Below are 72,089 nucleotides of genomic sequence, written 5' to 3' on the forward strand. Positions count from 1 at the left end.
TAATAAGCTGTAAATATATAACATTATAACAATATTGTGTATAACTTTTCCTAATTGAAATACACAATATGAAATAATACATAAGTCATATTCTTCTTACGACACAATACTACAAGTTACCACTGGGCCGGTTATTTAGTGAGTTTTGCTCAAATTCGATTTAAATAATCGACTACCGTCATCAATTTCTACGTAAAAAAATCAAGTCTCGATTTAGCACATTATATAAAATACGAGTTTTTGTACACATTACGATACAGTGTATTTAGAGCAGATACACGCATTATAGGTACTTGCTATAATATAAGATATAGTTATACTGTTATAGTGATTATTATGCTGACTGTTGACTGCTGAGGTAAAAACAACTTGCCCATAAATACTTAGGTGAGGTCGGCCGGTTTAGACACTATGGATGATTCAGATGATTGGCACATTATTCTGTCAGTAGATACCTACTGAGTTATCATAATACTGGTGTTTATTTTATCAGTTTCATTTTTATAATAATAATGATAATTTTGTGTAAATCACACTATAGAACGTGGGTTCCTTGCCCCACTCAGAAATATATGATGACATGATGTACAAAAATAGTAGGTAGTTAGTCACTTGGTTATGATTTTATGTGCTTTGTACTATGTACACTTGGTATAGTTTAAACCGAGCTTTTTAATGCCTACTCAAACTTTGAACAATTAAGTATTTAACTGTTTTCATAGTTGATTTTATTATCTTTTAGAATTCGATAGGTACCTACAATCGGCTGCAAACGAGTTTTGGTCCCAAATACTGAATTGTATCCCTCTTAACTGCGCTATAAATCTATAATCAATACTAAAATTTAACAAATTGTTTTGTTTCATTGGTATTTAAACACTTTGAGTTATCATTCCCATAAGGCCATAAACAAATAGAATCGTATAAGGTTTTAAAAATTAAATTTTCTATGTTTAAATTTAACAACTGCTGAAGGTCAATATTTGTTTTTAATTGGCATTTTGTTTGATATTTACAGCGGCTAGTAATTAATTAATAGTTTGTTGGGAGACAATTGATTATGACTTATAATGGTTCTAATAAAAATTAAGTAGGTACCGTTATTTTTCAATGACTTAAAACGTTATTTAATAAATACAAGCACGTATGTAGGGATTCTAGACGCAGAGGTGACCTATACTTGAATCGGTGAATATTTCAACTATTATTTAAATCTCTAGGAATATTTTTTCTGATATTAAACAATTAACAATTACCAATAATTGGATAAAAAAATAAAAACTAAAACACGTTTGAGAAAACCATTTTTTTTTTTTGGAGTTTCATTGCTTTTCCAATTTTCAGGTATTATATTATTCGTTACTTACATAATTGCAGCCCCTATTTTAAATCCCGACACAAAGTGTGTATTCCGAAATTGGAAGTGTGAACTACAGATTTGAGAATTGTGACGTAAGTTCCTACTTCCTACTAAATACGAATAAATAATTACTAAATTAGTAATAAATTACTAATAATTAAGAGTCTTATGAGGACTTAAATATATCTATTAAATTTTAAATTATAAATAATTTCGTTAATAGTTTTCACACAAGTATATTTTCAGTTTTTTTTAAATAATAACAGATCCGGCAGTTACCTATAATAATAATTTACAATAATTTGATCAATGAAATAGAATTGTTACTAAAAAACAAAAGTTGTTCTGAAAACTATAATATGGAAGTGCTGTAGAGGGGGGCGTGGGAGGTTTTGCCCCCCCCCCCGCGGCTCTGTATCATATAAATGTACACGAAAAATGTGCAATACGAATTTTTATGAAAAATACAGGCTGCGGCCAATATTGTTTTCAATAACTACTTTTGATATTTACCGCATTCGACAACGTGTGTGCATTGCACGTACTGTTTTTTGATAAAATTCATCGAATCCGTAATACATATATACAAACGGTGGCATGTACACGTTTTAATAATATTGCATAAACGGTTGTTCGTAGTGCACGTAGAGCTCTGATGATACTACGCGACATCAGTGTGCTCACTGCGTAATCGTTTGCGCGTGCAAATAATATAATCGTGCCAATCCGATAAATATTAATAATAATAATAATAAGACGGCGACGTGTGTTATTGAAAAGACGGCCTCCGCCGGCCGGGGCCACGCGTTCTATTTTTGGGCGCGCAAAGACGTCGTCGTCGTCGTCGACAGATGTTCCGTTTCCGCGTCGTCGTCGTCGTCGTCGGTACAACACACACGCGAGAGGCGGCGCAACAACAATAATAATAGACGCCGCCGAACGGCACGGCGGGACCGGACGGGACGGGACGCGGTGTGCCGAGTGCCGAGTTCGGTGATAATACGCTCGCGAGTTGATATTCAGTTCCGCCGCCGCCGCCGCCGCAGCTTGCCGTTGTCGCGTTCTTCTTGACGTCGTATAATCACTGTGCGTTCGAGATCCGGTCCGTCGGACGGGTTGGCAGGAGGGGTAACGGGGTCGTCGCGTCCGTCTGCTCTGTCGTCATCGCTCTCTCGTTCGTCGTCGTCGTCGTTGTCGTCGTTACTCGTTTTACTCGTTATCATGCGCCGCCGCTGCTGTTCGATCGTCGTCGCTGCCACCACTGCCACCGAGACCGCCGCTCGGACGACGACGACGGATTCCTGATCGATTCGTCATCGCCGCAGCCGTTGGCTTTTTGGCCCGCGAAAGAGAACGAAAAAAATCGTTTGCCGTTATATTATTATTATTATTTTCACCGTCCGTCCCCGCGAGCGCGCCCGCACAAACGCGCACGCAGTGCCTGCCAACGCGTCGCCGCCGCCGCAGCAGCAGCAGCCGCCGCCCGAACGCTCTCAGCACACCCTGCCCCATTGGGTAGTAGCAGTCCGGTGGACTACACGGTGGGTACCTTACCCGGTTGTGGGGTGCACACGGCGGGGTTGTGGGTTGTGGGTTAGGTCCTGCGCGGGTTGTAGCTCAAACACTGATCGCGCCCGTGCGCGTTTTACGCTTTCAGATGGCGACGCTATCGCTGAGGATATCCATCGTCGAACGAGATGTCACCAAAACGATGCAATTCGATCCGACCATATCGGTGTACAACGCTTGCCGACTGATCAGAGAAAAGATATCCGAGGCCAATCTAGATCAACGTGAGTTCCGTCTCCAAGTGGACTTTGCAATAAATATAGGCGCCTACCTATTAGATAATATTATTATCATAAGCACAGACGAGTTGGACGACTCGACGTCCCCTCGTTTTACTCGTTTGCGTGTGTCTCACGCCAAACGCTCATGTCCCTTAAACCTTCAGGGTCTTTGAACTGTCCTGATGTTTCGATCTCGAATTCGTGAACTCTAGATCCCAAAGATATCTACGACTCAAGACCCTATAGCTATGTGTATATTTTGGCTTGCTGTAAACAAAAAAAGTTAGAGATCCCTGCTCTGGAGAATAGCTAAGGCTAAACATTAAATATTTTGTTGAATATTTTAATTAACTTCTTGTTTTTTTCTTTAATCTGGACCTTTGAGATTATAGCCAGCTTTATTTATAATAGCTATGCTCATGTAGGTAATTAAACATCATTTTATATTTTACTGAATAGAAATAGCAGTTGATTACCTTATCAAGGTTATAATTTACATGCTTAAAAACGATTTTTATGAAAATTATGTAGGCAAAATAGAAATAAATAAAAATTAAGCAAAAAAGATACATAGAAGTTTTATGTTTAACAACTTTAACTGAACAATTCTAAAAACAGTTATAAACACAATTGAACAACTAAACAACAAATTAAGTACAATATTTGTAATTTTTATTGTTTTAATGAGTTTTTTGATGATTACTTTTTTATTCATGTCTCAGCAAATTTCAGTCCATGCAATTTCTTTCCTTACCTAATTATAAAATGCAGCTTATAAGTACGCATTTAAGCTAATATCATTATTAGGAGGTAATAAATAACAATTTGTTTACAATCAAATTCATTGATTTGGACTCCGCCCATACATCTTGTGGTAGGTACCTAATACTAATGTCATGATGAAATTATATTAATACATTTTTTTTATTAAGTTTGGATTATACAACTATCCCATAACACATATTCCAATTACACATGGTTAATGAAATATATATACATGGCGTATCATGTATACATTTAATGTATCAAATAAGATATTGGCTTACTCAGCATTATAAAACAAATGTTTATTATGTAATGTTTCTTTAATTTAATATGATGTGCTAATTCAAAATTTTAAAAGCATTATTGTGAGATGTAATTGTTTTATTTATTGTTTTTTTTTTACTGTTTCAGCAAAAGATTATGGATTATTTTTAGCTGACGAAGACATAAAGAAAGGAGTTTGGTTAGAACCTGGACGTAATTTAGAATATTATATACTGAGAAATGGGGTGAGTCAGTGTTTTTTTTATTAATAGTTTTGTTAAATATACTGTTTTTATCAGTTATTATGTATTTTATAAAAATGAAAATACTTTTTGAATTAAAAAAAAAACGAATTTCCTATTTTAGAAAACTTATAATAATTAAAAGTAGGTACATAACTTATACAGTTATTATACTTTTGTGTACTCTATTGTAGTATACATATATTTCTTCTTTTATAAGTATAACTTAATTTTTATTCTTTGGATATTAATGAAGTTATAACATCAGTGTTTAGATGAGTGTATTAATAAGTTAAACTGCTCATTAGCAGTGCCGCGTAACTGGGTGTGTAGAGTATGCATTGCATATTTTCCTAGGTCTTTAAACTATGATTATATTAAGGGCACCCAAGCTCTTGAAAAGAGTAGTTAAAATATTTCCCTTTTCCTTAAAAGATGTTTTAAATTTTGTAATTTTTAAAGACTCTTTTAATGATTCATGGTTTTTCTTGTCAAAAAATAATAAATCATTTCTGTTTAAAATCCATACATTATGTTTAGCTAATTGTGTAATAAATGTAGACAGTGCTCGAAATGGAAAATTGTATGAACCGAAACGCTCATATAATTAAGATGTGGATATCCCTGTAACGCTGTACTATAGTACATTTCAAGTACATTTTATTTATTTTTTGACATTGTTTGCTTTTACAATCAAAATTATTAGATATAGAGATACAGATAGTCGATAGACAGAGTTCTCACAATATATTATTGATAGTGACTGTGGTATTGTATTGGTCTTAATTGTTACATAGGTACTTGTATTTTCTATTAAAAGAATTATTCATAATTTTAATCTCTTTGGTTGTGATACTGTCGAAAACATCTTACTGAGTGGTAATTTTCTTTTTATTATTTCTCTGAATTGTAACCCTTAAATTCTAGTTTAACCAACCAGAACTGAAGCAAAAGCTTATATTACAAAGCAAAACACTGTCTAATGTATTCCGGTCTATTTCAAACACTGCATTTGTATTCATAAGAGTGAAGATTATAAGATTTATGAGATTTTAGTTGTCATGGTTATAACATTTAAATTGTTAATAGTGTGATTCAGAAATTTAAAAACAATGGGAAGTGTGTGTATTTGATGTTTATAGTTGTATAGATTATGCAAATCAACTTCTAATTATTTACAAGCAAGCTGTTTGATGTAGTGCAAGGGTGCCCAAACCCAGGCCCGTCAACGCTTTTGGATTTGCCCGCCAACATCTATACTCTATAGTCTATGGCATTTTAAATTATTATTAATAAAGTCTTGTTCATAACATGGCCCGCCAGCTAAATGTAATTGCAATTATAGCCCACTTCCAAAAAAAATTGGGCACCCTTGATGTAGTGGTAGTCATTAATTGAAAATAATATTTTAAAGAAACTATATTTGATTCTTTATTATAGATACCTACCATATTACTTATTTATTATAGGATCATATTACTGAAGCTCAAAAATATATTAATTGTAGGCATTGTAATATATTTATTAGAGTTTTAGTATATTAACACCATATAAAATGACCAGTGACTAACATTTTAGAAGAATAAATTATTTAATTGTCTTATGATCTTATTAATAAGTATAAAAGCAATTTAAGTTCAGATTTTAACCACCAATTTTTTCATAAGATTTTGTTATTGTTAAATTAACAATGACTTTTTTTTAAACTAATGACTCAGAATTTTCAAGATTTAGTTAAATACAAAATATTACTAAGTATACATTTTATAGATATATTTGTTTTCATTTTTCCTGTGACAGTTCCACAAAATTTAAGCTTATTAAAAACGATATAAGTAACATAACTTCATAACATTGACTTACAACTAATGCTATCTTTAATATTTAAATGCATCAAGAATCTTTATTGATAGTACTATAGAAAACAATAAAAAAAAAAAAAATACTTAAAAAAATGGCCAAAGTAAAATAAGACTGTAAGCATTATTTATTATCTTTTTTTTGTTGAATTGTTTACCTAATGTAATTTTTTGAAAAATTATCATGAGTAATTTTGATTATCAATAATACAATGTATCCACCTTAATTTGTAATTGATTGATTTATGAAAATTAATATAATTATATCTTGATTTTTATGTGTATTTTCATTCTCAAAAGATAGGCTAATCAATTTTATATCAAAATATTAAAAGAGGATCATTAAAAATAAATATATCTATCTAATATTGAATTTAATTATTCACAAACACCTTGTTGTTTTATGTATGAAAAGATTCAGTTTTAAAGTTATATAAAAAAATCATACACATCAATTATAGAATTTATCATTCATATGTATAGTACCTATTAGAATATATTTATTTATTATTTTTAATTGTTTTTTTTATAATACATCAAAAATATATTTATATAAATTACAATATGCCTCCGTTAATTGGTTATAATAGAAATGTATAATCAAATAATTATCATTTATCAAACAAATATGAAATAAGTCAATTAAGTACCTACCTTTATTTTTTTGTAATTATTTTATTTGAACTATTTTTTATTTTTTTGTTTATTAAGGAAAATTATTTTGAGAATGAAATAAATGGATTTTGCTAACCTGAATATAATTATGTACATATTATTACATTTGTTAAATGAATAATAATACTAAAAAATTTAAATCATTTTATTTTTGTTTCCCATTTTATTATTTATACACACAAAAACTGTTTAAGATAATTGGAAATGGTAAATTGCTTACTCTGTATATCATATGTACAATATAAATAATATGATTGGTATTATTATAAAATAATTTTTAATTTTATATTTATCAGTTTGATAATGCATTGTTATATGTATAACAATCACGTATGGATCAATATAGTTTTATTTAAAAATTATTCAACTGTTTGTATGTATAATAGGTAAAATAAACTCCTAAATGTAATTAATTTTGTCTTATTTATGGTTTAGGACTTGTTGGAATATCGGAAAAAGATGAGAACATTAAAAGTGCACATGCTTGATGGAACATTAAAAACCCTTCTTGTTGATGATAGTCAACCAGTAGCAAATCTAATGGTTGTCATTTGCACAAAAATTGGTATGAGTTAAACAATTTTTATGTGTGATAAGTTTTTGAATTAAACATAATACTATAATATAATTTATATATATTTAGGAATCACTAACCATGATGAATATAGTCTTGTGAGAGAAACTCCAGAAGAAGAAGTTGAGAATAAAGCAAATTTTGGAACATTGACATTAAAAAGACGAAAAGAAGATCGTGAACGTGAAAAAGATGCTAAAATGGAACAATTGAGAAAAAAATTAAAAACAGATGATGAAGGTTATATTAATATTTACTTAATTAAATTGTCATTGATTATATATAGTATAGATATACTATGCAATAGAAAAATATGAAATGCAAGTTGTGATTAAAAATATTTTTCATAGATGGCGATTAGATCAAGATTACAGTAATAAATTGTTATAAATTTAAACACATTACACAGATATATTTATATCTATATTATAATTATACGAATATACTGGCTGATAAAATAATATAGTCCAATGTTTGGTTTACATCCGTGGTTACGAATCTAGCGTTAACGGTTTACGTATCTAATATGCTAATACCACTTAACTATTGTATCCATTAGGAGCTTTTCATATTTTTCTATTGTATGGTGTATCTATAGGTACTATATATAATCAATGATATTATCATAATGTTTAATAAAATAATAGTTATTGCAACTATATAACTAAATTATTCATGATCATACTTCTTTTTTATGCAGTTTAATTTATTAAACATTATTAATTACATTGCCACTATCAATTTATTCTAATACTCCCTATTATACTCATAGTGTAGATCAGTGTTTCCCAACTTCTTTTACTCGCGGAACCTTTGCAGGAGCTTGAACGTTTTGTGGAACCCCCATGGCCCCATATAATTGTTGGAGCTATTCTATCTTAGAATCATAATTCAAATTAAAAATATTATTAATTTATATTTTCCCAAATTTCTCATAGAACCGCGGAACTCATAGGTTCCGCGGAACACTGGTTAGGAAACACTGGTGTAGATCACTATGCCAATTTGATCTTAGTGTTTTTTACATGATATTATTTACATATCCAAAGTTTATTACCTAGGTATATTTAAATAATTAACAATTTCCCTTAAGTTAGTAATGTTTTTTTAAATTTAAGTATTACAATTTAACATTTATTATGTTTTATTAAACAGTATAAAAAAAAATGTTATAACATTTTAACAACAAAATCAATTTTCTCATCTAGATTATTTATTAAATTTTAGTCTAAAATGTACTTGCTGTATCTATGTAATGCATTGTAAATGCTAATTTTTTTTTTTAAATCATCAAGTTTTAAAATAAACATTAATTTTTGTTCAAATTCAGAACTGTTCATTGTTTATTTTAAAAATACTTGTTAGTATGTAATAAAATATATTTTTAGTTCACTCATAGAATTATTTTTATAGAGTGGTTTAAATATTACAAAGTTGGTATTTATGTAAATATTATGTACCTACCAGAATAGTTTCAACAATTTAACTAAATATTATTATTATTATTTCAGTCAACTGGGTTGATCCATCTAAAACTTTAAGAGAACAAGGCATTGACGAGGGCGAACCTGTATTATTAAGAAGGAAATTTTTCTTCTCTGATGGTAACATTGATTCCCATGATCCAGTACAATTAAATTTATTATATGTTCAGGTAATTGACTTAATTATATATTATTTTAGTTACATAGGACTTATAGTAACTAATACATATTAACACATTAATTTATCTTGTTTTATTTCCAAATTTGTAGGCAAGAGACGCAATTTTAGATGGAACACACCCAGTAACAGAAGAACTTGCTCTACAACTTGCTGGTATTCAAACACATATTCAATTTGGAAATTACTGTGAAACAAAACATCGTCCCCCATTTTTAGAGTAACATTTATTATTTATATTAATTTATAAAATGAAAATAAACATGTATATTTTTTTAGTCTGAAGGAATTTTTGCCTCAATCTTACACAAAAATAAAAGGTATAGAAAAAAAAATATTTTCTGAGCACAAAAATCATGTAGGCTTATCTGAATTGGATGCAAAAGTTCTTTATACCAAAACTGCAAGATCATTACCTACATATGGAGTAACATTTTTCTTAGTTAAAGTATGTTATAAATGTCTTTATTTCAATGTTGTTACTATAATATTATTTATATTTTCTTGAATATTAAATTTTATTATTAGGAAAAAATGAAAGGAAAAAATAAATTAGTTCCTCGTCTTTTGGGAGTGACAAAAGATTCAGTTTTACGTTTGGATGAAAGAACCAAAGAGATATTAAAAACTTGGCCTCTAACAACAGTAAGGAGATGGGGAGCCTCTCCAAATACATTCACATTAGACTTTGGAGATTATTCAGATCAATATTATTCTGTACAAACTACAGAAGCAGAACAAATACTTCAATTAATATCTGGTTATATTGATATTATTCTGAAAAAAGTGAATGAATATAATTATGATTATTGTATAGTAAAAACATTATTTATTCATCCAATTTTTTTTTTTACAGAAAAAGTCTAAAGATCATTTTGGTATTGAGGGAGATGAAGGTTCAACTATGGTAGAAGATAGTATTTCACCACTTAAGTAAGTCTTTATATGATTCATTTATTATTAGAATAATTATTACCTAATATACTAAAAAAGGTTTTGTAATTTATACTGTATTAAATTATACTCAGTTCATTCTTTATTCTTTAAATTAAATATTGTAAAAACCAAACCATTATTGTTCTAGGGCTACAATTTTACAACATGAAAGTAGTCAATTTGGAAAAGTTAACACTGAATCAGTTGCAAAGCCTGCAGTAATGAGAGCAGGAGCTGAAGGTGAGTTAATTTTTAACATATATTTCAGAAATAAAATTAATATTACTACATTTGCACCAGGAATAATGTTAATAATCACTTTTAAAATATTATTTAGAAGCTTATAAATAGTTTATATAAGCTTTTATTATGCTTTTTATGAAAATTATACTAGTTTCATAAATTAGCAAACAATATAAATGTAATATAACAAAGATTTGTGAAATATAATATTTACATCTATAGTTTTTAACTAACACTTAATATTTGAATTTTAATCATTAATAAAATGTCTGATATTTTAAAAGTTAATATTTTACACTAAACATATCGCTTTAAATCAATTCTGCTTTATTCTTGATCATATTCAGTAGATAGAATTTAATTTTTATTCAACCAAATTTGATTAAACTGACAAGTTATATTCTTATAATTAGTTCTGAATGTACAGAAGATTATATATAATTTAAAAATTGATTGTTTAAAATAATTGGCATTTATGAAGAAAAAAATTGAGTGTTATAAACATATATTTACAAAAAACATAAAAGTCATAATTCATAATAAATAATTTTTGATGGTTAATATAATTGTAAATTATATAACAAAATAATCTAAGTGAAAGTATTTTCCCTCTTGTATTTAATCTATTATTATCATTTATTGATGATAAATTAACCATGTTATCAATATTTGATAGGTTAAAACCAATTTTAGTCTGTAAACTCGGAGTGTGCCTAATATCATGTTAGGCATTTAAATAACTCTGTGATTGGGCAATAATTAAATTAAATTATTTTGTAAGGCTACTTGTAAAATTTTGATTTAAATTTCAAGTACCATAAACTTTATTTAGCTGGGAAAATAATTTGAATTTATTAATTTTATATAATATGAAGTATAGAATATCTTATTTAATTACAATATACAATTTGTTAATCTATAATTTCATTATTAAAGTCTTGACAGTTTTATTTAAAAATATTCACTTTACTCAATAAATATTACTATCTATATGTGTTTAAAATTAAATTGATTTTAATTCATTTTTGAGATAATTCATCATAGGAGATTTTATGAGGCTGAAATTATACATTCCTCTTAATATCATATCTTTGGTTAGTATTAGAATTTAATAGTCTTTTTATTGACACGGGTGTTGCATCTTATTAGTATTTATATACCTTATGATTATGAGCTGTCATAACCACATTTATTTGAATATGTGAATATTTTCCGTAACATTGGATTAATAATGAATATTTTTTTATGATGGTGTAGAAGAAAAAATTTAGCATTAAGCAGATTATGTTATGTACATTTATAAATATATTAAATATTACTATGTTATAAATAGAAATTGATTGTAGCCAATGTAAATGAATCATAGTACACAAACATTATAACTACAATTTTCAACATTTTCAGTTTGTGCGATAGAAATTAATTAAATATAAGTAACCATTATTAATGTTACTGGCAACTTATGATAAAAAAATGTTCAATAACTATTTTAACCATAACATACTTATAGTACATTAAAATAATTATATAGTGAAATTTCCATATTATAACAGTCACATGGGGAACAAATCAATTTTTAATATAGAGGGATTTGTTAAATAGAATTACATATTTTTTTTTTCATTCTTATATATTTTATATTCTATATTCTAAAAAAAAAATAAACATCAAATGCATATAATATTTTAAATCTTATTATGTTATCAAATATTTATCATATTTTTCTATTTAATTTATTATTGAGAAATAATTAGCAAGTTTATTTTTGTTTATTATTTTATAACTTTTTTCGTAAAATGTTTTGATTTCGTTTATAAAAACGGGTATGTTATTTAATAGTTAATTTTATATATAGTAAAAACAGATTTGTTATAAAGAGATAGATTTATGCATGATTAACAATGAAGGTCATGGTTCTCAAAAATAATTCGTTAAACAAAACATGTCGTTAAATAGAAGTTTTACTGTACTTCCAATTTAATTATAATTTTAAATACCTTAAAATCTATTACACCCAACTTAATAGCTAATGTACTGTGTAATACTAATATAGTAATATATATATATATATATATATATTTAAATTTGTTATTGAATTTGAGTAATGCATTGAACTATAATCACAGTAGATATTTATTTATGTACACAATATTTTATTTACCATAGAGTTTACTATGATTAGCTTTATAGAATGATCAGTGACAAATTCATATACATTTTTAAAATTTAAAAGTTAATATTTATTTTTGACAAAATGTTTCTTCTATTTATTGCTAAAATTTATCGCATCAGTAAAATGCATTATGTTTTAAACTTAAACTGAATTATCATATATCTTCTTATTATATTTATACTAATATATAAGTAAAAAAAATATTATTATTTGTTTGAATTATTTAATTTTCATTAAAATTAAATTTTTTTTCTTAAAAATTTATTAGAATTTTAGAATATTAGAATTCATTTTTAATATGTTTCTGTTTAATTATTATTGAAGTATTATCTATATAGACACATGCGCAATTGTGCAATTAGTTTATTTGCACGATTATTAAATGGTGTAACTCTAAAAAGCCACAAATAAAAAAAAATCATACAACATAAGGAAAATGAGAATATTTGAAGTAAACTTGCTGTATTTAATGTATTTGAATATAAAAATGATAAAAAAATAATAGGTACATTGTTCAAAAGTTTGGTGTTATATGGGAGTATGTATATCATTCTTTTTGCTCACTAAACATTAAATACAATTTAGAAAAAAACATGTTTTATTCAGGAATATAAGGAATATAGAATTCATGGCATCGTGTTAAAAATATACACCGTGATGCAGACAATCTGGAGCTTTAAAGGTAATATTGATTGACTATCAATCAATGAATGTATATTTTACCATTTCCTCATTGTTATTCATTTGCCCTCTTCAGTTGTACATTGTTATGTGATCATTATATTCTTGTAGGTTTCTTCAAAACTATTTTTCTAAAAGTTGTTGATAGTTTATCATCCATTGCATATCTATATATATACCTGTAGTTTAGTGTGAATACTGTATTTTGTATTTGTAATAATATTCACATATACGTAAAACTAGTTTAACAAAACAGTATGTTTCGAGAATGTGAGATCTATTGAACTAATGAATATTTCTATGGTAAAATTTTTTATTATATGTAAGCAATTTTAAAACGCAATATGTTATATTGTTTTAATACAATCAAACATAAACAATTCAAAAATAACTATTTACATAAAAATATAAATTACATAGATTAAAGATTGAGGAAACATACTGTATACTCGAGTTGAAGTTCTTAGTAAATTCTAAGTTCATTTTTCAACATAAATATTTTATTAGTAATGCTTGAAATATAATCAATCGCATGGTTTTTTTTTTTAAATATTTTAAACCAATTTAGTGCATGTTTTATACTCAATAATTTAGTAACCAATTTTAAATTTTTATTTTTGTTGTGATTATGTGATTGTTATAGTTTAACCTTTATAATTTATTTATTGTATTTATGTTAAGCTTTTTAGGAATAAAAAATTCTCTATAAAAATGCTTTTAAACAATTAAGTATTACATTGTATAACTTCAATTGAGTGGCCTCTCTCAATTTTAATGAACACTTTAAAAGCAACTTTATACGCGTTAGGTTATTAGTCTTACAGTCATGTTAGTTATAAAATATGGTCATTCTTTAGTATAGGTATAGCAAATGTACAGAGAACTAAAATATTAAAAAAAAACTATTCTGCGACTATGAAAAAAATATTTTACTTTTCACTTAAATTTACAAATATTATTCAATAGTAAGTCACAATTCTTTTTCCAATCTTCAATAAAAAAAAATTAAAAAAAAATTGAATTCCCATAGAATTGAAGGGAACCACCAAAGAATAAACAAACATTTTTTTTTATTTAATTAAATATTTTAGTTCGACATTTTTAAACCACGTTTATGATGAACTTAAAAATGAGTAGTTTTTGACATAAAATATAATATTCGTGAGGCCCCTTAACATAATTTGATACATGCATTTTTGTTATGCGTTTTAAATTGTTCAGTATTATATTATTTATGTATACAATCAAATTATTGATTTTTATTTGTTAATAGCTCCGTTTATAAATGCAAATTTAATATCTTTGAAGAGTTAATATACTTTATGTATAATAATTAAATTCATTTTTTTTTTTATGTCAGGTTCACTATTTTACTATTGTTGACTATAAATATTTTACTTATTAAGAAGAGTAGTAAATTGTGTTATTATTAGCTTACTATTATGTGTTGTATTCTCATTATAAATTTGTAATATTTTGGTTATGCAATTCATTTTTATTATTATTCTAAATAATTTATTTTTTGTATAGGTGCTCGTCCCTATGGACTGGGACACGTCGGAAATGCTCAGTATACTACAGTTAGTGGACGAATAAATGTATCCCATACACCATCAGTGGTATGTTTAATTTGTATTATTACTTAATGTAAGACTGACGTTTTACAAATTATAATCAATGTGTGTATGTGCAGGGACCACAAAATAAACAAATTAAGGTATTAAGTGCTCCACAAAAAGCATTGTGTATGACAATATCAAATAGTCAAGAAATAATAACTACTATTGAGAAAGAGTTGATATCAAAAGCTGTTATTCCTGAGTTTGGTAACGATGCAGTAAGTAATAATCTCCTGTTAAGTTGTTTGACAATATGAAAAATTAATTATTTATGTTCATAGGCTTCAACTAAATTGAAAGAGACTACAATAGACTCAAATAAACAAAATATTAGTTCCCAGATTGCAGCTATGAATGCTGCTACTGCTCAAGTAGTCACCTTGACTTCAGGTAATTTACTCATATTATATATTATTTCTTTAGTTCATTTAATTAAAATAACTTGTTTTTTTTTCTAAAAATTTTAGGAGATATTGACTATTCTAGCGTCGAACAAGCTATTACATCTATTACTACAAATTTACCAGAAATGAGTCAGGGTGTACGTGTTTTGGCTGCTTTAACCCCTTCTGGTGATCATTTATTAGATGCTGCCCGTAAATTGTGCTCTGCTTTTACTGACCTTTTGAAAGCTGTCCAACCTGATTCAAATACTGTATGTAAAGGTTTATACCAAGCAGTGTATTAGCTCTGTGAATTTTATTTTTAATATCTGTATGAATGTTTTAGGGACGTCAAAATCTACTGAATGCTGCTAGTAAAGTTGGTGAGGCTTCTCAACAAGTATTGACACAGATTGGTGATGATGGGGCTGACGAATCTCGTGATATTTTATTGAGCTTGGCTAAGGCGGTAGCTAATACAACAGCTGCTCTTGTTGTTAAAGCTAAAAATGTTGCAGCAACTGTTGAACCACAACATCAGTCGAATGTTATTAGTGCCGCAACTACATGTGCACTTACAACTTCACAGCTAGTAGCTTGTACAAAAGTATATACCTTGATAACATTTAAATCATTCAAGTTATTTTCATTATTTATATTTATTATAATTTGGTTGGTTATTTAGGTAGTTGCTGGTACTGTAGAAAATCCAAGTTGCAAAGAACAGTTAATGGCAGCCGCTAGAGAAGTGGTTAATGCAGTAGAAGATCTAGTTTCGGTGTGTAATTTAACTCAGCACGAAAATAATAAACATTTATTACAAGAACTTTCGGATGCAGCATATCAAGTTACTACTACATTAAATCAATTACTCAATAGACTTACAAGCGCATCCAGGTAACTACATATTGTCTTAGACATTAACCATGCATTTAACTCAGAAATTACAAGGCTAAATATTTGATTATCATTTATACAGAGCTGTTGGAGAAAGTTTGAGCAATTTGGTAGATGTGTGCACATCTCCTGTTTCAAAAGAAAAGAGATTCAACACTGAGAAAACTTTTCAAGTTCAAGAGTATTCAAATTCATCCAACGACACTGGCTTTATTGATCAGACTAATTCATCGATGAATACTAGTAATTTAGATACAATATATTTTATTCCTTATCAAAATATTTTTTTATAGTTTATTTGATACAAGTGGTTATAATATTGTAATAATTAAAATATGTTTATATTTTTAAATTATTACAGGTGAAAATTTATTAGATATTTCAACTTTGACAAAACGGTATGAGTATAACCATGATACACAGATAAATAACCAAAATTATGGATATCACAAGTCAACACATGATTACCAGCTTCAAAACACTATGACAGAAATTGAAAAGCAACAAGTATTTTATTTATTGTTAATATTATTAATATTAATTATTTATGTTTTGATCAATATTTTACTAAATAATCTGTACAAATAGATATTGCACAAATTATCATCTACTGGAACACGCGGTACCCAAGCTTGTGTAAATGCAGCTAGTACAGTATCTGGTATTATTGGTGATCTAGATACAACAATACTCTTTGCTACAGCTGGAACTCTTCACGCTGAAAATGAAAATGAAACATTTTCTGACCACCGAGAGAATATTTTAAAAACTGCTAAGGCATTAGTAGAAGATACTAAAACTTTGGTTACTGGTTAGTATTAATTTATTAAAAATTAAGTATTAATTAATCTATTTTACTTGAGTAACATTAAATTTTTGATTATAAGTATATTTCTTATCTTATCATGATTCGCGTTGTGTGTTTAAAGAATGAATTGTTTTAATTGTCTTTGAAACATCAATAATTCAAAATTATAATCAGGAATAGCAATCCATGGCATGAGAAATTTGTCACCCTTGATCTATAATTATATAATAATTTTACAATTCTGTAATTGTATTTTGTAATAATTTTAATAGTTAGTAAAATTATTATATTTTTATCAATCAATCAACTTAATAATTATACATCATTTTATCAAATTAAAATTGCAAATATTTTAGGTGCGGCTTCCTCACAGGAACAGCTAGCAGTTGCCGCTCAAAATGCTGTTTCTACAATAATACAATTGGCTGATGTAGTTAAGTTTGGTGCAGCATCTTTGGGAGCTAACAATCCAGAAGCCCAAGTAGGTGTTTATGTTATACTATCATATATGGATGTGTTACCATCATTTACGATAATTGATAATATGTTAATTAATATTATATTCTATTAATTTTGGTTAGTTTTTCAAAATTATTTTGTAATGATAGAAATAATATTTAAAAGAATGTCAGTGCACTATTTGTTTTCTGGTTCTTACTTATGTACTACATAGTAAATTTTCTTTCAGTATAATTAACTTTGCTAACAAGCCTTTGTGTTATAGCGAATTAAACTAGTATTAAACTTAAAGTTAAGAATATTATCTATGTTTGTACATTAGATTTTTATGCAAGATATGAGTATTGTAAATATTACTAGTTAAAATGCTCAAATCTAGCTTAAAAAATAAAATATTGAAAAAAGTTAATGCGTTTATAATATTTTTACCTTTAATTTTTATAATAAGCCAATTCATTCTTATATTTTAGCTAACAGCAGAAAATTGTTTCTACTATACCTATACCTCAGTACCTGCAAGTCCACTATAATATATGTGGTATAGTGCCCTCTTATTAAATATCTAAACTTAGTTTAGTTATTAAAAATAACTTATTATTATCATTATTTAAATAGTCATTGTTCTGGATGGTAACTCACATACTATTATGTCATAGAAGTTACACACAAGTTTTGAAAATTTAATTCATATTGATAGTTACACTAACTTTTGATTAAAGCAGGAATTAAGTTCAAAATTATAATTTTATAAATTATTTTTAAATTTTAAAGATGACTTGTATGCTTATATTGAAGTATAATAAAATATTCTTATTTGTCATAATGCTTAATGTGTTAATAGGTTATGTTAATCAACGCTGTAAAAGATGTAGCCACCGCATTAGGAGATCTAATTCAAGCAACAAAAGCTGCTTCTGGGAAAAATATCAATGACCCATCAATGAATGAACTTAAAGAAAGTGCTAAAGTAAATTGACAAATTAAAATTAATATCAATTGAAAATACTAAACCTAATAAAATGCTTCATTTGCAAATTTTCAGGTAATGGTGACAAATGTAACTTCGCTTTTAAAAACTGTAAAGGCGGTGGAAGACGAACACACACGTGGAACAAGAGCTCTTGAATCAACTATTGAAGTTATTGGCCAAGAAATTCGGGTATAATCAATAATTTTTAAATAAAAAGGCAATAATATTAAAAAGTTTTAAAACAAATATCGGTCATAATTTTTGCAACTCATCAGAAAATTATATGGTCTATATTCTATATAATCTATTCCTAATAAGAACAGTCTTCGGCGGTCAACTTGTGCGCATGAGCATGACTTTACAACTCAGCAGGCGTACAGATAGGTTAGGACAAACAGATGTTGTCTGATCGCCGCTCAACGTAAACTAGTCGCTGCCAAAGCCTGTTCTTACTTGGAATAGGCTGAAGTTATTTTAGTATTTACTTTGTGCACAATCAAAGTTAAAGTTTAAACAAATATCACTTTTTATGAATCATAATATCACTATGATATAGATATTTTTAATAAATTGTGATGAAAGTTTATAGTTAAATTAAAAAAAAATTGATTTAGATACTTTGACTACACAAAAAAAAAAAAAAAAAATTACAAACTATATAAACTTTGAATTCATTGATTTTTCATTAAATATAAGTCCTTCAAAATTATATACTTTGTCTATTTACCAATACTATTGAATACAATCAAATTTTAGGCCTTAAACTCGACTGAAACATTCAAATCAACAGCTACTGTTGAAGAGTTGATACGTTGTACAAAACCAATAACAATGGCTACAGCAAAAGCTGTTTCGGCTGGTAACAGTGGTAAACAAGAAGATGTTATTGTTGCCGCAAACATGGGACGTAAAGCTATATCAGATTTATTGACTGTTTGCAGGGTAATACAATTATGGTTAAGATTTTAAGAAGCATTATTGTTATATATATATTTTTTATATCAGGGATGCAGTAACACTATTGAAAATGCTGATTTGAAAGAAAGAACATTACAAGCTGGGTATAATATCTCTCAAGAATACAGAAAGTTGTTACAGACTGTATTGTTTATAATATCTAAACCAAATTCAAGTTCTGATTCTAAGCACATGTTACAAACAATTTCTCGTATGATCGCACAATATGTTACTGAATTGATATCTGTAACCGAAACCATCAAAGGTAATAAACAGCATTATTTTAGTATTTAATATAATTTTATAAAATACGTGAAATTGTTTAGGTAATGATTGGGTCAGTCCTGAAGATCCTACTATAATTGCGGAGAACGAATTATTAGGTGCTGCTGAATCTATTGATGCTGCTGCAAAAAAACTTGCCAGTTTACGTCCCAGGAAATCAGTCAATGTGGTAAAATTACTGAGAATTTATTTATAAAAAGCATCATTAAATGCACACTGAAATGCTAAAATTGTTTAATAAATTATTCTATAACAATATATTCGTGGTTCATGTTTAGGAAGCGGCAGATGCATCATGGAATTTCGATGAAGTGATTTTGGAAGCAGCTAAATCCATTGCTGCTGCCACATCAGCATTAGTGAAAGCAGCATCAGCTGCTCAACGTGAATTAATTGATTCTGGAAAAGTAAGATACTTTTACAATATATCTAGGTAGAGTTAAGATAATAATAACATTAATGAATATATTTACTTATATATATATTTATATACATACAACAAACAATGAAAATGTGTACACTTAATTTAAACAGGTCAGTCGCAGACCTTTGACCAGTTCAGATGATGGTCAATGGTCAGAAGGTCTGATATCAGCTTCTCGTTTAGTGGCTGCTGCCACCCACAGTCTAGTGGAATCAGCAAATGCATTAGTGCAAGGGATATCTAGTGAAGAAAAGCTGATTTCATCAGCAAAACAGGTGGCTTCGTCGACTGCACAGTTGTTAGTGTCGTGCAAGGTTAAAGCTGATCCTGATAGTGCGTCCACAAAAAGATTATTGGTAAAAATACTGACATTATTTTTTTTAAACACTTTATTTTAAAACTTTTAGTGTTTTACGGAAAACAATGATGATCTAAAAATAAGATAAGTTGCATAATTTTAAGTAAACAATATTTTTAAGATAACTATATGGATCTTTCAAAATAGTGCATTAAAAAAATAATTATTAAAGTTCAAATAAATAATAAACTGTTGTTTTTTTGTAAAAAATGAAAAACATAAAACAATTTTGTACCTTTAATAGTAAAGTAAACACTCAATGTATTCAAAAACAGATTTATAATTTTCTCTAACATATCATAATATCATTAGTTATTTAGCTAATCTTTAGTTCCAAAATTGTACTAAAAGTAATAATAACCAACACAGCAGAATGAATCTTCTATTTATTTTGTAATTCTCAACATCCAATAATGGCAATGTCATGACCTTAAACCAATATAATTGTTTGAATTACTTTTGATTACATTTTAATGTTTATTAAAAGTTCATTAAATAATGTTTATATTAAATATTTTTAATAAAACATTTTCTTAAGAATAATAATTATACACATCTCAGCTGATGACGGGTGTTTGCATTCAACTTATTTATTATTTTTGATTAGGCGGCTGGAAACGCTGTGAAACGTGCGACGGATAACCTGGTTAAAGCAGCCCAACAGGCTATTCAAAACGATGAAGAACGAAGTCTGGTTCTTAGTAAACGTATGGTGGGAGGAATCGCGCAAGAAATCAATGCTAGGTATTTACTCAATAATGAATTTCATCATTCATTATTATTCGTACAATTGTACAAGACATTATTTATTTAATATGTGCATTTATTTGTATTTTAACAGATCAGAAGTATTGAGGATCGAACGTGAGTTAGAAGAGGCCCGTCAACGGTTGGTTGTTATTAGGCAAGCTAAGTACAAAGCTAAAGGCGATGACTCGAGTCCTACAGAACTGTTGGAAAATGATTCATCTTTCGAACATCATTTAAATGGCAGCAGGTAAATTTGGATAATAATCCATTACAAAAGTTTTAATTGTATTTTTTTTTTTTTTTTTTTATGTCAATGTTAGCTGTCGTATTTTGTTATTTTTTATTATTATTGTAGTCTTTAAATGTTGTAGTGTTATTGTTCGTAAATATTTAGACTGTACTGTGTGTGAAAAACGTGACTAATACTTAATTCAATCAAATATGGCATATTTGCGTTCATGATAGAAAAGCAGGGATACTTACGACACAGTAAATTACTTAGGAGTTAGGATGTGTAGTATATATTTTTACCACATTTTTCTTATATTCCAAATTGAATAAACATATTAAAACGATACAAGTCTCTGCAGCAAACCACTTGTGCGCGATGAGTATTTTATTGGTAAAACATCGGTGCTATATTTTATAGAACCTCTGCTGATAACTACATCAACAGTAGTTTGGACGAGAATGGAGACAACATTCAGGCAAATGCCTATAACGTGTACAAGCTCCTCAATAACTCGAATGATCAAACTAGTCTGAACACTTTTAACGAAACTTTCCACTCGGGCACGAATAAATTGTATACGTACAATTCAGCAGGTATAACGTATACTGATAAATATACTTCATTTGGTGGATAAGGGTGGTAATTTGGTGGACACTGCTGTCACTACCAAAACCTATTTATAAAGCTTTGAAAGCTCAAACGCTGGTTGCCGTTGCTTGCTTAATCCTATTGTGTCACTGCCACCGCTTACTAACGTCTAATGATCTTAAATTACAGCTTTTTCAGTTATTTTAAATAAAGAAACCTGAAAACGTGTAATTGTTTATAATAATATAATCCACAAAAAATATGCAATGCAGTTAAAAAAAATAAAATACTGAGGAATTAATATATATTTAAATTTAGGTACCTATTACATCTGCTTAGCGAACACTTACGGTGACATGAAGTAAATTTATTTGAAGTTACACCTTGAGCTAACCTTGATTTACTATTCTATTCTAGTGTAGAAATTATGAATACTTATCATCACAATGTCGATTTGTCGATTTTCATATTTCCATTGCTAGGTTTAGATTATTTGATAAGTCACTAATTTATCATCATATATAATTGCCTATATTTATTTATCTAAGATATGAATAGATAGCCCTTTAGTAAGTTTTTACGCCTCATACGCAGAGTTAATTCATAAATACTCTATAAACAATTGCATCACTGGTGCATACTTAAGAGGACAGTTATTGACAGCAGAAAACTTGATGAGGTTAAGTCACTGTTGTCGCAAAGTTTGAATATATTTAAAAATATGAATATTATGACTTTTGTAACTATATACTTAATATGGTGGTGTCAATTTCAAAAAAGTCCATTCTTCTAGAAATAGCCTCTGATTTTTAACCACCTTCTAAAAACTATTAGTGCATGCCTAATAATTTTAGTATTAACTTTTAATAATATATTTGTTTAATTTTTAATAAAACTTTTATTTTTCAGGCTTGAGCCCCAAAAATGTGTTTAACAAATCCTCCTCATTGACCACCAAGAACAGTACAGTAAAGTACAATTGCTCATCTACTATCAGCAACAACACAACAACAACAACCAAATCATACACAGTCAACGAATGAAAGCGTTAGAATTATTGTTGCTATCTTGCAGTCACATCTATCCGTACATGATCTTTTCCTTTCAAAATTGTCTGCTCTCCCCCACCTTACACACATGCACTTATTAATTTACACAAACACACTAAAAAATGAATTGTCCCAAGCCAATAATGCGAGTTTTATTATATTTATATAAAGGAGCACTAACAACCTTGTTTGTATTTGATTCAATTTATTATTATTTAAACAATTTTGTTTTGTAACCTAACGAGACATCAGAATATGCACAAAACGTCTAAACTCGTTTTATTTTATTAAAATGTATTCTGTGACATTATTCATAACAGTATCTCGTTTTTAACATGTTAGTTCCTAACACAAGTATATTATTATAAATTTTTGTATTTGAAATTTTTATTGACACATTAAGTATTTGTAGTAATGAACAAAAAAAAAAAATAATAATAATCATTATTTAATATATATAATATATATATACCTATGTGTGTATATCACGGTTAGAACAATTAAAAATTTTTTTTTTCTCACTAAAATTCTAGTCAATTAAATCATTCGATTAGTAATTGTTTTAGTTTTACTATCTTATCTCAACATAAACATATCGTTGTATTTCTGAAATTCTAATTAGTTGGTTTTTCAATATAAGTCTACGTAAAAAATGACTAACTATGCTTTTGAACCATTAGATAATCGTTAACTTGGAGAGAGGTGTTTGTGCTAACTTTTTATATAAATAAAATATATAATTAATACCCTATTTTTAATAGCCCAACAGCATTATCAAACTGTAAATATTATCCAATAAGTATTTACAACAAAAACATCGAATTTTAATGCTCTGTAGACATAATTATGTATTATGATAAATTTATAAAAGATAATATATATTTTCTTGTTAATGAAGGGTTGTCTCTACTATAATTAAAGTCTTAACAAAACCAACCACAATGCTTCATGAAATACATTAAGTTATTACAGTTATTTTTGTTATTAATTTAAATATTTTAAATAAATATATCGATAAAAGATTATTCTTTAATTTTATAACTTATTAAAAATAGTTAAAAATACCATATTTTTTTTCTATATGGAATTAGTGAGTTTAAGAGTAAACTATTTTAAACAAATGTGATATATTTAAGTAAATTATATACCTAATCTAAATTTCCTGTAACAATAATAACACATGATTAAAAGATTGTTCATAGTAACTATTAATGTTTATATACAGAAAACAAAGAAATCGCTTAATTATGGAGTTTTTTTTTAATATATTTTACATGCAAAACAGTAAAAATATGTGCCCTCGCACATCTTTTCACATCACATCACAATAATAGAAGTTACATTAAGATTGTTGAAAACTTTGTTGGTTATGTTAATGAATGTTAGTAGAGACACCTAATAAAATGTTTCTACTCAATCTGTTAAAACTATAAATTATTGTTCATTTTTTTTTTTTTATGTAAATTTAGTTTGATTGAAATATTTAATTATTTATTTCATACCAAATATGAATTATATTTATTTTTGTATTTTATTTTAACGAATTAAATATATTTTTACTATTAAAATTTAAAATGTTGACTGCTTTTTAAATCTGTAATTAATGCATGTCAAAACTTTGCTTAATCATTGACAATTTGGTCTTTTAATTTCATGTTAAGTAATAATGTTATAATCAAATTGTCTCATTAAACAATGATTTATCGTCATGCCATACATTTTGCCATTTAATTGTGCCGTAAAGTATATTTTTAGTTTTTGTTCTTTTTTTTTTTTGCATAAATAATTGTAAGGGCATAATATATGAACATTTTTTTTTGTACCTTAAGTGTTTATAATATGTTTATTTTTTCAATGACTAGCTAACTGTTTTATTGGTTAACATTAACTTTTATAGTACTCACCTTACTAATTAAAATTTTATATAAAGGAGTGTAATTATATTTATTTACTATTAATTATTACAATTATAATTTTTTCATTGTGAATATTAACATTGTTATTAGTTATTTATTATACATATACTTATACACGTCATAATATGTGTATAATATAATATATCATATAAAAATAAATGTATGTATTTTCATTTAACTCAAAACAAATGCTTAATGTTTACCGAAGAATGGATTCATTGTTATAATATTATATTCTCATCGATCCGAGAATGTAGGCATAAGAATAAGGATCATCAATTGTAATACTGTTTACGCTAGGCGAAACGCACATAATTTACATGCACAATAACGATAAACGTATATTGATTTCATTGTATCATTATTATATATTATTAATTATTAAAAAAACTATACTGACATACTGTATGAATATTGTTTTTCTGTTAAAAAAAAAAAAAATCGGCATATTGATCTGTATAACTTGTGATGTATTTGCCGCCACGCAGTTTATGTCTATACAAACTGTACATATTTTGTAACGACGGCGACATGGTTTTTTTATTCTGTCCGCCGGCGGCGGGGGCTCTTGCGTGATCGCGAACTCTGACAAATGGCATTTTTTATCGTTTCGATTATATTATATCAGTTAGGCATAATATGATGGGGGACGTCGTGTGTGAAATTATACAAATGAAAACAACAATTTTACACTCGTTGGTTGGTTGGCGGTGGGGGGGGGGGTGGGAGCATAAATAAAAATCGATGAAATAAACGCGGGACGAAAACAAATGCCGTGTCGGACCCGCGCGTCTACCGGTGCAACAGCTGTCGCAGCGCGTACACGGCGAGGGCTGCTGCGCCGGACACGGTCGCCGACGATGGTCCGGTGGCCGCGTTGCAGTTGTCCTCCTCGCAGAAGCACATGTGTCCCGTGCCCGTTCCCTCCATCATGCACACGTGGTCCACCATGAACAGGTTGATTTGCAGCTGCGACGTGCACGTCCTCTTGATGCTCTCGTACGCTGTGCGCGGCAGACACATGAAAAAACATATTATTACAACCACAATAATGTTATTGTAACGATTATGGAACGCGAAGGCGCGCACAAGACCGCGGGGGCGCATAGAGTATTTAGAAATGTCTTAAGCGGGGGGGGGGGGTCCACAAACAAAAAGTTCAAATTTGCGTACACGGGGCGTAGAGTTGTAAAATTTTTCATATAATAAAAATAAGTATAAAATAGGTGAATGGGGGAGGTACGGGCCCCATGTGCCCCTCCCTTAAATACGCCCCTGAGTGTTGTGTATATTGTCGACGGTTATTAGATGGCTATAGATTTGGAATTGACGCTGTTTGTAGTGGTGAGAGTCAGTGCTCGACTTTGGGGAGGGGGGGGCGTTCTGAGTAGTTTCTGAGTTTTTTTTGTTGGATACACTATAGCCGTACCTCTTCTTTATTTTTATAAAGGGAAATTATTATCATAAATAGGGCTGGGATTTGTATGTAAATACATATTTTTAGTAAAACATGATAAATTAAGTATTAACATATTTCGTCATTAATACATATTTTAACATTATTTGTAAAATGTTTGAATATTGACAATTTCGATAGTTAAGTAGTATTATATATTTATACTTCGATAATAGTACTCGTACAAATTGTAAGTGTATAATACATATAGGAAATAAGTATATGGACATTTTAGTTAAACATTAATAACTTGATTATGGTTTATCTTATTTATTTCTGTTCGATAACTATTATACATTAATGATCTTCGATTATACGTTATATTCAACAATTATTAGACAAAATATATTTACGAATTTTCAACTGTGTCAGTACTTGCATTCTTATATTCTGTGAAAATATCTTTATATTTTGTAATTTTTGAATTAAATTGATTAGAAATTAAAAACAATAATTTGTATATTATTCAAAAATAATTTAGAATTTAATTTTAATTTTACACGGCATTAACATAATTTTAATTTTTTCTTATTACATATTTTTTATTTTATACTACATATTATTTTGGCCATTTGAATTACACATATATGTACATATTTTTGGTTTTTTATTACATATAAATCCCAGCCCTAATCATAAATAATAAATAAGTAAAAAAAACCAAATTTGTCATTATTTTGTAAAATGTTTAGTCGATTTTGAAAAAATTACTTGCTATACCTACCTAAAAAATTATTATATTATTTTGTTTGTTACGATTCATTTATATATGTTTAAATTTTTCATCATGCTATTCTTATAGTGGTTAATCATGCTTCTATATTTACTGTAATATTTTCTCATTATCGTTTATAAGAAATAAGAATTGTACATAGAAACTAACAGAATAACCTTAAAATTAGTTACCTATCTATCTCCGTAGGAATTAAAATAAATGTTTTTTTTTTATTTATTCTTTGAATCTTTGTATTTTTGATTATCTATTTCCTCAAAATATGTCGTATTTAATGAATCAACAATTCAACTAATTAGTGCCAATGTTTTCTATTACTATTTTCAATATTAATAATTTGATTCAATTTTTTAGCAAAATCTAAATTTTACACTGTCCTGCGTGTTAGCATAATAATATTAATCGATTAGAACATATTTTACTCCAATAATTGCCGTGCAGAAAAAATTTAAAATTTGTGCAGCCGTGTTACTACAATATTTCTTATACTCACGTATACGTAAACAAACTATTAAATGAAAGCAGTTTTTTGTGTGTGTGTGCATATGTTGCTTTTTATTTCATATATTTTTTTATCGCGCAGTGCACACAAATCTGCTGGCAAACGCATATCCGATATGTACCGTTATTATATTAACCGAAACACGCCAACGTCATCGCATCTCTTGTTCGGTTTAATTGTGTCTGTTTTATTTTATCGCGCAAAAGCTTCTGTTGAGCGAGAACCACAGTCGTCGTTATTATCTCTATCCGCGTTATGTCGGTCAAAAGGAAAAACGCTTACGTTTATAGCGTAGATATGAAAATGCCGTACAAGCGCCTATTTTTAATATCAATTATATGAGTTCTATAGAAAAAAGGTTCCCTCAATATTTTAAATTAGAATTTACATTTACACAATAGGTACTTAGAGACAGACATATTATGTTGTTAAATTATAAATCACAGTTTCTTAGCCATCATCACCACTATGGGTAAATGTGATAATATTTTAAATCTATTTACGTATAATTACAGTATAAAAATACCGCCAATAAAACACATTGTGTCAACTGCTTATATTATCGTAAAAATATAAGATTTCTATCTTCAACTAGATATACTAATAGATATATACAGTGGTGGATTTTCAAAATTTTTCTGAGGGGGGTGTCCTAAATATTATACTATATTGTATGTGGACTTAAAATTCAAAATGTACAAAATAAAATCTATAGCCTTCTTATATAATTATATATGCATATATAAGTGTCTGGGGGGGGGGGTCCAGAATACTCCAGACCCCCTGGACCTCCCGTAAATCCGCCACTATATATATATATTATAGGTAAGTCAGTGTTCCAAAAATCGGGTTATAGTTGATACCTATTTAATAAATTTTTTATTCACTCATCATTTCTAGATAACCTTCACTAGGTTTCACAGAGTAGGTAGGTTATACCTACATCATAAACGGTGGCGTGACTATAAATAAAATAAACGAGTACCTACCGTGAAAAAACCAAAAAAAAAAACCCGCGGGCTATTATTTTACGAACACCGTCCCCTCGCCGTATAATAGTAAAAATATTTTTGTAATGGTACCTATGAAGGGGTGGTAAATTATTTGAAAGCTTCGTGCCAAAAATTACTTTTTTTTCGAGCGTGTCTTGAAAAGTTTTTGGTATATAATAATATTATATTCAATATTGTAATGAAACAATTATCGTAATTTTATTGTATATAATTATAATTGGGACTCGGAAGTTCTAGTAAATGCATTTTTTTCTTGGTTCGTCCTAGAACATCCAAAGTGAGATATAAATATATTTCACACTTCTTCGATGTCATACACGAAATTTAATTTTGATTTTTTTTGTATATTTATGATTTTTATTGCTATTTCATTAATGTAGGGTTTAAAGTGCATTTTTTGGGTATATTATGTTCACATATTTTCAAAGATACTAGAAAAAATTTAATAATTCAGTGTAATTTCCAAGGTGAATAAATAAAATAATTTAATTTTAAGAATGCTTTTACAAAATATATTTAAGTGGTAATTTAATATTTTTGTTAACAGTTTATAATTCAACCAGTCCCTGACGTCTATGAGCCTATACAAATTTGTAAAATTACATTTAATTTTTTCAAGTTAAATGCATATTTTTTGATTTTCCGTGCTATTTATAGCGCATATTTTAAAGTTCTTAAGTGCATATTTAAGAGCTAAAAAAGTAACATTTTTAGTGCTACAATTTTCGAGCCCGATTATAATGTATTAATATAAAATATTTTAATTTTTAGCGTGCCATGGATTTACCATCCCTGACCTGCTACGGTAAAAAGAATTATAATTTATACCTATACGTGTCATACATTGTATGCGATACACCTTTAGTGTCATATTATTCATTACACAAGCACAAGTTATATCGATAAATATTTTTAAATTTGATCTTTTTTTAACTTTTGTTTCCCCGAACAGGTATATCATATTATCCACACAAGCAGAACGGACATAAGTACAGTACATACTAGCCAAAAAATTAAAATTCAATTAGCTTGCCATCCCTTCCGTCGACATACCCATCGGCCATCGCAGTCGAGTTATTTAACCACACACACACATAAACAATATTGTCTATCTATAAACTGTACTTACATTAAACAAGTTTTGATAAAATCCATATAAAGACATATGCTCAACGATACAGAAATAATGGACGGGAGAGAACGGGAAAGTACATAAAACCACATTACACGGCATTAACTAGTTCAAGAGGTTCACCCGATTACACGGTAAAGAATAAAGACTATATATATAATCAACAATTTATAAAATGACGTAAAGAGTCTAATAAAAAGTTTATGTGAAATTCAGTCCAATAAAACCAATATAATAAATAAAAATCGTATGAAAACCAATATTAATAAAATAGTCAATGACCTCGATGAGAATATTGTGTACTTATCTAAAAATCAAATTATAAAATTTCAATATGTGTAAATAAAAAAAATAATATAAATAATAAAGAAAACTTAAGTCAACTTTTTAACTGTATGAGAAATTGTATGTATTATTATTATTTATTACACGGATTCTGTATAACAGATACGAGTTATTGACTAAGTTGGTACTTGGTAATTGGTATACGTATTAACCTCTTATTATTACTGTATTACGATTGAATTATGCTGAAATAAAATAAATGTTTAATATTATTAAGACGGGCAATATAGACTGTTCAATTAATGGTTTGACCATAGGTGTAACTAGTCCTTTAAGTTAGGGGGGGGAGGGCTAGATTCCTAAAAACGTTTATAGGAAATTTTTTTAAATTATTTATTATTATTTATTGTTTCTATTGCGGGTGTTTAAAACTGACTTGAATGATTATTCGTTTATATGGAACATTATATTTTTAATATTGTAGGCAAAAATAAAGTTAATACATACATTTACCCAACAATTCTGAGGGGGGGGGCTGAAGCCCATCCAAGCCCCTTTAGTTACGCCTATAGGTTTGATTGTAATTTTGATCGCGGTTTAGAACAATATGACGTTTTCATTGCAATAGTATTATACCTTCGTTAGCCAATACTCGTATTGAGCACGATTTTTAATTTTTTAGAAAGCAATTTAAACAAATAATTGAATAATAGTTTGCATATTATTTATAAGTGTAATAACCGTTGTATTGTTATAAATTTACTTGAATACTAAATTATTATTACTTAAGAGTATTCATTTTTTAACGTGTACTGGCTAATTTATATAAAAACTAATAAATCGATTTATAACAGACAGCAGTTATTATTCTTTTATAAATATAATATCATTATTTTTTACTCATGAGTTCCGGCCTTTAACTTTGTAGGAGATATTTTATCATTGTTGGCAACACAATGTTTTAAATAACAATATCAATATAATTTTATAAATATTTTTAAACTCTAGAGTTTCGATAAACATATAACGATTATGAACTCAAAATATAAACATTAGGCATTAAATACTATACATATATTTGCTTACTTTTTATTTGAATTATAAAAATAAAAACGATAAATGCAGACAATTGACAAATACTTTGGAGTATAATCCGGTTAAGCTTTATTGAATCTAGTTTAGTAGATTGGCGCAACGATGTATTTGATGATCGTGTAGATTTATCGGGATTATGATTCGGCTAGTGAATTCGGAAGTTTAAAATTTTCTCTTTCCTGCAGGGTTTATCAACTATGAATGTCAGAATGTTGATAGACTAATATTAATTACTAATATTTTAAAAATCACCGAGTCCGCTTTGACTCCACATGGACCATAATATATCCTCCAAACCCATTACAATACGGAACGATTATCGATTGTATTAAAATACAAAGTTAAATGATTCAAAATAACTATACTCGTTTTGAAATTTGTTTTTAACATTCTCCAGAAAAAAAGATCGGTCAATTTTAACAGTTGAAAACTGGATTTCTCGTTTGAAAAACGGCAGCTTACAGTATCTCCACCAGACACTATATCTTTAAAAAGTGTAGTACGACAAATCTCGAGAATTTGCGGAAATATTAAGGTATCTAAGTACTTATATATTTAAAAAGGTCAAAAAATCAGATTTTGAAGTACTTTATTATTTACCTATTTTTATTATCCGCATTATCGATGGAAAAAAAAAGGAGTTGAGCATGTCTGGCATGGAATCACTCTGCCAGTGTATTGTAACGCGCAGTCGTCACGCAGGACACTCGCACAGTCGGCGCATCGCATATAATATTGTAATACTGTAGTAATAGCTTGTAACGGAAACCGATTTCGGCAAAATAATATAAGTTATCGATTGTGCGAGTGTGTACGAAAAATACGACGATGAATACCGGTGTCGCGACGTTTATGTATATATATATTTACATCCGTTGTCCGTTTGTATTATATTATTTTTAATGAGTTCGTATACATTATTATAGGTATTGCATGGTAGTCACATAATATTATACAGCAGGTACACAACGAGCAAAGTGTAGACTTATGTTATTATTATTATTATTATTATTATAGAAATAACAATAAAAACCTAATCACGAGAAAACACGCTGTGGAATTTCGCAGAGCATATAATATTATTATATTATTATTTGTATTATTTTTCTCAACAGCTGCGAACCTGCAGCGTGAATATACCTACGTGATCCACACAAGAAAGTTTTCGTCCGTCACGTTGTGATTTGTACGAAACATTATATTTACGACGATCAATGGCCATCGACAGGCTATAGGTACCTATGTGATTTGTATATAATATAATATATATATATACCTACTGCCTATATACATCCGATCCGTTTTGAGACTCGTCGTCGAACACTTGAATATTGTTCGGATGTGAAAAGTTTATTCCGAGCCGTCTGCTATAATGCAATTATTAATGTTTCTTTTACATCGCATCCGTCTCCACGCACGTATAATCGCGGAAGACGACACGTCGGTTTATTAGGCCATCATGCGAAAAATGACAAACCCAAAATATTTGTCGATCGATACAATTAGTTTTTTGTTCGCTCATAAGTGCAGACTGTGCAGTCAATGCCGAACGCGTGTCGATAATCTTGTATAATATACCTATTACCAAAGTTTATAAAATTCATTTGTATTTAAGTGGACGTTATACTCGCATGTGTTGTCTCTGTCTTACTAATGTAGATCAAGGCAAATTTGCGTTCAGCAGAACACATTTTGTGATGCGTTAGCTTTAATATCAGAGTAAATTTACCTATTAAAGGTAAGAATATTGTCTAGAAAATGTCATATGCTTTTATTGATATTGTAATTTTAAAGTGAGTTATGAATATTTTAAAGTTGTAATTTTTTACATAGCTATAACTCACTAATTAGTTTTCTTAATAATAACAAAAAAAAAACTACCTATTTATTCCTACTTACGCTGTTTATAAAACGATTACGGTTTGTGTATTTAGATCATTAAGATCAAACACCTAAAAATTAATCATTTGGTAAAAAAAGAAAAAGAAAAGTATATTCGAGATTTTCTAAACGGCCTGTTAAACGATCAAAACATTTATGATACTACGCGTGTCTCTTTAAACAATTAATGCACGCCTATACCTATTAAAATAATGCACGAAAAATTCTGTTGACGCGTCGTTTTTAAGGGGTAGTGTAAAGACATTGCCTACTTTCGTTTCATGCATTTACAATAAGTCATCGTGTTCGTGTTTAGTTTTCTATAGGCAATTATTTGATTCGAATTTATAAAAGGGCATGTAAATTATACATTTATACCTGAACGTGTAATTTTTTTTTTTAGGGGGGTTTGGGGATGTTCATTTACACCTGTTTTTAACGTTTTCTTTGGCTTATTCGACAAAAAAAAAAAAATTAATCGTGTGATTAATGAGAAATCATAACAATTAAAAAAGTCCGATCAAAATGTTAAAAAGAAAAAAAAAAAGTCTAAAAATGTCATTCCTGGCTGTTTATATTTTAAATCATCCGCCTAGTGTTTATAGTATACATGTTTCATGCACTGCTTTAACCTATATAATGATTTAAAAATGACCTGCAAACATTTTGGCACCGACAACTGAAATGACGCGTCCGTATATAATATACTTACTAAGCACTCCCTATATAATGCCATTAATGCACTAAGCTTCTTTCACAGGCTACAACCCTACTTTACGAATCGTGTTCGCAAAATAATAAGCTACTTATCTCTCGTAGAAGAAAAAAATGATAATTTTTCTTTTGCTTTCTATGATTTTTGCTTATATGCAATACGTGTTAACACGCATTTTACACAATAAACGTCTACTTATAATTTATTAATATATTAAATGATATATAGGCGATAAAGCACGGCCCGAGAGGGGTATTCTAAACACTACCTCGCCAGTGACGGGCCCAGGGTTGGATTCGGGGGGGGGGGGGGTTTAAAAAATAACTGCCTACTTGGTATTCCTAGTTGAAAAAGTTGGCTCACGACATTTTTTTTAAACATCTGATGTTGTATAGTGTACTTAGTCAATGCGATAACACATGTTGACTATTATAGTGTAACTAGATATCTTCCATCATTGACCTTAATAAAATCTACACACGACACATTACTCTGTAGAACCCGTTGGTCCCGGGGGTATGCCGATTTTGCTGAAAAAATACTAAACCGATTACTAAATATACTACCGATAGCTCTGCGTACACTTTATTATAAGGTTTTATTAAGAGGACGTTACACCCGTATCGTATATGTGTTGTCAACTCCGTTTTACAAATATAAAACATAGCAAAAACTGATTTGCGCGGGACAGAACCATTCAAGCTGTATAGTCATAGACGATAGTTAAAACACTCCAAATCGACATACCATGTATGGTCGAGAACAACGAGAACATTATTATCTGTGAAATATCGTTTAATTTTTTTGATATAATTTATACGTAAAAAGTTCTTGTTGTTTCAAAACAATATTTCACAGCCAAAGTTCTTTTTTTATATGGTGAAAATCTCGTTTCTTAGTATGACCTTACTATATTGACCGTAACCTCTCGGTTCTTACTCGCGCAAAACAGTTTTTGCTATGTCTTACATATTTTGTAAGACAATACATGCGGGCGTAGCATTCTCTTAAGTAATAATTCATTTAATGTAAGCCGCCGTTATACCTATTGAGATATTTTATACGTATAATAATATGTTTTATATGATGGAAGGTCGATGGTCTGGGGGGTCTGAGGCCCAGCTGATCCGTTACTTCGTTAGCAATAAAATGTTCGTTGGTGTGCATAGAGATACCCCCCTCCAAAGTAGCAAAATTCCCCAACCATAACCCAAATTAGATACGCATGTCGTTTTTGCAGTATAGATATACATCAAAATATTCAAACCAATTTATAAACGTAAAATAGTTGTAGGTACGCGTGAAAAAAATGCAAGTATTTCCCAGTGGTTCGGTTTTAAACACAAAAATACGTAAACGAGTTATTTATACGTAAACGAGAACTTTTTCAATTTCAGCAAATCGCTTACGGGGAGTAAAGCATTTAAAATTTAAATGTTTGTGATTCTTCGACACGGAAAATGTGCTTTGACCGACGCAGAGTAAACTTGTTTATAAATTCTAACGTGTTTGAATTTTTATAATCGAACTATCCCAACTATACCGGAAGAACCTATAAATTGTTGTCCGACGTTTAGGCCGTCTGTATATGAAAAAAGGGCGTCAATTTAATTAGCCATCATTCGGTCCATTTCCTGCATGTGCGTGACTAATGTGATCGTACGGCGACAATGTACTATCGTTATGTGTGTACTATACATCATATAATAGTAATATCATATTATATAGTTACCGATACAATTTAGCGTTTGACTGCGCGGAAACACATCTGAGAAAAAAATATTCCTTCGTACTCGATTTTCTATCGATCGATCGAGGAAAATACTTCGATTCCGATACTTATATATATATGTTAGGTACTAATAACGTATATAAATATATTATAATCATTCATCAATCACATTGACTTGAGGCTACTTCACACTTCGTCGTGATAATGTGAACCATGTTAATATACGGAAAAAAATCATTTCGAAAAGTATGGTAATTTTTTAATGCGGTAAAGGACATACTCAATGTTAAGTGGTAACCGAATAACACAGAGAACTCGACTGGGGGGGGGCAAGTTTTGTAAAAATAACAGCTACGGTTGGACCGTTTTTTCGAAATTGTGAAATGGACGCTTTACATCACCCTTCGGCCCTCTGAACGACAACCGAGATCCACAAATAAATTAAAAAGCGCAACGGAAAAACAAGTGAAAATTTGCCGTCCCGAAGACAATAATAACACACAAAAAAAAATTGCTGGTAGGTGGAGTACGTAATCGAATGCGGCAGTTTGAGAAAACTAAGTTACCATACGATACCCATCATGTTATAAATGTAAAAAATGTATGTACTGGGTGTATGCTCCCTGAGATATATACAATTCATTTGGGAGGGGGGGCTATGCTTGATTTTGAGGGGACTTAGCCCCCCCCAAGCCCCCTTCAAATTGCGCTTATGCATGGAGGTTGTTTCGAAGAAAAGAAAGCGTAAAATAACGTTTATATACTTACACGTTCGCACGTACCGCACCATCTTAACGCAACATCCGTTGCAGCTGACCAGTGGCGGTTGGTCTTGAGGCATGGCCGTGTAGTTGAACGGATCTTTGCATCGCGGGTCCTTGGCGCTGTCGCACTCGTAACAGTAAATGGACCGAGCTGAAGGCGTCGCAGAGAAGATCGCATGACAAAACAAAACCAATATCAATATAAACGGTTTAAACGGGACAGCGAGATGAAGGATTTTAATTTGATTTTTTTTTTAGATTTTTAACTGCAATATCACCGCACTCAGTATTGTTATGATATTATTGTGACGTTCATCAGTTATTACCACCAGCGAATATCATTCTAGAAATATTATGCGAAAAACGATCATCAACCATGCACACCACGAGATCATTGTTTTAGCCACCAATAAGCGCAAATTGCGGTTTACTTATTTATATTCATTACGATCTCTTTTAAAATTTTGTCTAAAGTTCTGCAGTTTGCACCTAACGCTAGTTGGTCAAGGTTGAAAATATTGTGCAAAAGGTCCATTTAGTGTGGTATAGCTAAAAAATAAATTTTTCATTGTGTTCGTGAAAGAAATATCTGAAATATTTTGATATCCAATTAACACAGACATTTAAACGATATAACAATTAAATATGAATTATATTTTCGGAGGTCGTGCTTAACGACGTTAGAAGTTTTAATTTGGTGAGAAGAATACTAAGAATATAACTGATACATTAACAATTAAATTTATATTAATTAATTTTATAGCGAGAAAAATTTTTTTACCGAAAATTAATATTAAATTATCTGTAGATCTTCTGATCATCAATAACACAAATTTCAAGTTGAATAAAATTAAAAGTTTGAAACCTAAAATCAGAACATTAAATATATTTTTCTTTGACATATTTTATTATATTTATATTAAAAAAAATGTTTATATTGTGAACAATTTAATAGAACATATACATTTTAAATTTTTAGTAAATTACTACTATTATTATTTTGAAGTATGTACTCATCAAGAGTGAAAATAAAAAGGTAGGCAAGTGGGTACCTATCGCTCTGCTGTACAGGTGTCAAATGGATCACTGTGGTGGATGCATTAAATTTGAATTCGATGATTTATCGTTATAAACGAAAAACGATTATGAGCGGGGACGAATTATTTCATGTTATAATTTTCAATATTGCTATTTAAGTTATTAGTAAAAATATTTTAAAATTTTTTTTATGTATAGAAAATTATCATATAAATAGTTGTCAAAAATGGTTTTACGTAGAATTACCGTATTCCCTTAAATTTTTGTCTATTTTTCTATTTATTATGAAAAATACTGCATATTTTTAATTAATACAAAAATAACAAAAAAATAAAAATAAAAAACATCATTGTGTAACCAATATATTCGTCGTTCCACTCAGAATCTAAAATAGAAATCTATTCAAACTAAATATTTTCTTAAAATATATTCGCTGGTCTACAGAGGTTTAATGGACGTCAATATAGTCAAACTAATGGATATTATTATTTTATTTTAAAAAGGGGACGTATTATAAATAATAATAATTAATATTATAGTAGTGACAAGTATAAGTCGTACACAATATGACTTATATGAGATACGCGTACAATAATATATAAACAAAAATTTGTGGAAATCTACAAGTGTAGAGAGTGTTGTGATAAAAATGTTAATTTTGTTTGACACTGTTTCCTCATAAGTGATTTACGTTCCTATAAAAAATATCAGAGCAGTAAAAAAAAGAATCAAACATACGGTTTTTAGCTTTTAATAAAAGATATTAGTAATTGTAAAATTAACAATTATATGATAATTATAGAGCTCGAACTTTGTAAATTAAAACAATTTTGTTTTCTAAGTTTTTAGATTTATTGCTGTATAGTGCTAATTTGCATAAATTAATTTCAAGACTTTATGAATTAAATATCAAAAGTTAGTCCATAATTATTGAGGATTAGTACAAATTTTAGCAGGTATTAATGTGGTTGTAAACTTCGTAAGCCAGAAATAAAGACAATAATTGAAGCTTTTAATATTTTTTGGTCTTGTCATGAATTCATGGTATATTATATATATATTGTATGTACATCAAAGTTAGTATTTATTTTATGTGTCTCCTATGTACTTTATACATTGTTTTTATTAATGTGAAGTGCCAGAGTGGATAATCATGCTAATATTTTATATGATTCATAACGAAGATACCCAAAGGCTAAAGGCTAAATTCAAAATTAATTTATTGTAATTTTCAAAGTAAAACATGTAAATAACTTTACTCTTAAGTTAAAAGTTTTAAGTAAATGTAAATAATATTATTTTTTTAGCTTATATAACCTTTTAAATAGAAAATGACAAAAACAATTTAGAGAGTAGATACTTGGTATGTATAAGTATTAGTGATTGATTGTTTTTGTTCAAAATTAAATGAATTATTTGAAAGTTCATAATTTTTTTTTTTTATTTTATCCATAACCTATTTACGTGTTATTTTAACATAATATACTTACGAAGAAGATGAAGTTTGTAAAAATCCAAACAATTTTATTTCGTCGGATAAAAAAATCTCGATGAAGATAAAATTATATAATTTAAAAAGTTATTGAATAAACCTTCATATTATTATAATGACACAAAAGATTACATACGCTATACTGGCTAGACATTTGAAAGATTTTCAATGAAAAAAAACGTAAGTATTACCTACTCTATTTTCCCGACTTTTATACAACGATTAAAATATAATTAACTATAAGTATATCTGATGTCGCCCTTGTCGAGTTTCCTTTATACTTGCTCGTACACAAACACAAGTACAAAACAAAAAGTTCATGGATTAACCGATTTAGTAGTTACGTGTTCTAAAACTGATTTTTAGACGGATTGATACCAATTCTCAGTGGCGTACGCAGAATTTTTTTTAGGGGGGTGTTATAAATCATAATTATATACATGAATTGACCTTTTTTTTTATATAGTCATCGTTACACGATTTGAACAGATACTTATTTTTAAGGGGGTGTCATATCTCCCTGACACCCCCTCTGCGTACGCCACTGCCAATTCTGACAGGATATAATTGAAGTCTGCTTGCAAAAAAAAAAAAGCGAGAAAAAAGGTGTTTGTAAAAAGAAAATATAGTTGTAAGAGTAAAAGTAATATAAAAAAAAAAACGTACGGGCTACCAATATTTTGTTATTTCCGAGGGTCCCCGAAACAGTTGTCCGTTCCCGCCCCGGGTCCAGACGTATAATATTATTATGTTAATCCGGGCCCGTATATACAAGCTGTATGCACTGTGCGGTCAACGCACGCGTGATTAGTGTAATATGACTTTCAAAGCGTTTTAAAGTTCGAGCCCTACAACAGATGTTTAACATTGTTATGCATAATAATATTACGACGATTCGTATTATTTTAGGACGATGCGATATTATTAAACGGTATGAACCTATATAACCGTACACGACGTTTATAATATTATTGTGCACCGCCGGAGAAGATGGCATCATAACCCTGTGCTATATATATTATAATATATATAATGATGTGCTCTAAGTGAACGCGTACTCGACGTGCTTATACACTATCGCGGTAATTATATGTATTTTTCGTATACGTTATTAATATTATTATACTTGTACTCCATATAATATTATATTATATTACACTACCTATAAAGGTCAGCGGCACTCAGCACGGCATACGTTTTTATTTTCTTCACACACGATTATTATTGTATTGTTATTATTATTATTATTATTATATAATATTATTATTATTATTAATTCGGTTGCACTACGTCGCACACCTACCTTGATATGCTGAGCATTCCGTACTAGTACCGACGACTCCGGGCGTGATAATAACGAGTAAGACAGTAATTATTCTAAGGTCCTTCATTCGGGTCGATATCGCAGTGTAACGTGTATATAGTGTATTTAGTTGCGTACGCGTTACATTATTGTACACGCCATGATGTATATATATATAGGTACAATCAAAACGTGAGCGTCGGAAGACAGAAACAAAAAAAAATGTATGCGTATTGTACAAAAGAAGAAAAGGCGGAAAAACAAAAAAACCGATAATATAATATATTATTGTTATCGTGACCGGAGTTTTAATGAAAACGATATTATGTCGTGTCAACGGAAATCGGGTAAAACGGCGTGTATGACCACAATATAGAGATATGTACGTATTACGATAGTGTATATAGTTTAAGTGAACAGAGTATATTATTATTATTATTGAAATCAGCGAATTGTCGAAAAACAAAAAAAAAAAAAAAAATCAAATCAAATTATAAAATCAAGTCCGCCCGTACGATATAACCGACGAATATCGACGATGTGTATAATAATATTGTACGTGTTTTACAACAACAATAATATATTATTATTATGTGTAGCGACGTGATACCGTTGTCCGTCGCACCGGTTATTTAAGTGTGTGTTGAATCATTTTAATATAAAAATATATAATAATATATATTAAATAATAATAATATATGTTTTGTTTGTTACTCACGGGGAAAACATTCCTCGCGGGACAGCGATATATTAACCAACACGACAACTGAAATACAAAAGAAACACACACAAGTTTAAGTATATTATGATATTATAGGTACGCGGATTTCTGCGCGCAAACAATACGTCATAATAATAATAATAATAACAAAAATTGGGTAGGTATGACACAGAGCTGCTGTACTACAGCGTCGTCGAATGTAACTTGTATAATAGAGCCAATAGAGGTACATGCTATTATCATCGCGATTGCTATTATTATTATTATTGTTAGTATTGTTTACGTATATAATGCATGTACACACATATATATTTATATGATAATAATTTATAATATACTTTGTTGGTAAAATATAAGAAAAAACTCCGAAACGACGCGACACGAAACGCGAAACGGCCAAATGCGCCTCGCGTACCTACGGGCTCTGCATCGGTTTTTCACCGTTCACAGTTATATAAGTTTGAATTAGGTACGGAATCGATTACCATAATACGTATTATTATTATTATTATTATTATTATTATAACTTCGTCGCGTGTTGAGCCGATTCTTTTCGAGCGTGTGTGCGTGTGCGTATAATATTGTACACGGTGTGCCCTTATAGAACACAACACGCGCGCACGTATACCTATTGTAATACTCATAGAGCGTCGTACGTATACATAATAACGTATTTGTAATATACAGGGTGAATCACCCGGAACGCCGGCGCACCCCTCGCCCAGATTTTCCCTTAAACGCCCCGTTCAAATCCCGTTTTTCGGAATTTTTAAATAATATAGGCGCGCACTTAAGGCGGACCATTGCCTATGTTTTTACGAAAGTTCTCGACATTTTTGTATCGCTTACGAGGAATGTTCTTTGGCGATATATACACTTCTGTTTTTTACTGCTCCTTTCACCCTTTCTACTGTAAGTTGTTCAGCGGATAATGTTTTTGAAAATGTCGGTGTATAATACCCAATTCGAAATGCGCTCGAATATTTTTTCAGTTATTAAATGCGTATATACCCCTTAATTATAATATGGACTAATAAAAATAAAAATACGTTTGATATGGAATTTATAAATGGATCGGTTTTATAATTTATAAAAATGACGATAGTTTAACTACCACCAACGTTTTCGGATTCCCGTGTCTTCCCATTCCATTGGTCTAATTATTATCCTTTGTACATTGCGTTAAGGTGATTCCAGTACGCGTTCAAATATACTGACTTGATTTTCACACCGATATATAATGAATTTAAGAAGAAAAAGTGGTGAGAATGCTTGCCGAATCACTCTGTATACAAGCGCGTGTATGTGTGTATGTGTTTTATATACACACACAAATGTGTGTACACGTTTATTTCAAATTAATGACGTGATTTCGCCCGTGTACAATGTCTAATGTGATATTTGATGGGTTCCTATGTATGCATGCAGGTAATAATACATTAAAAAAAAAAAATAGTATTATTCTTTTTGAAAAAGCATTTGTCACAAAAGGCATTGATTTCGTCGTGACGGCACGGCCGAGAGTCGTCTACAAAATAATATTATACGGTCTTTCATTGGCGCAAACGACCGAGTAAAACTAAAATATTTGAGACTATAAAATAATAACGCACATAGGTATTTGTGTTTTGTACCTTTACGTATATATAAACAGTATTTAAATGTAAATATCGAATGAAATATTGATCACTCGATACGTATACGAACATTTAAATATGAGAGGAGGTGCGCGCCCGGGCCCCCCCGGTTCCTGTAGGGTACGCCACTGTCGCGTAAATTTGAACCTTACATTTAGACGCCATCTATATACAACCGACCTATCCGTATCCGTAAGTTCAAGCTGTTAATAATATATACAGCGTGAGAAGTCCGCGTAATTATAGTCACAAATAATTTATTTATACTGCAAGTTTAAAGTTACGCGGACACAATAATGTTGATTTGATTGAGTAAAAAAAAAAAGAAAAAAATTATTAACTACCACAAATATTACGCTTATTGCAATTGCATGTGCATTTTTAAAATGTTTTTAAATAATAGGCGCTTATAGGTAATAATTCACATTTTGTTATTCATCATCAATCAAAATTGATTTTTTTATTCAATGTTGTAGCAATATTGTATCGGTGTATGATGCACCAAGCACGCTGACCCACATTATTATTTTTAAATAATACATTAAATTAAATTCAAATTTTTGGAATTTTTAAGTATACCTCAAGACCAAATTTTCAAATCAATATCGTGGACAAGTACAAACAGTTAATTTAGTCAGAAATTTCTCGTTTGAATTTTAATTTATATACATTAAAATTTTCCACAAAAACATATTTATACCTATCGTCACAGGACTCCTTAAATTGCACAAATAATCCATATAAAAATATGGAAATTATTAATTATACTCGTACTTAAAATTCCAAATTTAGAATAAGTAATTTTTTTACCTTTTCATCTATCCCGATTGCATCTGATACGTATTTTGACATAAATATAACTATAAACACGATTTACGCGATCACCAATACTCGGCGTAGTAATTCGGCGCTGCCATAGATTTAGCTTCTATACAACCTTCAACGGCTAAAATACAAACATTTTCTGATTATTTATAGTAGACACTTATATTGATGATGATTCTAATTTTCCTCCTGAAATATGGACTACTTATAGTTCCAGTCTGTATTTGACAACGATGCATGTGAAAGTTTCAATTCGAAATTAAATTCACTATCCAAGTATATTTTAATTTTTGGAAATTTTGAAACAATGCCAAATAGATGCTAAAATAAAAATTTAATCTATTATTTAGACTCCTCGAAAACAACCAAAAAAATTAATAAAAAAAAAAGTTATACAACCCCAGCAGATTACAAAATTAAACTGCTTGGAAATAGGTATCTAATTTTAATTTTTTTTATATAATGAGTTTTAAAAATCTACCTCAAACACTATTATCATTTTACTATTTATTGACATATTAATTGTATTTCATATAAAATTTCAAATACAAATACCTCCAAATGGTTCCAATACAGTGTTTAAAATATTTTATTTATTTTATTAATTATAAGCTATTTTGTAAACCAATGTGTGCTTGAACGTAATCGGAACACTCATGTTTGGGATAAAATACGACCACCTGAATTCGGGCCGCAATCAGGCAACTCCGGATTGGCGAATCCAGAATCACTGTTATACTATACTATCAGCCAAAAAACTCACATTATATGTGTGTATAAGTCGTGTATTCTTCAGTGTGTCAAAGGTGTAAATATCGATTTTCACAAAGTCCAAAGTATCGAAAATAAGTATAATATATGTATTGCAGAAGGCTAAAGGGTACATCAGTATATTTTAGTAAATATAAATTGTTAAATTGTTTCACAGACTATGTCTTATGCACATCACGTGTATATTACGAGTTTGTAGTTTGCACTTATCATGTAACATAGTAAAAAACTAGCATTTCATTTCACACACTTTGTAACTTGTAACAACAAAATCACATCGTTAAAATAAAGGTATAATAATCTGATGATGGAATAATATCAACATATTATATGCGTGTTATGTTCGAAGTTTTTTTTTAAAAAAAAAGTACATTACTCGGAAAGTTGGAACTCGTGAGTCATAGTATATTTAACTACAAATTGTTTATGTTTAGCAGTTTTACTGTCCTTAGTATCTGCTACTTTACAACGTGCGTGGTGTTAGTCTACGTCAGCGGTTCTCAAATTTTTTTTTTACGTACCACTTAGGTATATTATCAATCGGTCGCGTACCACTAAAATGACTAAAAATAGAACGATCAAAAATCTAAATTGTACAGTTAACATTTTTTTTTTTTTAATAATAAAGCAGTACAAATACTACAACTACAGTATAATTATTTTTTATTTATTAGTTTTTTAAAATAAGATATATTAATTAAATAATTTAATGGGTTTATTATCCAAAAACGGCCCTCCGCCTACCACCATGAACAGTCTTTCGCGTACCACAGTTTGAGAACCACTGGTCTACGTAAATATCTAATAATATGTTGCTCGTCTCACGGTTCATGACAAATTATAACAATCGACTGGGTAATTTAAACATTTTTTCCCCTACACTTTGAATGAGCCAAGCGCATTTAGGTTTAATGATGTACCGTGGACAGTGGACATAAATCTTACTACATACGTCAAAATTGTTTGATAATATATTTGTGGGCGTGAGTAATTCATCTACAGATTTACGCAGTAAGCGCGTTTATCTTATTATAGCATTTGAATGACATTTTATAGTACTCGAATAGGTATTTTATTTTCGAGTGTGCGCCATTACAAATCGGTCATAACGACAACGTAATTAAAGTTTCTGTTGACTTATTGGTCTGACTTTGTTTCCTAGACAAATTTTGTAAAGGTCAAAGTCAAACAACATTATAAAAAAATGTTTTAAATTCAACCCAAAATCGACTACCTATAAATCGGCGGAATTTACAATCGCCCCATTATCTATTTGATAGTAAACAATTCATTAAAACAATAAAATATTATTTAAGTGTTTTGCTATTGTTTTTTTTAAACAATGTTTCCTTTAATTTATAAATGTAGACGTTTATTATTATAAAATGAGATTCACAATTTCTTCCATTCTTTCTTATAAAATTAAAGGAAACTATTTTTTTTTTTATATAGATATAATAATAATATATTTTCATATCTATTATAAAACCAATGGTTTAAAAAGCTATTAATAGCTTAATTAACTATGCAGTTTATTGTTTAGTAAAAGTTTTTTTATTATTATGTATAGAGAACAAAATTAAAAATAATATATGTACGACACAGTCGTATACTATACTCATGACGGATCCTATTTAAACGTCCACTAAATAAAAAATAATCAGCTCTCTGATGTAAAATCCTTTCTATGTCACTGGCATTATTTCATATTATATTATTGTTAATAAACGCGATGCGTGGAATAAAATATTTTTGATTACTATTAATATTTATTAATTATAATGTTCCGTAGACATAGCCTAGGTATATTATAAAAATATGAAAATATTTGTTAAAAGTAATATATATAATTTATTCAAAATTAAGTTTTCGATTTTAAACCAGATATTTATTGGATAAATGTTTATTTTTTAAAGTGAATAAATTATTAAAAATTTTAAATCCAAATGACAATAGCTTACAAACGTTTTGTGAAATAAATTACTCAGAGAAATTGGATCTCTAAATGTGTGCACTTATGTCCATATCATTATAGTTAATAATATAATGTATAACATCGTTATTAAAATTATAAGCAGTCGTTGTAGTAACTAATATAAATGCATAGGTGAATGTACAGACTCTAGGGCGATCGAGCCTGACAGTAGAACAATTATTATTTGACGGTGCCCTTTATTGTTATTACTTTTTTTTTTAATTTATCAACTCCTTCGAATTTTCGTTTTAATTCATCAAAATGTTATGAAAATGTATCCACTAAATAGTTCAGAGCAGGAAAAAGAGGTCTTCATTTAAAGAACAATAGTTTGTATCGTCTAGGCCCTAGGGTCACTCCACAACTCATAAGCAGTACGAAAAAACCCATTATTTTGAAAATACGACGGTGTTTGTGTTATATATTTAAAAATTCCAAAAAATTTAAAATTTGAACAGAGTTGACAGAAAAGTCAAGAAATGGAGCTGACCATGCTCGCGGCATATATCGTTTGTATAGAGCAAGGATACTGGCGGCCCACTTACCATTTTTAACTGGCCCGGTGGCCCGTGCTACATTTCAAATTACTTTATAAAAATACAAAATATTAGAATTTTTTCGTATTTTATTTTATTATATTTATATAATGTTTATTGTAAAACGTATAGATATAAATTTTTATCTAGTATTGAACTATAAATGTCAATTGTAAATTGAATTGACCTTTTTTTTATTTTTGCTTTCTAAGTTGTCTAGTCCGTTAGATTTTCACTTTCAAAAAATTGGCCCTCTATAGTAGTATATTGAGTTGTCCATCCCTGATATAGAGTATATACAGTAAAATCCCGTTACAACGAACTCCAGGGGAACGAATTTTTTTTCGTTATAACGGAAATTTTGTTGTAACGAAAATTCGAATAAGCCCTTTTATAAGCCCTGCTTTTCGTTGTAACGGGAATTTACTGTAGTAAAGTCCATAGGTACCCGTCACACATTCACACCTGGCCAGGTTTCGAAAAACTGCGATATCGCGAAGACAAACAAATAAGGGGGGGGGTGAGCAGCATGCTTGGCGTATATAAACGTATTTTAAACTATAAATGTATATATAATAATATTAAAATAATAATAATAATTCGTAATAGTGGAATTGTTTCGCACGTACCTACTGGCCGGCGTTATCAGTATACATTTCGTAGGACTTTCGCGTCTCGTTATCGCAGTGATACGCAATAGAACATCATCGATACATATGATATTATTGCAGTTATATACGATCGTCCGGAAATCTCAAACTTTTGAAATCCACCCGACCGGAATAATGCTTTGTGTTTTATGATACAAAATATTGTTATATGTATATCAATATGTATATCATATACTGCAGACAGACGGACGACGGACGGACACTACAATAATATCATCGGCGCTGCCGCTGGCTCGGACCGGTCACTGCGTAATGTTTACCACGCCGCCGCCGACGGTCGGATGATACACATAATATTGTAAACAATATTATACGCTGTGTCGTAAGCGACGCGGCCGTCGTCCCTCCGCCGCGGCGGCGTGTGCGCCCGTATAGTCATAGGACGTATCCGCCGCTTGCCCGCCGAGCCAGAAATAAACGCCCGTCCGCGGAGATTGCAGTTTTTGAGCGGACGCCAAGCCGCCGCGCGCACCTCTCTCGCCGCGCGATATAAGTCTTTTTTTTTACAACACACATTAATCGTATATTATATAGCACTCTGCGCGTGGTTGTTCCGTGTCACGGGCGGCGGCGCATGTGGCGGTCGGCCGGGTCGGTTGCGGTTTTGCCTATTGGCGGTGGTGGGTGGGGGAGGTGCACGTGTTTTTTGAACGAAATTCAATTTTTGCTCTCGTACACCGTCTCGAAATTGGCTAAAAACTGTGAATTAATATTATAGTATATTTATGTTTTTCCAACGAGATGCGAACACTGCGCCTAAGAAATGCGTGTGGCGGATTTCGATAAACGTGACGATGGTCTATAAATTGTTGCCAATCCCTTGCCCTCCTCTCGCGACCACGACGATACGCCGTATAATAGTACTCGCACGCTGCTCGCCTCGAAACTACGCTGCAGCTATAGTGATATTCAACATAACACGTATACATATGATATTATAAAAATATACGTCTGTTTAATACACATTTAGCGCTGTCCAATACCGCGCACAGAGTGCGAATAGTCCACAAAAAGCGTTCGATGCTGCGCGCATAATATATAATGATATGAGATTATATTTTAGTATATTATTATATATAGAATATAATATGATGAGTATATATAACGATTAAATTCGTTTTTAAGAACGACATTTATTTATAAATGGGTTTCAAATTTTTTAAAGTTAGAAAAAAAAAATACTTCGTGCTCTCTTCACCTTATTTAATTTAATCGTGATATACGCACACCTATACCTCCATAATTTTCCCTGCAATGATATCGTTTCGGTTATAGGTTTCGTAAATTCGACAAAAGACCTACCCCGGTTAACTCCATCATGTCGTATATTATGTACACACGGACGTCTCTGTATCAAAGTATTACAATCTACATTCTACAGTCTATATCTATAATATGTACCATAAACGGCGCGTGCTATTATGTGTGCTATACTTATGCGTATATCGAATTATATAGCATTATACGTATATTATATTATACACGAACGTAATCCGATTTACGGGGCGCGTCCTGTACGGTATAGAGAGAAATAAAGAGGGAACGATTCTCGAGAGTGTTGACGAGGTTATGTAATGTAATAATATTATGATATACGATCTGCACACACCTAAATGATATTAAAGTCGCTGAACTATATATTCCCGTTATCGTAATATCATTATAACATATAATAATAATAATATATTGTACATGCGAATACGTGTATAGTAAATTAGGCGTCGGGTTAAGCAATTATTTTAATGGATTCGAGACGTTTTTTTTTTTACCTGCAATTGTCCACCGCATTTTCCACTCGGGACAGTATTGCTGCGGCGGATAGACGATTTGGCGGCGGCGGTGACGGCGGTGGCGATGGCGGTGCCGGCAGGATGACGCCCCTTCTTCCACGGGTACGGCTATAAAAAGGATAATCGCATCCTAAGTACACACAAAAGCGCCGTAGAGATCCACTGCTGCGTGGACCTATATGCTCCCCGTGCCAAAACCATCCCACTCTCATCCTTCAATGTATTCGCGTGTGTGCGTGTAGTGTATACAGGGTGATTCACCATCACGCCCATCCCCCAATTTTTCCTTTAATAATAAATTCATTTAAACTCTGGTTTTGTATTTGGAATATTTGTAAGAACATAGATACTTGAGCAACGAGCACCATATTTTTGAATCCTAAGAATTTGTATGTACCTTTAAGTGAGTCATCCTACATCAAAACAATTTTTTTTTTATATTAAAACCACCCTGATAGGTAATTGATGTTATAATATTTAAGAAATAAATTCGAAACATTTTTCAATTAATGAAAACATTGGATATTATGGAACACAAAGCAGTGGAGTGCATATGATGGAAGTGTTCTCGATCTCCTATTGGATTTTTTTTGTGAAAAAACATGGACATGTTAAATAAAAAATGTTAAAAATATAAAACAATATGCAAGTATGCGAAGCCATACGTAATGTATCACACGAAACATATAATATTATAGAATATCGAATTTGATATTTTTTATTGAAAAAATTTTCTACAATTTCTATAGTACAATTAAATAGTATTTTATATATTTAAAGGAGGTTTTAAAAATGTATCATTACTACCAAAAAAAAAAAAAAAAAATGCTGTAGAATTGCTGTATAATAAAATATCTAAACATAAAAATATTTATTTCCTCTATATATTTCATTTACTTGTTTAGTGTTTTATTTAAATTAAATTAAAATTAAAAATTTCGATTTAAATAAAATATATGTACTTACTGATAATTTTTATCAAATAGATATTTAAAATTAAATTGTGTCAATAGTTTCAGTTTAAAAAAAAATTGAATAATATTAAAATACCAGCGCTCAGTTATACGATTTATTTATAAATAAAATGATGTTGTTTTATTTGTAGATTTTTTTTTCGTTATTAATATGAAAGAATTAAATTTGTTTTTAACTTTTAATTCGAATATTTACGTTTTTATGTGCATATAATACGTAAGCGAATATTTTAATGATCCTCAGTGCTTTAACCCTGGATTTATATTTATTATTATTTATTTATACTTGAACAATGCACGTTGGAGATGGATCGTATTTTATAATATTAGATAGGTATATAAAATATATTTTATATTTCATGAGGTAAATTTTTTCGGTAGTTTATCAAAAAAACTATTTATGTAAAATTGACATTACTAGTTTAAATTCGTTACATAACAACATTTTCGGAAAACGTTTTATTTTTTTATGTTTACACTCTTTTGTATGACAATCAAAAGTAACAATGTACCGTACGTTTTTTATTTTATATTCCGAAATATTATTCGTAGTGTTTTAAATCTATAAAAATTAAATTTTAAACAAGTAGTTTAAATAAGGTATGTTGTGCAGATTTGTTGATTAGAATTTTGCAGGGTACTACTGTACTATTTCAGTTCCGCTCATCTACATATAGTTGAAAGTTGAAATACTTATAAAACTATCTTCATATAGATTACTCGTTCAAAATTCGATTCATATACTTAAAAAAATATTCCGTTATTAAATAAGAAATTAAAAATACATGTTATTATAAAAAAAAATTTAAAAATATTAAACATGGTAAAACATTTATTTTTTAACAACTTAAAATTATGTAAAAAAAAATGTTCAAATATGTTTATATAGTTTTTGAAATAATGAGTGTATTACGTTAATGGTTAATAGATTATTCGGGATAGGTATATTTTTAATTAAACACTGTTTTAGTTAAATCGATTTGTTTATTCCATTGAAATATCAATAAATCTGAAAATGGAATTTTTTTTTATAATTTTTAGGTGTACAGTTTTTATTTTCGTAATTTTTAAAATAGATTTATTTAAAACGTAGTAAACTTGTTAATGAACCAAAATCTGCTTTGAAAATTGAAATCCGACCTGCAGTTTAACAGTTTTTAGTACCGTATTTTATGTCGTTTTAAGTGGTTTATAAGTCATAAATTATTATATTCATTGACACGTATGTCTGCGCACGGAAGTGCACTGATTAAAATTAAACCATTCGTTCGTATGGTGGGCGATAACACTTGCAAATTAGACTCAGGTCCCATATAAATAACGTTAATTCACTTGTCACACGCTGACGACTTAGAATACACCAAAATACCGTCATACCAATTATTTACCTATATATATATAATAAGTATATACTTTATACACGACCGACTGCAGAAATAATAATTATATCGTTCAGACGCGGTGACTTATCGTCTATTATAACGTGTGCGGTAAGAATGATAATTATATATGGTGACGACATGACGAATTACAGGCGTAATTTTGGGGAAGGGGGGTGGGTAACTGGAGCCACTCAGATGTGTTTGAGTAACTGTATACGTATTTAGTTTATACTTACCTATACGATATTATATTTTTAACTTATTTTTGCTATATGAATTTAAAAACGACGATAAATATATATTATATATATTATAATACGAGCAACGAATAACGATGACTTTTACTCTCGATTTCGGATCAAAGTACCTATATAGTATAAATTTGGGACAACGGCGGCGGCGGCGGCGACATAAATAATTCTATATCTGCATATTACATACACACACACACACATTCGTGATATCGTGTACGGGACGTCTAATGAGATGTTTCGGACGTCTAAAGTCGACTAACGTTTTATCGTTTGTATAGTGTTTGTACCGTATTTAATTAAACTTTATACAAGAGATATGGGCTATGACATGAAGTGCATTATATTATATCGTAGTAAACGTTAGGTACGGTGGGAGCTATATACTCGTATAAAATATATATTAAAACCTTTATGTGTTGCGCAGTGATAGCGGTAAACAATATAACGGCGGTAGAATTGTTATGTTATAATAGTGTGTGTATATTATAATGATTGTAATGTGTGTGTGTGTTAATAGTATAATGTGCAGTTGTTGTACAGTCGTAATATCCTCACGACGTCAATCGTAACTCGTATATGCGAGAGTATTCAGCGCGAATTTTTTCGTGTACTCATCGTACTCGTCACCATAATAATATAATATAAGGTGGCCAACAGTGATAACGATTGCAGTTTTGAGGTGATGCGATGTCGCAATCAAAAGGTTATGGAATTGAAAAACAATTATTGATTTGTCGGCTAATTATTCGTTGTCACTGTGAATGTATAGATGTATGATAATTATAAAAAACAGAAAAAAAATCGTCAATTATTGTCTTCTAAATCAGCGGTTCCCGACCCATAAAACTGGGCCGTGTACCATATAATATTAACATTATACTAAAGTATATTATAATATTTAAAATAATATTATTATATACCTTATAATATTATAAATGTTATAAACATACGTATATAGGTGTGCTATTAGAGGGCTTCAACGATTTTTTTTATAAAATTGGTGGTCCAAAAATCTATAAAGGTTGGTAACCGCTGTTCTAAATACTTAAAATAATCCTTCTCTTGGCTTTGACTTAAAATTTTAAAATTAAATTTTTTATGTTTTTCTCATTTTTTTATAGTTAAATTAAAAATATATCTGAAATATTAATTTAATATCTATATTTAATATAATTTAATTTAATACTTATGTACCACCTACATGTGAATTGTATGGGTAAAGTTTTCCAAAAATATTGATTTAATAATTTATTAAAAAAATATTGTAATTTTTTGAGTTAGTAGTATTTTCTATGATAAATTGATCTTATAACTATTGATTATATTATTATTAATAACAAAATAGTACATGATGTTAAAAAATCAGCAACATCTCACTTTTCGTAAAAATACAATATAATACGTATATTAATCAGTAACATTGAAAATAATATACTATGTCCGACTCTCTTTCGATATTTTCGCCAATCGCATTCACCAAATACATATAGAATAATAAAATTAATATACTCAATAATTCCATGTCCTATTCCTTTGAGAAAAAAATCTTGTTGTATTCGTGTCTTTCTTGATATGTCACAAGCGTTCTATACTTCTGTAGTGACCCGATGTTTTTTAAATTAAAAACTAATATCTGCTGTTTATGGCTTTATCGTCGAATTTTTAACAAAACATATTTTTTTTAAATTTTATTCTCACAAGTATATACACAATTTATACATATTTATGCACAATAAACATACAAGATAATCGGATATACATGATATGAATATGAATTGCTTGAATGAGAAATCGCCCATTAGTGACATTTAGTTTGGCAAATGTGTTTACAATTGGGTAAGACTTGAATTTTGTTCAAGTTTGATTTTTTTGCCGATCCCCAGAGTTGTGACCCATATGTCCACATAGGCTTTAGGAGAGTGCTATAAATATTAGTAGTCTAGTTTTTAAGATAGTAAATTTATTTTTGGATAATAACTTTTTAATGATCTGGAGCGAACTTTTAGGTCAATATTTTAGCTTTTATATGTTTATTTCGGGTTAATTTTTGGTCAAGAATTCATCTCAAATATTTAACAGCATTGAGGGATGGGATAGGTACAAAATATATTAAAATACTTCGTATTACCTATATACTGCCATAATAAACCATAGCTTACGCGCATATCTCGTAGTGTTGATCGGATTTTTGGGAATTCCAGTAATCGAATGGAAAATTCAAATCCGTGAATATTATACGAAGGTATATTATATACTATGCGTAAATGCCAGATAATCGTCTCGTTCAATAGAAATTATAAATATTTCGATATTACATTTTTACCACTAACACCGACACGGCGATGCATATCGTATTATAATATTTCGGGTGAATCACAAAGTTTATATAAACGCGAACATATTTTCGCCGGCGAAAGTCGTTTTACTCGAAACGCAATTTGCAAGTATGTATTATATCATCGGAAGCTGCGACTGAAAACACGATTATAATATTATAATATTATTATTTAATATTGTTTACGTTCTTGCAACTGTTTCGCGTGTGTGTGTGTGTGTGTACTGCACGCTCAAAGTAAATAATAATACGCAGACGGGTCAGTTATCGGGAACTGTTTATTGCGATTTGCAAACAATATTTTAATAATAATAATATTTACGTATTTATATTATTTATATAATATACTTATGTGTATTTAGTACGATATTACCCCATGAGTAATAAAATATTATTATGTTGGATGTTTTGTCCGTATACGTCGTCGCGTGTTGACGTCGCGTCGTCGGGTGGCTTTTCATCGTGCCCGCCGGCACTTAATACCGAGAAAAACGTCCGTCTACGACACCGGTTTTCTCGGAAAACCCATCTTTTCAAAATCATAAGTAAACAGCGTCAAATTAAATTTAACATGAAATAAAATCATTGTCCTTTAATTTAATAGCAACATTTTATAGCATTATTTACGGTTCTAAGGCAGCTTTAAAAGGCCACAACAGTATTGCGTATTATTACATTTAGGTCTTATCGACCGATCAGCCGTAAATCCGACGGATTTTAATATCCGTTGTGAAAAAATTAATTTTAAAGACTTCACGTGGGTTCTGCGGGCTCCAGTTTTTCGGGTGGTTGGGGTAGGGGGGGGGGTTCTAGCTTCCTAAGCAACTTATTTTATTTTAAATGTTTATATCAATTAAATACATATATTACATTGTCATTTTTCCAAGTGGGGTTTCTAAGAAATTTGGGCTTAGTCGTCGCTATATAGCCTCGTTTATATTTTTCCTACTGACATAATAAATTATACTGTTATGTGTAAGTGTAATAAATATATGTTTCAGATTTTTCGGAAAAACCGCATCAGAAAATAATGTCAGATTCGTTTGATGGTTTTTTTATTTCATGAAGCTTGCACACAAAATAAATAATAATAATTAAACATTTTTCATTTCCTAATAAATGTACGCTTATTTCATATACCCATATCAAATCCTACTGATTTATGTAATTATTTTTAATTTATTTTGTTATTATATTTACGTGAAAATTTAATCGCGAGGTAAACATAATGCAATAATTCCATTGTTATACAAATCATGTTTGATATAGAAACCAGAGGTAATGCATATAAGAGGCAAAATCATATACCTACGTTTGATGGAAAATCAAAAATTAATGAGTATTAAATTTATTTTGAATGCCAGCTTTATGAAAAAAAAAATCCGGTATAGGTGAAATATTTCTTATTTTCTAAAACTAAGTGAATTACATCCTCATCATAGGGAGATTTTAGCAAACAGATAGAGGCGCGTGCATAATAAATAATTCTTTTTAATTAATTATAATAGGTACCATTATATCGTTAAATGTTATTATTTCGACATCATTATTTTTTAATTTAGCATGTAAAAGTGTTCATGGTTTTTATGAAATATCTTTTTTAACTTTTTCTTCTTAAAAGTATGTTTTACTAATTTTTTTATCGATTTAATAGTTTATCGTCTGGTTTTGAGTTGTTATGTTCTTATAAGGTTTATCTACTATATATAAATTATATTTTAATTTAAAATTAGACTTACCTATACAGGATTTCAAATCACAGTTCCAACGTCATCAAATAAAAGTTTATGAAATCTAGATCTAAAACGGTCAATTAACATTATTTTTTGTTTTTTCACTTATTAACATACCTATTTTTGAACAAAAAAAAAGTTACGTTTACACTAGACTTAAAAACTAAATCGTAGACGATGGTGATAATATAAACGTATGATCTTGATCAGATCTAATCCGAAGAAGTATTAATCAAATAATGGAAATACCAACTATAGATACAAATATTGGAGACATAATTCACTTAGTAATGAAGTCGTTAACTATATCTGTAAGGTACAATTAGTGTTCAGTTTTCGATTCAGTGGTGCGTGCATGCAGGTGGCATTTAATTTTTATTGTGATTTTTTTTTTTTTATAAAACGAAAAAGACGTGTGAAAAGACATCGAGCTGAGAACGACAAAATTTAATCCGAGCGAACCTCTCACAATACCACTTCCTCCCCTATCACCACAGCACCTCTTGAAAATAGTGCTGCTACAACGGTCTCTAGTAAATCTTGTACAAGATAAATGAATGAGCATAAACAAATATTAAAAGATACGACGTCTCACCGATATATTTTGGTTTACACTATAGAGGATTATAGGCATTTCATATTATGATTTTTTAGAATTTTATTTTAACGAAATGTCCAAAAAAAAAATAAAAAATAAAACACACTAATTATTTAGAATTTATTTTGAAAAATAACTAAAATAATAATAATCATCGTATTGATTCCAATTTATTGGTAAGTATTTAAATATCTTTAAAAATTTTACTTAAAATTTCAATATTAAACGAGTTTTAGCTCAAAAAATACCGGGGAGACGTCCTATAAGTATATACTTTATAGGCACGTGCACGTGCGACCGTTCACCAAATGTTATTTTTACCGGATATAATATTATTTTATATGTCTGACAGCTTTTGGTGCGAAAACTACATCCCGCTGAAATGAATATAATATGTATTGAACGATACTATCGAACCGAATCCAACCGCGTATATACCTTTGTGCGCGAACGCGTTTGCGGCGGATTAGACGATAAACTTAGTAGATACGACGAGTACACGATGACTACGGTAAAAAAACTGACAACGAGTAATGCCATATTATATGGTAATATATAATATTATTTCCGTCGTAAAGTGTTTGTGTGTGAGTGTGTTAGATTAGAGTAATATTGTTATTGTGTGCGCATCACAATATGATGATTGTATACGCAATTTCATTCTATTAGCTCACGGCGGAAGGGACGTTGTTGGGTATCCTTAATTTTTGTTTTTTTTTTTTTTTTAATTCGTCCTCGCCGTGACCGACAAATCGTCAGTTTATCATAATAAAAAATAATATACTACGCGTAATTTAAACATAATATTAATTATTAATGGTACATTCCATTTGACACTCTATAAAACCATTTATCATTTATGTTATATAGGTATTAGAATGTAATATCATATAGATAATACGAGCATAAGATTATTAAACGTACCTACGCGAAGTTAAATTATAATAATATTCAGTGGCGTAGCTAGAGTTTTGGATTGGCGATATACCACGAAACTATTTACACAATTGTATACAGTATTTACTCATAAGTCATAAAAGTTAGAGAATATTATAATATAATATATATTATGTTCCTAATTGGTTTTTGGTAAAAATGTAGTTCAACCTACCATGGGTAATATCAATAGATAAATAAATATATAATAGCAATACAGATGTATAATAAAATATTTTTAGAAATATTGTTTGCCACTCAGTTTATAATCATTTTCCATCGTATATACCTATTATAATATACTATATAATATACGAATCTAATTGTAAATATAGGTATTGTAATTTAACATATGCATATAAATTAGTGTAACCAAGGTCTATACCATGGTATATCTACCATGTTACTGTAATGTAAGCCTACTAACTACCAAGTACTGAACAGCAGATCAATTTCCACAGTTTTCAGTGTTGCATAACACTCTCGATCCTTAGTTATATAAACATTGAAAATATACATTCATAACTATAAAATAATTTTTAAAAATTTAAAAATTTCTCAAAATTTGAACTTACAGATTATGTATCTTCCACATTTCATATTTCTATGGTAATAACTTACAAGAAATCTTTTATTAATTTCTCAAGATTTAGATAAATTAAGAAAAAAAACTAAAGCACTTCAAAAATGTAAAATTCCTGTAAACAACTTAAAATGAATAGGTACTAAAATATAAATATTTTGAAAATTCATATATAAAATTGTAATAGATAATATAATAAGTAATAGAAGAAGGTTTCAATTTTCTACGATAAATACATTTTTGATTACAACAAAATAAAAATAAAACGTAGGAAAAATCATTATTATATGTGTGAAACCTAGTAAAAAAATTATATTTTCAATCATTAATAAAATTATATGATAAACTTTTATTTTTAGGTTTCAATAATAAAAAACTTATGAGAAATCTTGTTAAATGTTCAAGCTTTTCTACACAAAACAAATATTTTGAAATTTATAAAAAATCTAGTAAATCTTAGTATAAATATTTGCAAATATGTTTCAAGTCTTACAACAAAAACAGTTTTGTTCAAAAACTGGTTTAACGCATAAAAATTCCTGTTTATCCCTAATTTGTTTTTGTTTTTCTAATTATTAGACATTTTTTACTTTTAGCCCCTTTTTTTTGCAAAAAAAAAAAAATACCAATTAGTGTTTTATTTTAAGTTTGATTTTAACCCAAAAACTACGGTGTTCGAGTTCTATTGTAATCATTGCCAGGATATACGTACTTTTAGTCAAGAAGGAAGTTTGCATAAACTTTACATAAGCTGCTGTATATAAAATTTCTATAGGTAATAATTTCGCTTAAAAAGGAACGAGTGTAAGACAAACGTACCTACACCGCCATCATACATCATAATATAATAAGCTTTATAATAGCGCTAATCCAATTTATTTTGGAGAGTGTCATTAGCTAAGTCTGTACGAAGGTAAGACGATCGTATAGATTTAACGTATGTCATTCAATACGGGTAATGGGTGATACAATAATCTATATGGTAATTTCCCGCATCTACTAAGAAAGTTCAGATGTATACCGACAACACTCCGTATTTGGCATATGCAAATTTATCACGGTCACATAACGAATAAAAATGATCTCTCCAATATGCCCGTCCTGTCCGGCACCCGTCTTACTATCAAACACATGTAATGACCGAATGTCGTACATAATAGTATTATGTAGATTTCAGATTATCGCAAAACTTTCAGATTATATTTTATCAGAATCCTTGAATTTCATCAAAGTAGGTAGTGAAATTATACTTCTTATTGTCTGACTTGAATTATTTATGTCAATGATGATTTAATAGTCTAAATATCTATTTAACTATTGTAGGAATTTAGATATTTTCTATAATCTGACTTTGAATTCAAATGGCCAATGTTGCGTGGGTTTTTTTTATTCAATAAAATATATAGATATTTGTATTTATCGTTGCATAATATTACTACTATAATAACAAATTGGAAATACTTAAACATAAAATATTGGGTATTTGGTCTTACTGTTGATTTGGTTTTTGGTTCTTAAATTATTTTTTGATATTCACACGATAACTACACTACATAAATTATTATAAGCACAATCTGAGATTTAAAAATGGGAATTACGGAATGTTTTATTTATGTCATTGACAATTTATTCTAGTTGGCACACGGAGCCGACTATAGCAATCACGTCTCTTATCAAACGTATATACTATATAGAGTACCTATAGATAAAAATAAGACTAGAGAAGCGAATATGCGAAAGGAGAAATACGTTACGGTAACTACATATATAATATGTTATATCCTAATCGTTATAATAATAATACGGTGACTGCAGATTTTGCGTTTCAAAAGTAAATTTCGCGACGTAATTTCATACTGTACTTACCTTCTCGTGCTTTTCATGTCACGTTTTATATTAAAAAGAACAACAAAGAGTTTGGAAACCAAAGTCTCTGTACGACGACAATAATACCATGCGATATTGTACGAGTAATACGTATTTATATATAATATGACATATAAATTATATATATAATATGCGCATGATACACGTAATATTGTTATGTGTTTAAGTATTTGCATTATATTTTATATTGTCGTGAAGGTTATTGGACAATTATATAATCTAATCATGAAACGTTCAATATTGATGGTACTATACAGTGGATTATTACACTATCCTTATAGGTGGTAAAGTAATTATTATTCCTGAAAGTCCTTTAAGCCAAGTCTCGGTAGAACCTTTTACTTGTACGTACATATATGATTATTTGAGTTATAGGAAATATTTTAGGTTTCTATGACTAATATTTTTTGAATTACAACAAAACAACAAAAAATCGTTATTTAAAGTGTTAATTGCTTGTAAAATATGTATTTGGTTTCACACTAATCTTTTAATTTAAATCCTACTTAAAAATAAAAAATGTTTAAGAAACTTATATTCATGATGGATAGTGCTATAATAATATATGAGTAATATTGTATGGTAATAGAATAAATTTCAATGTCAGCCACACAGTTCTATACATTCGTATAAAACAAATTCGTGCCTTTTTGACTGGTATAACCTGCAGAACTTAATTAATTTTAGGTATTTATCGACAAACGGTACATAAATGAATGAATATAATTTAAACATATTGAATAAGTAAGAATTGTTTGTATTATACGACCGAATTACACAACTTACTGTGTTCCTGAAACATGAGTTGTGTTGTAATATTGGAATTTGTGTCGCCATCTGCCCGGTTTTTACCGCGACATCTGTTTTTATTTTATATTTTAGAAGCAATTCATTTATAGATGTATTAAGTTTGAAGAAATGTATACAGTATAGACGTATAAATAGTTTATGTGTGGATATTACCTCAGAACAAAAAATATAAATATGACTTTGTTTTATTTGTACGATATGTTTTTTTTCAATATATATTTGTCATTCGGTATATTATATTATAGATAATACTATATGTTTACATTATTTTAATTATTGATTAAATATACAAAATATATACTGTATAAAACCAATGCTATAACGTACCTTTAAGACAAATAAAAAGCATATTGTGCTTGTAATAACTCAAACTCTGCACACTGAAGTATCTAAGAGGCGTCCTCTTAACTATTCGCGGAGATAGGAAATGAAAAATTAAAGTATACACTATACATTTAATTTTTTTAACTATAGTTTAAAGTTGTATTTTATAAAACATACATTTTTATATACGGTTTATTTTTTGTTTAAATATATTTTAAGAGGACTCAAAAATGCTTACTTCAAACTCTAACTAACATATTATTGCTCTTAGATTTGAATAGAAGGTCAAAGTACTATGTTTATACTAAAAACAGAGTGAAATAGATTCATCTGAACATAAAATATTTGATAGGTTTTGGTCTAGTTAGACAGAAAAAAACGTAATATGTGGGTACGACATTATTTTAAGTGGTTATAGATAGACAATTTTAACCACATACTAAGACTACCCACTTATGATGTCTAGACTCTAGGGGAACATGTCCCTATACCTCCCCCCCCTAAACGATGCGCCTGAGTTGTATGGCGTATGCAGTAGAATAGTAAATAATAGGAAAACAATTGATACAAATTTCACTAAAAATATTGTAAGCATAAGTCGACTATATTATTAAATATACGTAAATATATAATGGTTGATTATCAAGCTACCTGTAGGATTTGGACAGTACTGAGTTGGTGCTAAGACTGTATAATATACTTTTTCTATATTTTTTTTTTTTTTTTTGAGTGAATGAATGAAAAAATAATAATGAAATTAATCAACGAATTTGTTTTTATGGCTCAGTCGTAAATTGTTTTAATTGGTCATCAATATTTAAAATATTGATAAAAATCAAGAAAATTAAAAACTGTTCTATGATAAAACCCCTTGATGGACGAGATGCACAAAAGGCTGAATTGAGTATTGACCCATTTGACCGACAGATTTTTGGCCGACACTCAATAGACTAAAATGCGAAATGGCTGACATAAAAAATAAATTGATTTTATATTGAGATTACGAGATTTACGGGATTATACGACTCGCTGCTTCGTGTAGTATTTCCAAAGGCTTATCTTTAGTAGACAGAGGTTTTTAAACAACATATTTTATAGTTTTTTTTTCACCAACAATCGGCACGGATCAAGCTGTAGTGCAATATAACGAGTGACTAGTGGTAAAACCACTCGTAAAAGATAACACAGCGGCTAAATTACTGTTTAATTACATAAAATATAATTACTAAAATGTTATAATAGAATTGATTAATTGAATATTTATTTTTGCTTATTCATACTTGGCTTTTCATCGTGATAGGCCTTTTGACTAACCTAACATAACCTTTTCGTCAGCTAACACTTTCGTCAATTTACTGTAGACTTTATGTCCGTGGATTTATCTTTTTTTTTTAACTTTAACAATTATACTCGTAGGTGTTAATGAATGTCTTGTGATTAAATAAAAAAAATGACGAGATATAATTTTTTAGCAACTTTATCGAGTAATTATAGTTCTATAAATGATAAATACTTAATAGGTTTTACAATGATGGTTTTTTGTCATAATAAGTAATATGAATATACGATATATCTTATATACCTACTCTCGAATTATTGTCTGTACAATTTTAGACACCTGCGGAGGATATAGTGATTATAGGTTCTTGTTCTATAATGATTTTAGAGGAAAATTTTTTTCTATTATCTATATATTTTAGGTAGAAAATAACACCCATTCTAGAACATATTTTTAAACATTTATAAGTGTATTGCATCTATATGTAAGTCACATTAAAATTAAAATATCGTAAAACTGCCGTCGAGAGGCCAAGGATCGAGAATTATATCGTCGTCTTTAAGACTTAAGTTTAATAATATATTATATAGCTTAACTTACTTGCTAAAATATTAAAAACAACAAAATTGTACCAGAGATGAAGAACCTAGTAGGCATAATATGCGATTTGTGTGTAACTGTGTAAGACATAGACAACACATTTGTACGCATTTATAGTCCTCCTCTCTTGAGTTACTTATTAATTATTTCTGTTTCTTAGGAAAAGTCATCATCGTTTCCGTCCAAACTCGAGCTAGAGCCATATATTTATAATTTATGTCTTCCGCTATTAGTAATTATCAATGTTACACTTGTTTCATTTGTGATTAAGAAGTACATAACGAGGTTTTTATAGATATTTAATATTTTAAAATTAAAATCTAAAAATAAATTAATTAAAGCTATTCAATTATGCTTTAGTAAAATTAATAATTTTCCGATTAGTTATAATATTAAAAATAAAATAGGTACATAATATTTATTGACTATAAAAGAATTTATAGCTAAACCTTGAAAATGTAATAACATTTTTTTCATACATAGTTCATACTGGAACTAAATAATCTAAAACAAAAATACAAGCACAATTTTTTTATATATATACCACATATTTCCTATACGTACATTATATTTATAATTTAAATTTGTTCGAAATTACGTATTTGTATTTGAATGACGAATAACGATGTTAATTATTTTTTTTAAATTCTTAAACATTATTTGTGGGGACTTAAAACTTTTTATGAATTATACTGCACACAATGACATTTAAAAAATATTTAGATACCTTTTAAGATATTATCTATTCATACTGTTTTATAATATTTACCGTAAAGTATAGTATAGTATTAACTCATGAGTTAATAACAATAATATAATATGGTACAAATAAATATATTATTATAATTTATAATAATTAAATACTAATAAAATAATACATGTAATATTTTCGAAAAAAAAATAAATCAACCTATAATAGTCCTATAACTTTAAACATCACTGTAAAATAAACGACTTTAACTACTATATCAAAAATCATATTATGAAATATATTTATCGATACAGGCTGTCCGTCTGTCTCCTCTCAGAATCGTCTTTCGTTTATATACCATCGAATTCAAATGTAACACACACATTACAGTGACCCACTCGGCATCTATAGTGTACAGCAGAGCGGTACCCACTTGCCTATCTTTTTTTCTATTTATTTTGATAATTTTTTCGTATCAATTGATATATCATTTTGATTATGATGCTGTAAAAACATTTGATTTGAAATAATCATTGAATATAATATCATAATGTTCACAAACTGTACAAATATCAAAATGGACATGGCAGATTGCTCAACGCCTACAAGTCGATCGTTTTTTAAGGGAATCATTGAGTCGAAAAGTTATGTTTTTAGATAATTTCTCGGTAGTACAGTCACTACTCAGGGCATTTATAAGTAAGCCCTGCAGGTCCTATTCAAAATAATACCGCCATTGCCTCGACACAATACGATTATACTATAATGTTATGATGGTAGAGGCTGCAACACTACAACGTACAACACTCAAAAATAGCAATACTGTTCTGTATAATATTATTATCCATCGATATGTGTTACGCAGTGTACGTGTTCCGGTCGTCAACAACGTTGTCCCGTTGCACACACACATAACGACGCGTATCCATCGGTTTCCCATTGACGGAGCGGAGAAGGAGTAGTGTATATACAACAACATAATACAGCAATAGTAGCACACATACCCTACATATTAATATATAGGACCGCGCGCACTTATCGGGGGCATAATAATAATAATAATAATTCGGATAATTGTTTTAGCAGGACTGCGCAGTGGCGCCGAAGTCCACGTCAAGGTGACCGTTTTTGTTTGAAAAAACATTATTTATATAGACGTCATAACTTTATAATGAGTAAACGCATATTTTTATCCCCCCCCACCACCAAAAAAAAAAAAGAATATTTTTTACGCCAACGGGTATTATTGAGGCCGTGTAGTTCTGAAATTGCTCGACCACATTTTAAAAACTTCGGCACCTCTATACGTATCACCGCGACGTTTTCCAAATGAACGGACTCGACACGGGCCATATACGAATTGAGGAAAATCACGCCTACTCGAACACCATCGCGATTGCTCTAAACAGGGCCGGATTGCCCGGGGCAAATCTTTTTTTGATGCCCCTGACAGAAAAACAATTAAAAATACCCAATATCTAAGTAGTTAAGGAAAAAAATTAAAAATTTGCAAACTTACACATTATGTCAATTCACCTAAAATGTATTTATTTCTAGTTTGATATACCACTGTTCATGTATCACAAATTTAAAAATTCATTTAAAGATCTCAATATTATAATAATTTTATTAAGCCTTCATAATTTGCAGAGTTAAAATAAGTTTATTAATCTCATTATGTTTTATTTATTAAAATTTTGAAATTTAACCTTCACACTGTTACATTATTAATAAATCAATATTTAATTTTTAAAGTTAATATTTTTTTTTTTTTTTAGTATTTCAATATTCGGATGCCCCCAAACATCTGTTGCCCGGGGCAAGTGCCCCTAAAGCCCCTCGTCAAATCCGGCCCTGGCTCTAAATATAATATATTCTACACGATTGTGTAACCGTATTATATAAAACTGTCGCGCGTTTTTCCTCTGTACGACCTGCCCGCGTACCTATGATGTGTCCACGGAACGTCGCGCGTCCGTCGATCGTATAATAATGTGATGCGTAATACCGCGGACTGCGGAGTGTTTGACTGGGGCCGCGCTCGTTTTCTGGGTCGATTGTTTTTTCTTTTTCAAATCTCCGTTACTTCAACAATATCATAATATATTATAATATAATAACACATCGGAAGCGCGCAGTACACGTCTTTTTCCGAACATCCGATTTGTATACAACTGCAATAACACCACATTATATTATATTATTATTATTATTATCATTATTGTACAATTATATTGACGACCCGCTGCGGCGCAAGAGGTGCATTACTGACATTAAACTTACACTGCCCAATATATTATGCATGTACAGGTGTAGGTATACTCTACGTATAAATGGTATAAACGGTTCAGAGATTATTGTCGTCACGTCGATTGCCGGATCCGCGGAACACTATATATTAATCGCGCATCACTGCCGTGTAGTTTATTTCGTCGCGTCTATACACGACGTCGTATACCTCTACATTATGATAATAACGACTACTCCATTGCACTACGACGACGTTTCGGGCGCGTCTCGCAAAGCACGAGAACGCGTTATATATATATATATATATATATATATATATCAATATCATTATTCAGTTAAATTCCGCACAGTTATTTGGGCGTGCTATATATATATATATATTATTCTCATTTTTTTTTTCCGTTTCCCCTGTCGCCCGCCATCATCATCCTTCTCCTCTCCCTGCCCCTCCCCACCGACGCTTCTCGTTTATGAGCTGAGCTGTACTGCGTTTTACGCCGCACCGTCCCGGACGACACTATATATACGTCATATAATATTATGCTATTTCCTCTGCGCGCCGATTAATTTGCCCGCTGCCAGTCAGTATATATAGTGAGTATAGCGACTATTATATTATATATATATACGTACCTATCGTACTATCGTTTTTACCTGGCCGCAGTCCCGTTACAGCTGCCGCTGTCACACAGTCGCCACGACAAACCGCCGGATTTATCGATTTCACCACTATATATACGCGCACAGCATATTTCACTCGAAACAGACACTACTACGCGCCGTATACCTATATGATAATATCCGTATTATGTGTAATATCAGAAATACGCCTGTATATAATAATAATATATTATAGTCCGCCGCGGATCGTATACAATATCGTAGGTATACCCATACGATACGATGTATAATAATAATATATGTATAATGTATGATGTACACTCTCGCATTTTACCGGTACATCGTACGCGGCGGATGTTCGTTGAACTCCGTCAACCATTATTATTATTATTATATATATGTATACCGTCATCGATATAGCGCGGCGAGATCCGCGTTTGTGTCCAAAAAAAAAAAAAAAAACAATACATCCATTCAAATTATTATTTCACGATACCTGTTCGGAAAAATAAATAAAAAAAAAACCGTGTGCACCTAAAATATATTATTTCACGATTTCTGTTAAAAATACAAAAAAAAAAATCCACATATACATAATATATACTGTTCACGACGATGTTATAATATATATATATATATATATCACTAAACTGTACGCCGTCATTCGACAATTATTTTTTTAGATTTCGAGCACACACAAACAGCTGTACGAGATAAAAATATGACTATATTACTGCTTTTGTACACGCGACGAATACGTTTTTATTTCTGCGAACGCCTTTAGCGGCCGTATATATATATATATATATATGTGTACATGCAGCGAGTGCGAGTATAATATTATGAACCTTTGAAGATCTCTGCAAATGCAGCGTGTTTGGTCTTATCCAGTGCAGAGCGAGTGAACCAAACAGAGGTTTGACGAAGCATTTATAATCAACGGCGATGCACATTTCTTTTTTATTTATTTGTTCGAACAACACTGTTTGGTTTAGTTATTAGATGGCGCGCGCGGTACAAAAAGCATAATATACGATTCTTGACATTGTTTTTACTTACCGCGATATTGTCGTGTAGTGTATGTGATAGTTGTACAACAACGATATTACACGGTTTTATTAGTGTTGTATAGAAAACAAAACACGGGTAAACATAATTTTTTATTTTGGAGATAATTTCAAATCCGTTTTTCAAAAACCGCGCATTACGAAAAAGTTACAGCCGATTAAAACGGTAAAATAAGAGTATTTATTTTTATGCTCCCCGTTGAATAGTTAAATATACACTGTAAATGTATTATATTAAAAACAGATTCTTCGTACTATTATTTTCTCAATTTTTCTTATAAGGATTTCAACTCTAAACCACCGTATAATCAGTAATATTCCCAATTTACGGTAGTGCGTTTTATTTTTGTATATTCTTTACGATTTCCATAATATTATGCAACAGCCAAAAACTCCGGTGACAATTGCGACTTGTAAAATACTTTGAATTGGTATTCAAATGTATTTTAAATTAAAATTTTGATAAGATTATTAAAATTTACCACTTTAATAAACAATAACAGTGAATGATACGTTGTCTTCATTATTTTAGAACTCGACTTGGAATGCAAACCGTTTTACCGGCTGCATCCGAATTGGTTCCCATACCTGAAAATTGACATCCGAATTGGTTTCCGACATTCCAGGAAACACACATCCGAATTGGTTCCCGATAAAGACTTACGAAAAAGCAAAATACGAATAGAACAAACTACTATAATTGCTGTGAATCACTTCACAGCAAATTCAACAGTTGCTTTTATTCCGCACATCCGAACATATTTCAATTTATGGATGTATTAAAATAAGTTCAAATTGAAACTTATATAAAATTGCGAAATTCGAACAAACCACAAAACCTAAAGTCTAAAAATAAGGAAATATTCATAAAAACAGAAATGGACAAATGTAAAAACGAAATCGGTAGATTTGAATTTTTAAAAAATGTATGTTATAAATTATTTATAAAGCCACAATTTTTAATAACTCGGGAACCAATTCGGACACTCCAGTTTTATCAATGCCCAACCTGATCAATGTCGCTCATAAAATAAATATTTTCCGATTTGTACATTTTAATAATACGAATTACGAAAACAAGTAGGTGTGCAATGTAAAAAGATTATCAATATTTAGTTCAATTAAAAATGATCAGGCAGAGGTAAATGCAGAAGATAAATTGATATTATAGTATAAATAAGTAATGTTAAAGAATACTTAAAATTTTAAATAATAATTATAAACAATTTATCATTTAATGTTTCAATATCTATCAAATTGTTATTATTTGCGCATACCTTATCACCAAACTGTCTAAATCGCGGTTATATCCTGTTATATTTTGTTGCTTGTAAACGGAGCGATAGATATGAAATTATATTAAATGCAAGTGAAATTTTGATTGTATCAATATATATAGCTACTATAGCATATTATCCGGTCGGTGAGCCGCGAGGATTCACATAATAATAATATGAAAAAAAAATTGTGTTAACCACATTGTTAATTGACTCGTAGGTATATACCAATGACAATAACAAAATAATAATAAATAACTGCAAAAAAATTTCAGAATAGTATGTTGCAAAAACGAAAATAGTACGCAGTCACGTTTATACACGGAAACGTGTTAAATGTTTTTCTGATTTACATTTTTTTTTATTCTTCTTTTAACCGCATCTTAAGATCAAAAAAAAAATGAAAATAAAAATAAAATAAAATAATAATGTATATATATATATATATATATCAGTGGTTTGGCATGGAATAATAAAACCGTATTGCCTAAGAAAGTGTATTTCCACTCTAATGCATTTACACCGAAGAGCCATTATACTAAGTATTTGACCCGATTCAAGTATGGCCGGGTAACATCAATAAATCATATTATTATATTATTAAAATATTATCAGTGGCATGCGTTTAATACTTAATAATTTTGTTAATCGAAACGGTTGATCGTTCGTCGTGTTTTTATATTCGTTAAGAGGATTCGGTCCCGACTGTGTTTTCTATCAAAATAGACGTACTTCTATCATGTCAATAATTGTTAATACGCACTGTCCCGCAGTAATCGGATAAAAATTTTCTGAGCATTCCCTTCTTTTTTGTAAATTTTGCGACTACACACTTTACCAATTTTTTTTTTTTTAGCATATCTAGACAAACATCTTTTAAGGGTTGTAATTAGTAAACATAAACATTTTTTGTCTATTTGTCATTTGCTACTGCACACAGTGTGTCGTGCTACTACGCACAAAATTGGGGACGGCTTCTGCAGAGGACGTATATTGTTTGTATTCGTCCACAATTTGACATTCATATACGTCATGTGTAGGTGGCACGCACTGAGAAAATAATTTAATTTTATATTTTATAACTACTTAAATACGATCGGTAGCGAATACCCTTAATTTATATATTTTTGTGTGGAAACCCAAATAATGTTCGAAACGAATACGTATAATATCTACAACTATATAGTAGCATAATTATCTTGTACTGGGAAATTCGGAAATAACCCTGCCACTGGTTTTTTATGGATTGAATTTTTTCTCGCACGCTCAAATCCAATTCATATAGCTATATTTAGACTATGAATGCGATGGGTAAATTTTAATATTGAAACTTGAATAACATGTTTTGCATTACAATATATTATTATGTATAGCTACATAATGTCCCTATACAGTGTACTCGTTGAGATGCCGTTAGCAAACCGTTTCCTCTACAAGTCATTCATGTTAACCTTCACTTTTCTACCACCATGTACAAATTTGTTTATTATTTTAGTTACATTAAAATTTAAAGAAATGTTATAATCGTGTGTACATTATAATTATTTTGTGTATTTTATACTTACTCGCGCGCGGGGCTCTCATATTATGGTGATCTACGAACCCCTAGCTAGGGGATCTGTATAATAGGTCCGCCGTAATTGTAATTAAAATTTAACTTTTTAATTCTTTACTTTTTTTATAAGTATAATATATATTTTTCATTTAGGTTCTGCCTATATTATACATATTATTATGTTATCCTTTTCGTGTGAACTTCAACATTTTTTATGATAATATAATTGATTTAAGATCAAAATAAATAACACACAAAGATTCTTAATAAAAATTGCAATCCAATTTTATGTGTTTACATTGAAATCCACGATCTGTAGTATCCTGACAGTGACATTTTTTATTCTAATCGCTACTATACAATATATTTGTATGAGTTCGGATTTTTAGTTTTTACATTGTTCGTATTTGTTTTGCGGGAGGAGATAGAGAGGACTCTATCCATAAGCTATAAGTATAGACTTAGTATTTTAAAGTGAACTATGTTCCAGAAAAAATTAAGAACCCTTGATTTATCGTTTACAAATTTTCAAAACGTAAAATTTCTACTTTTTCCTTCTATATTGACGTTGAATTTATTATTTTAATATAAATTTGCTCAACTAGTATATTAAGTAAATTATAAATGCATTAAATTTAAAATAAAATGTTATTCTGTAATTCTGTAATTCTGCAATTTAAATTAAATTTTTTTTATTATTGTTATTGCCTGAGGCCCAAAGTCTTTAATGAAACTCTTGATTTGATTATACCTATAAGGCTATAACTATCGTCTATAATACTATAACATGTTTGTATACGATAAAATTTATACAAATGCAGTATATTTATATTAATACTAATCTATGAAGGTAAATCACAACAGTAGAACTCGAACATTAAAAAATAAAACAGTAAACGATTTTGATTTGTTTTAAACTTGTTTTAAACTTTGTTATACATTCAACGTTTGATTTTATACAGTGAATAATTAAAATATTTTGGCACGGTTCTGGTCAAAAGAATAAGTCGTGTTAGAGTTTATATCATATTATATTATTGTACATAAATGTCAAGTCAAATTTTGTGTTTCCGTATTCGTATTTTCTCATTTCCACGTACAAATTCCATATCCAGGACATCCTTATCAGGATAACATTAGTTAACGTTATACCGATAATAACTCAAAGATTAGTTTTCTTTTGTGTTGCGCGTCATTGGGGGAATTTATTAAGAATATTATGTTATACTATAGGCTTATTTATAGTTTCTTTCTTGTATAATGATATTAAAAATGTTAACGTCCTTGAAATTTTAATGAATTTCCGACTATGTTGAACGCGGATTTCTTGTGGTACCTAATAGTTAGCAATAGTTAGCAATGACGTAACTCTCGTGTATTTTTAAGGGTAATATTATTCTATAAATTGTTGGATTAAAATTCACTTTAAATCTTAAATTTGGATGTTGAAATACTTTTTGGTGTTGTGCATTTATAATCATTTGATATTGCGCAAAATATTCAAACTCGATTATTTCAAAACGCATTATATTTTTGAGTTAACACTCTGATATAATGGTCCGCGAGTAGGTGTACTGGATAATATTATATATAATAATAACATGAAACTGTGCATTATATTCGGTTATACCTAGAAATCTAGATATATTATAATTTGTAATAAATCGAGTTCGATTTTTTTTTCTTAAAAATCTGATCGCTCTCGTCGACGTTGAACCTTTGGGTGTGTATTGCTCCGGCAAAAAATACCATACAGTACAATATGTATAATATATAATAGGCTTATAAAATAATATCCAGTGCATTATTAGTATGTTAAATTGGTTGTGAAATGAAAAACCGTTTCCCACACGTTTGCATGCTATATTTTATTAGTCCACGCTTGAAAATTGCCATTGTATATAATAATATTATAATATTATTATGTTTTTACTAAGAATTTGCACA

At 29.5% G+C, this 72,089-nt stretch overlaps 2 protein-coding genes across 9 annotated transcripts; one reads left to right on the forward strand and one right to left on the reverse strand.

Moving 5' to 3' along the window:
- The first annotated feature begins 2,302 nt into the window (after positions 1-2,302).
- Positions 2,303-25,327, forward strand: LOC132926913 (talin-1-like). 2 transcript variants are annotated; one of them, XM_060991331.1, is made up of 32 exons: positions 2,308-2,901; positions 3,018-3,153; positions 4,327-4,424; positions 7,391-7,520; positions 7,599-7,769; positions 9,041-9,183; positions 9,284-9,411; positions 9,471-9,639; positions 9,720-9,977; positions 10,048-10,124; positions 10,276-10,367; positions 14,755-14,843; positions 14,918-15,061; positions 15,125-15,233; positions 15,311-15,498; positions 15,573-15,833; positions 15,912-16,123; positions 16,206-16,366; positions 16,485-16,630; positions 16,712-16,934; positions 17,288-17,412; positions 18,232-18,357; positions 18,433-18,549; positions 19,117-19,302; positions 19,366-19,582; positions 19,644-19,771; positions 19,881-20,009; positions 20,137-20,382; positions 20,992-21,128; positions 21,226-21,381; positions 21,784-21,959; positions 22,864-25,327. In XM_060991331.1, the coding sequence occupies exons 2-32, from the start codon at positions 3,018-3,020 to the stop codon at positions 22,995-22,997; spliced, it is 4,812 nt and encodes a 1,603-aa protein (XP_060847314.1). In that variant the 5' UTR covers positions 2,308-2,901; the 3' UTR covers positions 22,998-25,327. The 2 variants fall into 2 exon arrangements, with proteins under 2 accessions (XP_060847316.1, XP_060847314.1); XM_060991333.1 differs by lacking the exon at positions 21,784-21,959 and having other exon boundaries at positions 2,303-2,901.
- Positions 25,264-56,796, reverse strand: LOC132926914 (protein quiver). Of its 7 annotated transcripts, XM_060991339.1 has the most exons (7): positions 56,701-56,760; positions 56,584-56,639; positions 55,671-55,731; positions 48,966-49,094; positions 40,779-40,826; positions 36,232-36,378; positions 25,264-25,923 (listed from the first exon to the last, which is right to left on the reverse strand). In XM_060991339.1, exons 4-7 carry the CDS (start codon positions 48,982-48,984, stop codon positions 25,712-25,714), a joined length of 426 nt encoding a protein of 141 aa, XP_060847322.1. In that variant the 5' UTR covers positions 48,985-49,094; positions 55,671-55,731; positions 56,584-56,639; positions 56,701-56,760; the 3' UTR covers positions 25,264-25,711. The 7 variants fall into 7 exon arrangements, with proteins under 7 accessions (XP_060847322.1, XP_060847320.1, XP_060847321.1 ...); XM_060991337.1 differs by having other exon boundaries at positions 56,584-56,795; XM_060991338.1 differs by lacking the exon at positions 55,671-55,731 and having other exon boundaries at positions 56,701-56,783.
- Positions 56,797-72,089: the final 15,293 nt, after the last annotated feature.

This window comes from Rhopalosiphum padi, chromosome 3, assembly GCF_020882245.1.
Source record: "Rhopalosiphum padi isolate XX-2018 chromosome 3, ASM2088224v1, whole genome shotgun sequence".
NCBI classification, from domain to species: Eukaryota; Metazoa; Arthropoda; class Insecta; order Hemiptera; family Aphididae; genus Rhopalosiphum; species Rhopalosiphum padi.

What these genes read in the sequence shown, in the direction of transcription:
- LOC132926913 (XM_060991331.1), top strand. Translation starts at nt 3,018, where the DNA reads ATGGCGACGCTATCGCTGAGGATATCCATCGTCGAACGAGATGTCACC. An exon ending in CGAGGCCAATCTAGATCAAC is followed by an intron (nt 3,154 to 4,326) that starts GTGAGTTCCGTC and finishes TTACTGTTTCAG; the next exon opens with CAAAAGATTATGGATTATTT. An exon ending in TGTAACCGAAACCATCAAAG is followed by an intron (nt 19,583 to 19,643) that starts GTAATAAACAGC and finishes GAAATTGTTTAG; the next exon opens with GTAATGATTGGGTCAGTCCT.
- LOC132926914 (XM_060991334.1), bottom strand. Translation starts at nt 43,270, where the DNA reads ATGTCAAAATACGTATCAGATGCAATCGGGATAGATGAAAAG. An exon ending in CAATCGGGATAGATGAAAAG is followed by an intron (nt 40,827 to 43,228) that starts GTAAAAAAATTA and finishes TTTGTATTTCAG; the next exon opens with TTGTCGTGTTGGTTAATATA. An exon ending in GGAATGCTCAGCATATCAAG is followed by an intron (nt 36,379 to 40,060) that starts GTAGGTGTGCGA and finishes CGACGCCTTCAG; the next exon opens with CTCGGTCCATTTACTGTTAC.